Source organism: Microplitis mediator, chromosome 4 (assembly GCF_029852145.1).
Source record: "Microplitis mediator isolate UGA2020A chromosome 4, iyMicMedi2.1, whole genome shotgun sequence".
Taxonomy (NCBI): Eukaryota; Metazoa; Arthropoda; class Insecta; order Hymenoptera; family Braconidae; genus Microplitis; species Microplitis mediator.
In genome coordinates, this window is record NC_079972.1 from 7,370,327 (window position 1) to 7,442,415 (window position 72,089).

General features: G+C 31.2%; 1 protein-coding gene across 2 annotated transcripts; it reads left to right on the forward strand.

Moving 5' to 3' along the window:
* The first annotated feature begins 14,311 nt into the window (after positions 1-14,311).
* LOC130666773 (homeobox protein SIX2-like) lies at positions 14,312-43,271 on the forward strand. 2 transcript variants are annotated; one of them, XM_057468031.1, is made up of 5 exons: positions 14,312-14,690; positions 14,781-14,883; positions 15,028-15,489; positions 24,204-24,535; positions 41,700-43,271. In XM_057468031.1, exons 1-5 carry the CDS (start codon positions 14,552-14,554, stop codon positions 41,888-41,890), a joined length of 1,227 nt encoding a protein of 408 aa, XP_057324014.1. In that variant the 5' UTR covers positions 14,312-14,551; the 3' UTR covers positions 41,891-43,271. The 2 variants fall into 2 exon arrangements, with proteins under 2 accessions (XP_057324014.1, XP_057324013.1); XM_057468030.1 differs by having other exon boundaries at positions 14,314-14,883; positions 41,700-43,268.
* Positions 43,272-72,089: the final 28,818 nt, after the last annotated feature.

Genomic DNA, 72,089 nt, shown 5'->3' on the forward strand with positions numbered 1-72,089 from the left:
TGATTTGTTATCGATTTTGTGATCCCTCTGCTGTTAAGTACTGATAACATGTGTCGAAATTGTGCTCATGTATTAGCCCCTTATAGGAAAAAACAATAGGCCCAAGTTTGGCCGAGGCTTGGCGCAAGACTTATTAACTCCGAGGAAAGCTTGAAATCCAAGCTTGGCCCAATTCTGTCTAAGCATCGAAATGATAACACCGAGCCAAGCTTAAGTGACAGTGTTGTGCCAAAACTGCACCTAAGTATTGGCCCAACATCGATAACCGGTATTGTGCCAAGACTGTTGCTAAATTACCACCTATACTTATTAAAAATAAATTAAAAAAAAAACATGTTAGTAGACATGTACGTGATAGTAACATATGGAAATATATTTGCACACAGAGAAATCAGGTGGATCGATGAAACTAATTTTATTTGCATTTGCTGGGTCTCGAACCTGGTCCTTCATGGCTGGTAGGCACGTGTCTTATCCACTAGGCTGTTACGCTATTCACAGAACCCAGAGGTTTTTAGGTACCATTTGTTATTTAGACTGGTAAACCAAGGCTTGTTACTTAAGTATTGGCTGAATCTTGGCCCAAGACAGGCAAGCCAAGGCTTGTCACTTGAGTAATGGCTGAACCTTGTTTCAAAACTGGCAAACCATGGCTGTCAATTAAATGTCTGTTGAATCTTGGCCCAAGACTGGCAAACCAAGGCTTGTCACTTGAGTATTGGCTGAATCTTGGCCCAAGGCTGGCAAACCAAGGCTTGTCACTTGAACGTTGGTCGGATCTTGGACCGACCTTTGGAAGCCGAGCCTGGGTAGCCAAGTATTGTGCCAAGACCGGCCCCGTTGTCAATATTTTTTTTCCTACAAGGGAGTGAATGTAACAGTTAAGCAATCAAGAGACGGAAAAAAAAATCTGGTAATATTCGTCAATTTTCAAATAAAAATTACTATTTCGCCGAGGCAAACTTGAAACGGTCCAATAATGTGGAAATTTTCCTTTTAAATGAGTAAAAATTATAATCGCTTAATCCTAGGAATTACTAAATTATAAGTAAAATTACTTTGAATTTAGAGTACAAAACTAAAGCATTCAATAAAATTTAGCATTTGATTTAGTAAAAAATCTATCTTAGAATAAAACTTTCACTGAAACTGCTATTTTCGTTTTTACTAATCCAGATAGTAAAAATTGTCTTCTTGTGTGTAATAATAAATTTTTTTTCCAACATATATATATATATACATTAGGGTGGCCCAAAAAAACCGACTATTTTTTTGTTTCGAGTCTCTAATGAAAATTTGTTAGTTTTTTATATGTTTTAAGAAGCCTCTCCAAAAATCAGCTCGATACAAAATTTTCAAGAGGTCGCTCACGAATTTTGAAAATATCAAAAATGATTGGAATTCGGATTTTTTGTATCTGAATTTTTTCTTCCTCGTGGGAGCAATATTTTGTATCTGTAAAATTATTACTATGCTGAAAATTTCAGTCCAATATTTAAATATTTAAACGGCGCTCAAGAATTTTGAATATTAACTGATAATATGTAACTAATACTTTGAATTAGTTTTTGTATTTTTTTATAACTCAATTATTGTCATTTCACTTAAATATAACTTTTGCATAACCGAAAATATACAGGACAGTCTTAAACAATAAAATTGGGTAAGTTTTGAATAAGCAAAAAAACCTAAAAATTGAATTAAAAAATAAAAACGTATGTAAATAACTTATTATTTCTATTTCTCGGGTTGTATTTTTATTCATTATGATACAAATTGATGGTAAAAAAATTGAGAAGGTTTATTATTAACATTCAAGGGTCGCTCGAAAACGTCCAAGAGACAGTACTCGGAAACATTCAAAATTCTTGAGCGACGTTTAAATATTTTAATTTTGAGCTGAAATTTTCAGGGTAGTCATGATTTCATAAATATAAACTATAGCTGCCACGAGAAAGAAGAAATTTAGAACAAAAAAATCCAAATTTCGATTATTTTTGATATTTTCAAAATTCGTGAGCGACCTCTTGAAAATTTTTTATCGAGCTGATTTTTGGAGAGGCTTCTTAAAACATCTTAAACCAACAAATTTTCATTATTGACTCGAAAAAAAAAATAGTCGGTTTTTTGGGCCACCCTAATATACATATCGTCGGAATTTATCTGTATATATATTTATGTATATATCTCGATACCAATTTAAAATCCACCATCTTTTTTAGTAGATTTCATAAAAATCTAACTATTGTATTTGTCCTCATGATGGAATTTTTGAAAAATTTTGCTACCTCTAAACTCAGCTCGACGAGCTGAGTCAGGAAATACATTCAGTTCAAAAGTTTATATATGTATTTATATATATATATATATATATATATATATATAACGCGCCGTTCTCCAACGATAGCGTCCGCAATTCTACACCGATCTTAATGAAACTTAGTATACTTATTCTATGGACGATTACCTTGGATGAGTTCGAAGATGAGCCAATTCGGCCAATAAGTTTAGAAGATCTGGTTAATTTAAATTTTGCAAAATTTTCAAAAAAAATTTGTTTGCTGCTTTAACTGGATGTAACTTCTAAACGGAAAGAGATAGCTTATGTTCGTTTGTTCTATGTGAAAGCTCGTCCGATTGCCTATAATTTTGACTATACAGCTCATTAATTTGACCATTTTTTCTGGTAGATAAATGGTTTTGAACATTTACAAAATATTAAAAACTAATTTTATGCGGGTTTTCACTTTGATTATAGCCACAATTTCACACTGACAACCTTGAAACTTAGTAAACGTATTTTGTGGGTGACTACCTTGTTCGAGTTTGAAAATGAGCTCAATCGGTCGATTAGTTTAGAAGTTATAGCATTTCTAAATTTTCAAAATGTCCAAAATTCATATATTTTTACTTATTCTTCCTTCAATATCTTTTGAATGTGATAACTTATCGACTTCATATCAAATTCATCGGAAAGGTCTTCGAATAAGCTTTAATTTTCATGCCTATATATATGCCTAGACCACTGAAATTACTTATTTTACCATTCATTCAATGAAATTTTGCTATTGCATTAGTTCTCCTACTTCTTAGTACATTCATCGAGCTACTTAAAATTCATATTATCGCAGTGTGACACTTATAAAATCCATACATCTCAATTCAGTGGGTATATACAATTTTGTTTTATCGACAGTGTATAAATGATATGATATATCAATAACAAGATTAACATTAGTTATGATGATAATATTCTCTATATCTACTCGTCGTTTGATATTCTAATAGGCTATTTATTTCAAATATTAGTGCTAATTTCAAGTATGACACTTTGATGTATCGCAATCAATTTTTAATTTTAGAATATTTTATTAGTAGATTTTATTGAAAGCCAATTATCGCCTTTGTCCTTATGGTAGAATTCTCGAACATTAAAACCATAATCTATCATAATTTTTCGAATAGGGTCCGGAATACCATTTGTCCGATAGTTTGAATATATGCATACGTATCTTTAAATAACGTCAAATCAAAACATATAGTGTATTATCATCAAAAATTCTTCTGAAAATCATTTAGTTAGCTTCAATTTTTGGCATTATACTTATAATTTTTGGATTTTTTTTGTTTTATTATTTCGAGAATTTTTAAGAAAATGTAAAAAAAAATTTTATTTCATTATTAACTTTTATTTGAACAGTGAAAAAAATTAAACAATGAGAAATCTACTTCCATTTCGGCTGCCGAATGGCCTTTTTTTTTTTTACCACTGTGGGATTCGAACCTACGCCTTGCGAATATTCCAGTTACCCGATGAAAAAAGATTTTGTCTAATCATATATGATCATGCATAATTGTCTATATATGATCAGATCCAAAAATTGGCCAGGTCTGATCATACATAACTTGATCTGTTTATACATGATCATATATGATTATATATAATCATGCATGAACGAATATAGTCATTTTTAGAATCTCATTTAGAATATCTGTAAATTATTAATTAAGTAGTTTAATTAGGATTTATTGTCTTCATCAATATCAATGTCGGTTAAAATTAAATAAAAAAAAAAAAAAAATTATTAACCATCGACAATTATTTTACTACGAGGTCACCCATCCAATTAATGTCCCACACCGATGCTGCTTAACTTTGGTTATCGATGGTTTGTAGTCTGATCCTCTAGTCTGTTATACACTTACAATTAAGAAACGTTTATGGCATTACTTAACTCAAATAATCAAATTGATACTTTATACTTTTAAATTGCCGCCGAAACCTTTGAACATTTTTTAAGTATTGGGGATTTAAGTTTGATTGATAGTTGACAGAATAAAAATTTAATAACATTGATATTAAAAAATTGTCATATTATTCAATATATATATACCCTTATTGAAAGAAACAATTGAAACGATTAGAAAAAAAAAATTTTAAATACTTTTTTATGCTTTTGAATACTTTTGAATTGCCCTTCTTATAAGCATTTTACATTGCAAATCGTTTCAAATCGTTTCTTTTAATCAGGTTATATATATATATATATATGCGTTTCAAAAAAAACATGAAATTTTTTTTTTTCTCGGAACCAGGCTCAAAAGTTTCGTTTAGATGCCAAAATAGGCCTCTGAAAATATAAGCCCTTAATATTAATATTAAGGTAGTCCGCATTGCACTTTTTGATTTTCCATAAGAATAACACAGGAAAAAAAATTTTTTTTTCTTTTGATTTTTGAAACTAATGAACCGTAAATTACATTGTACTGTCCATCACATATTTTTGTAGAGAATTGATCGCTCTACAAAAAAAGTCTCTTATCATTTTTTGATAAATCCATCTGTTCAAAAGTTATTGGAGCTCGAAGTCAAGTTAGAGTAAATTTCGAGATCTTTTTACTTTTCCGGCGAAACTATCGGACTTATCATAAAATGTTGTGAGATCTTTTTTGTAGACAATTTTATTTCCTACACATTATCATTGATAAGTTTTTTTCAAATTCTGCATTGTTTTCTAGTTATTTCCATTTTAATGCTAAGCTCCTAAAAAAGTAGTGGTCTGATCGATTTTAAGAGCTTGGCATTAAAATGGCAACAACTAGAAAACAATGCAGAATTTGAAAAAAACTTATCAATGATAATTTGTAGGAAATAAAATTGTCTACAAAAAAGATCTCATGACATTTTATGATAAGTCCGATAGTTTCGCCGGAAAAGTAAAAAGATCTCGAAATTTACTCTAACTTGACTTCGAGCTCCAATAACTTTTGAACAGATGGATTTATCAAAAAATGATAAGAGACTTTTTTTGTAGAGCGATCATTTCTCAACAAAAATATGTGATGGACAGTACAATGTAATTTACGGTTCATTAGTTTCAAAAATCAGAAGAAAAAAAAATTTTTTTTCCTGTGTTATTCTTATGGAAAATCAAAAAGTGCAATGCGGACTACCTTAATATTAATATTAAGGGCTTATATTTTCAGAGGCCTATTTTGGCATCTAAACGAAACTTTTGAGCCTGGTTCCGAGAAAAAAAAAAATTTCTTGTTTTTTTTGAAACGCCCTAATATATATATATATATTAGGGTGGGTTGAAAAAAAACTTTTTTTTTGTTTTTTTTTAGCATGGGGGTAGAATTTGTACCTTATAGAAAAAAAAAAAATTTTTAAGGAAAAAAAAATTTTTTTACTCAACATGTTGAGGTGGCCCAATCGTTTTTAAAATAAATAATTGATCAAACGGGGTAGTCCCAACGAAAAAAATTACATGGTGTTCTAGAATCAGTAGGGTGTCCCCTTGAAAGCTAATTGAAAGTCAGGAGTTGAAAAAATTTTTTTCCTATTATTTTTGTGATTTTAGTAAAGAATTCAAAAATGAAAAGCATTTTCTTATGAATTAAAATGAAAGTGAAGTAAAAAAAAATCACATTCGACAATTATTAGATGTTTTCCACGATTTTGTACAAAAAAAAATTTTTTTCGTTGGAACTACCCCGTTTAATCAATTATTTATTCAAAAAACGAGTGGGCCACCTCAAAATGTTGAATAAAAAAATTTTTTTTTTCTTGAAAAATTTTTTTTTTTTATAAGGTACAAATTCTACCCCCATGCTAAGAAAAACAAAAAAAAAGTTTTTTTTCAACCCACCCTATATATATATATAAATATATATATATATATATATATATTTAAATATTTATAGGTTTCATGTCGATGAAATCTGATCAGATTTAATCATACATAGACATATATAACTACATATAGGTTTATATCAGTCACGTCTGATCAGATCTAATTATATATAGGCCTATATCTAATTATATATGGGTTTGTATCAATCATGTCTGATCAGATCTAATCATGTATAGACTTATATATGATCATATATGGGGTCATAACAGCTAGGTATGATTATATCTAATTATATATAGACTTATAGATGATCAGATCTGATCATATATAGACTCATATATGGTTATATATGGAGTTACAACAGCCAGGTATGATTATATCTCATTATATATAGACTCATATATGATCAGACCTGATCATATATAGACTTGTACATGATTATATATGGGGTCATAACAGCCAGGTATAATCAGATCTAACTATACATAGACTTATATATAAATAGATCGGATCAAATATAGACTTATGTATGATTATATATGGGGTCATAACAGCCAGGTATGATCATATCTAATTATACATAGACTCATATATGATCAGATCTGATCAAATCTAATTATATATAGACTCATATATGGGCTTATAACAGCCAGGTATGATCAGATCTAATTATGTATGGGGTCATATATAATTATATATGACCCCATATATAATCATGCATGATTATATACAACTTCATATATGATTACATATAATCATATATGATCATATATATGAACATACATAATCATATATGATTAGACAAAATCTTTTTTCATCGGGTAAAGTGCAAGCATGCTAACCACTCAGCTACAGGTACCCTTCCAATATCGCGAAGTATATGCCAAATATAAATAAAATACAATGCAGTCGATATTATATTTCTCGTATTAGAAGTTACAATGGCAAATGGTAATTTTTACCCGCTAAGTAGCAAATTCACGTTATCGATGTTTTAAAAACTGCAATACCTCAACAAAATTTATTTGATATTATAATTTTTAGAATACCCGAGTTCTTTTTACAATGTTTTCAGTAATAGTTTTGAAACGTTATAAAACAAAATTAATAATCTTACAAATTGTAATAATCGGGATATAAATGAATAATTTTTGCGAAATTCATGTAAACATAACTTGAGTTATGAGTGACTTTTCTGTTGTTTCCAAATAAAAATCACTATCTACTCTATACTAATATTTTTTATTTTATCTACTGAATTTTATAGAATAGATAAAAAGAAATATAAGTTTTATACACAGTTAACTTGGTTCATGAAAAATATTGTCTTCCGAATTTTTTTTCTTGATTCAATAAAAGTAAAACACTTGATACAAAAACGTTTTCTTAGTTCAAGACAGTAAATTCTCTTGCTCCAAAAAAATTTATTTTTGAAGCGAAATTGAAAATTTCTTGGTTCAAGAAAAAAAATTCTTGGCTAGAAAAAATAAATCATCTCTTGCCAAAAAATCAACGTTTTGAACGAAAAAAAGTTTAACTTCGGCCAAAAAACTTTTTCTTGCCCCAAGAAAAAAAATTTCTTACTTCAAAAAATCAAAGTTTTGAATGAAAAAAAGTTAACTTGCCCATACAGGAAGCCCCAGAGTTGAACGACGGGGCCATGTCTGGGACATTGTTGGGAAGCCCATCTTGGCAAACCTATACTGTCCCATGCCCGGGCCATAACTGGGTAATTAGTCTTGGCCATTCCAATGATCACCCAGGCTTGGGCCAAGGCTGGATAACCTAGCCTTGGCCAAGCCTAGAGTCACCCTAACTTGGGCCAAGTTTGCGTAACCGAACCTCGGCCGTTGGATGGTAACCCTAACATGGGCCAAGACTGGGTAACCTAGCCTTGGCCAAGCCTAGAGTCACCCTAACTTGGGCCAAGTTTGCGTAACCGAACCTCGGCCGTCGGATGGTAACCCTAACATGGGCCAAGACTGGGTAACCTAGCCTTGGCCAAGCCTAGAGTCACCCTAACTTGGGCCAAGTTTGCGTAACCGAACCTCGGCCGTTGGATGGTATCCCTAACATGGGCCAAGACTGGGTAACCTAGCCTTGGCCGAACCAATGATTACCCGAATTTAAGCCAAGACTAGGTTCCCCTGCCTCGATCATTCAATGGCAAGCCAGATTTGGGCCAAGGTAGGATTATCCAAGTTCGGCTATACCTATAGTTTCCCATCCTTGGGCCAGAATTGGTTGACCCACATTTTTTATTAATTATTCAATTAACTCATTATTATGGTTTTTTAAATTAATAATTATTTATTTTTAAATTAAAATAAGTTTTAATTAATAAATATTACAATATTGCGATTAAAATTATTTACAACTAATAATTGAAATATTTTTTAGTTCGTTGTTATTTGCAATCAACAACCGTAATTTTATAATTTTAGTTATAAAAATTAATTTAAGTAAGAAATAACTCATGAATTTCTACAATAAATGTTATTTTTAATATTGCGGGCGGTAGAGCAAGACAATTCAACTGGGTTCTTGATAAATAATCAATTAAATTTAATAAATTTTATTTTTAAAAATTATGTAATTATAATAAAAATAATACGAAATTATTATTTTTTTTCTTAATCGAAAACATTTATTTAATTGCTTTTTATATTTCATAAAACCAAGTGGTTGTAGTAAAATAAATAAGTACAACATATAAAAGTTTCGGTTCAACATTAGTAGGATCGTCCAGTAGCTACCGTTCAAACCTAGAGATCAGAAGGACGGCAGTTCGCGCCCAGAGCCCAGCAGAATTTTCATTGAGTTTTTTCACATCATTTACCTCACTTAAATAGTTTAAATGTTAATGATCACAAACTCTATTAGGATAATAATAATAAAATTTTTTTTAAATTAAATTTATTTGTTTTGTCGATGCATGGGCCAAGTCTGGCAACCAAGCATGGGCCAAGTCTGGCAAGCAAGCATGGGCCAGGTCTGGCAAACTAGCATGGCTCAGATCTGGCCACCACGCATGGGCCAGCCTTGGCAATGATGCCTGGGCCATTGGTAACAACCAAGCCTGGCACCCTGTTATCATCCCAGACTTTTGCCAAAGCTGGGCCAAAGCGGGTTTACAAGCATGGGCCAGAGATCGACAGCATTGCGCCAAGCGTGGCCCATATCTGGCCCCGTCGTATTTTCCTGTATGGGTGGGTTAAGAAAAAATTTCTTTTGCAAGAAAAAAATTCTCTTGCTACGAAAAATAAATTGCTTAAGTGAAAATATAAGTTTCTTGGGCCAAGAAAAAAAAATTTCTTGCTCCAAAAGTTTGCTTCTTCAATAAAGACTTAAATTTTTCTTAGTCAAAAATGTATTCTCTCTTCGACGGGTTGACGTGCTAATTATTTTTTTTTATTTTTTAAATCTGAAACGTAATTTTATGTGTTTTTTTTTTCCGAGCAAAATTATTCAAGACTTGAATTTCAAGTAAACTTTAATATTAAATATTAAAGTCATGATGTATTATAGGATATACTATAGTACAATTCAAAAGGGTATACTTGTAGTTCTGTCAAATGACAGAAGAGTACTCGAACAAAATCGTAATGAAATTTAGAATATACTGGTCAGAGACATTAAGAGATAGAAAAAAAATCCGAAATTTTTAGGTGATTTTCAACATGCTGTAACTCGGTGAAAAATCGTCGTATAAGAAAATTAAAAAAAGCATATTGTAGCCTCAAGTTTCTAGTTTTCAGATCTGGACCTCAAAATTTTTTATCATGTACGGTTCCGGAGTAATCATAAGAAAACCAACGAAAAAACAATTTTCAAAATTTTTGCTGGTCTTTCAATACCTCTATGGGCAACAATAAATTTTTTTGAATAATCCGACTGTCTGACTTTTCTAGGAAATTTTATGCCCTTCATTAGGTGGCCTGAAAAAGTCTCTACGACAATTTGGCGACGAGTTATCATTGATCAAAGCAAAAAAGTCCATTTTGGCTTTGATAATCAATAACTCCGGATGTATTGGTCGTACAGAGAATGGAAGCAGGGTTTTGAAAACTGGAAAACATTTTCTATAAGGCAAAATTAGTGGCATTTGATAGAAAAATTTTTTTTAAAGCGATATTGTTTAGTAAAAAACAGGTCAAAATTCACAAGTTTAAGGATATTCGGAAATCTTGCTATAACTTTGAAAATAAAGGATGAACAAAGGAAATCTTCGTCTTTTTATCAACCTCAAAGTGTCCTGAAAAAACTCTGAAAATTTCAAATCGCGGCGATTTTTCTTTCTTAGTGCCCCGAAGCTTCAAATTTATCGATTTTGTCAAAAATCACCATAATTGGTAGTTTCTCGGTTTTTGTTCATTTTTTCGATTTGAAAATGGTTTTTTTTACCGACAATCTTCATTTCGTCGATCAAAAGATCGATTATCGAAAAAAAATTGAAAAAAAAAATTTTGAAAAAAAAAAAATTTTTTTTCAAAATTTTTTTTTTCAATTTTTTTTTTTTGGTGTATCTGCAATGATTTATCATTGTCAAAAAAAATTCCTAAAATTTTTTTTACCGCCAGCATTAGAGTTACCCAAAGCGTATGTTTGTTAAGTTGACATTTAAAGTAGATGCAGTTACAGCGGTAAAAAAAATTTTTCTATCAAATGCCACTAATTTTGCCTTATAGAAAATGTTTTCCAGTTTTCAAAACCCTGCTTCCATTCTCTGTACGACCAATACATCCGGAGTTATTGATTATCAAAGCCAAAATGGACTTTTTTGCTTTGATCAATGATAACTCGTCGCCAAATCGTCGTAGAGACTTTTTCAGGCCACCAAGTAAAGGGCATAAAATTTCCTAGAAAAGTCAGACAGTCGGATTATTCAAAAAAATTTATTGTTGCCCATAGAGGTATTGAAAGACCAGCAAAAATTTTGAAAATTTTTTTTTCGTTGGTTTTCTTATGATTACTCCGGAACCGTACATGATAAAAAATTTTGAGGTCCAGATCTGAAAACTAGAAACTTGAGGCTACAATTTGCTTCTTTTAATTCTCTTATACGACCATTTTTCACCGAGTTACAGCATGTTGAAAATCACCTAAAAATTTCGGATTTTTTTTCTATCCCTTAATTTCTCTGAACAGTGTATAACACTTCTGAAATAAATGTCTTACCAGGGACACTACATGTCGTAGGTGCGATCTCGTGGCGAGCACCGAACTACTCCCGCTGCTGCTGTCTAGCACCGGTGACTTTCTCCTTCTTCATATCGATCTTTTCTCCCAAGAAATTTTTTCTCTTGGCTTAAGCAACTTTTGTTTTCTTGGTCGGAGAATACAAAAATACTTGCGTAAAAAGAATAATACTTGTTTCGAGAAATTTTATTTTCTTTAACCAAAAAAATGCAATATTGCTACAAAAACATAATGTATCTTGCTTCAAAAAAAATATCTCTTACTTTAAGAAATATAAACTCTTGAAACAAGTGAAAATTTTTTGATTTAAGCGTAAACATATGTTGACGTAAAAAAAAATTTTTGATTCAAGATAAAAATTTGAAGATAATTGTTTACTTGGGGCAAGTAAATTTTTATTTTTCAAATCGATCAAAAAAAATTTCTTGAATCAAGAATATTTTCCTTGATCCAAGTTAACTATTTTTTCTACGTAGTAATTTATTCTTAATGAATTGTAATATTCAATTTATACTCTTACAAATGTTTTTAACGCAGAATTGTAATATTATCAAAGAGATTTTTGAATATTGTTATTTCCAGAACGATCGTTGTAAAATAATTATGGATTATTACCATTCTTTATTCAATTTTTGTTGATCTGTATTATAACTTTTACAAATCGTAAAATTAACAATACTGATTATAAGAATTAACAAAAAAATGTAATTTTCCATTGATAATAGTAATTTTTGGTTTGGGATTGTAAATTTCTCTAAGGAAAGTAATTTTTATTTGACGACTATAATTATTAGCTAATTTTGAGCTGCGCTTTTTTCCGTGTAGCTTTAAATTTTCACAGCATTTTAGAATATAATATATAATTTGTTATTAAAATATTTGTTTTTGTTTTTCTTTTACAACACTTCCTATGTCTTATGTATAAATATGTGGTTTTTTTTACTACATAATGATGAAAGTTTAAAAAACCCCAAAATTCGATGACAATCAAATTTTGACTTCAAATAACTTGGGAAGAAATCAATTTATGATAAAATGATAAGAGACTTTTTTTGTAAAGCGTTCAATTTTATATAAGAATCCGAGATGATCATTGCCATAGAATGATTCAATCCAAAGATACAACATTCTAAAGTTAAAAACCTTTTTTTCCTATGTTATTTAAATGGGAAATAGAAAATTACGATCCGTGGCCTGTAAATCGTCAAATTAAGAACTCATACTTTGACGAGGTCCTTATTTTGGCATTCTCTGAGAGAATTTGCTGGCTATTTGAAGAAATGACAAAAGTCGATTTTTTTGAAACACCCTAGTAACCATAGTTATAGCCGAACTTGGATAGTCCTACCTTGGCCCAAGTCTGGGTTGCCATTGAATGATCAAGGCAGGGAAACCTAGTCTTGGTTTAAACTCGGGTAATCATCATAACGGCCAAGGCTAGGTTACCCAGTCCTGGCCCGGGCTCGGGTAATGATTGGAATGGCCAGGATTGAGTAACCATTCTTGACCTAAGCATGGGTTGTAGCTCCTGCATGGGTTGGAGGTTAGTGCGAGTATCGGTACGTATTGCGCTGACAGTAATACGGATCGTGAATGGGACTAGAATGTATCGCGACGGTAGCTCTACAGATCGCTCCCTTCACGATACGCAAATCACTATCCAGTAGATCGTTCCAATCACACTATTTTTTTCTCCGTTTAATGAAAGCTCGAACTTAAAAATCGGACTGTATAGCAGGATGTTAAAAATAATTTTATTTTCAAAAATATGAAATAACATAAAGATTATTTCTTATAACATTATTATCAAAAATAATGTATTCTTCTTTGTTTCAGGGTTGGTATACAGATTTAATCGTTTTTCTGATATTTCAAAATTAGTTTTTACCTTACTGTAAATATATTTAAATTAACAAAATACTTACAAATAAATACCATAAAATTCACCAGTATAATCGTATTAGAATTCATTGGCATAACAGAATAACGGTGATATAGTATAAATTTTACTTCCTGCTTTTATTATGTAGACACTCATCATTAATTAAACAAAATTGTATAAAACATACTATCTTGTATTTCAATAAAATACCATTTTTCATGACAATTTTTAAAATCAGATTTTTTAATTGAATAATTTTCATAACCTATATTATATTTTTTGGCTAATTCTGTTTAAAGGAAAAAATAAATAAATATTTAAATGAATCTCATATTGATATAAATTACTAATATAAATTCCAGGGAAACCACCTGGTGGGTCTGAAAATCAGTAAATAGCTCTTTCCCTAAAGAATAGCTATAGGTTTATACCTATAAGTATAAACGCCAGAGGGTTGCACCTACCCCACCGTGTTTATCCAATCACAGCAATGTTCGTATTTTGACTCCACCAATCGCATCGCTATCTACTCTGTCTCGTTTGGTTCTCCACAATAATACTACATACTGGTTTGTGAGTTCTTGCTGTCGTGTGCCGAAAAAAAAGAGACAAAAAGGAAAGAAAAAAATTCTCACCCATACCTCCGTGTGTAGTGTAGTATAGTGTAGTGTAGTGTAATAGTTTGCTAAGCATTGGTTTATCCAGTCGAGTCGGGTAGTATTCACTAACTAACTTGGTGACTTGGTCACTCAGTGACCGTGCTTCGCGCCAATAACGAGCGTTTACAAGTAAAGACGCAGCTAAATCTCTACACATATATCGTAATCGGATATCATCTTACTACCTTGAGGTATCAAGAATCACTTGAGGATTTGCGGGAACAATTACACCAAGTTATTCTTGCATACTCGTCATTAAACTGCCAGTACACTTACAGTTGATAATAATTAATCTCGTGATTTATAATATGTACTATTATATGTTCGGATATTTATCATTAAGTAGACTACTTAATTAAACAGTCTATGAAGGTGGTTATTTAAAAACAATAATAATAATAATAATAATAATAATAATAATAATAATAACAATAATAACAATAATTAAATAATTTAATATTTAAATAAATAATGAATGAATTAATGAATTATGAGTTGATTTAAAACAAAAATATGTGTATTATATAAATTAGTTCAAACAAACTGTCAATAAATAGAATAGAATAAATAGTTTGTCTTATGTATTTAATGGGATAAAAGACTAATTAAGTACTGAGTGATATATTATTGTGAATTAAAGGTATAGTTTATGATAAAACGTGTTTTTAGTGATAATGTCCGAAAGTTCGGATCAATTGTCATCACCAAGTAGTGATTGTAATAGTCAAATGGGTCACAGAAGTACCGGATCAAGTCATACTGGATATAATAACATTATGTCTGGATTATCATTGAGCCTTCATCAGCAACAAGGTAATGGTATTAGTCCAAGTTCACGTTATACTCAAGAACAATCTAATTGTACAAATTCGGTTGATGTTTCAACGAGTAATATTAATGTAGGAAACTCATCAGTCAGTAATAATTCGACTAATTTTACATCCGAACAAATATCATGTATGTGTGAAGCTTTATCGCAGAGTCAAGATATTGAAAAATTAACCAGGTAAGATATTAATTTTTTTTTTTTTGTTATTTAAATTTAAACCGTAAAGTAATAAATTTAAAATGTCTTCAAATCTGTTTAAAGACTAAGTTAATATTAAGAAAAAAATTATTTAATGTAATAAAGTATTATAATAATGTACAGATTTCTTTGGTCTTTACCGCCGGGTGAATTATTACGTGGTGATGAAAGTGTACTTATGGCTCGTGCAGCAGTGGCTTTTCATCGTTGTGCTTTTCATGAGCTTTATTCAATCCTTGAAAGTCATCCATTCTCACCCCGACGGCATCCGGAGCTTCAACAAATGTGGTTTAAATCGCATTACAGTGAGGCTGAAAAAATTCGTGGTCGGGCTTTGGGTGCTGTTGATAAATATCGTCTTAGGAAAAAATACCCTCTGCCTAAAACAATTTGGGATGGTGAAGAGACAGTCTATTGTTTCAAAGAACGATCGAGAAATGCACTTAAAGAGTGTTATACCAGAAATAGGTATCCGACGCCAGATGAAAAAAAAAGTCTTGCTAAGAAGACTGGACTTACTCTCACTCAAGTGTCTAATTGGTTTAAAAATCGCCGACAACGTGATCGCACGCCGCAAGCAAGGCCGTAAGTTTTTTTTTTTTCTAATTTTTTAATTTCTATTTTTGTTCTGCAAATACAAAATATCTTTAATTTAATGTTATAGAATGTTTCATATTATATTTAATATCAATTTTGAATATTGCTTAAGAAAATTTAAAGAAAAAAATTAAACGGATAATTTAAGTTATGAAATATTATTCAAAAAATTTATTTCGTTGAACGAAGCACACGTGTTGAATCCTCAGGGGTCCTCGGAAATTTTCTTTGATGCAACAAGTGTCTTAACATGTGTCCATATTCCTAAATTTAATTATTTTTTGTGACAGAGCAAGTGTATAAAATAAATCATTTACATCGAACCTTTTTTTAACTTCCCGCTATGAAAATCGGGGATTTTCGAAAAATTCGGGAAGTTATTGTTTTCATCCCGATTTTCAAAAATCGAATTTTCACCAGATGTCGACGTTTTGAGGTCCTAGGAAGCTATTCTGACTGTTTTCAGAATTATGTTCGTGTGTGTGTGTGTGTGTGTGTGTGTGTGTGTGTGTGTGTGTGACTCAAAAGACCGACCGACAAAAAAGTTTTCGAATTTCAAATGAAAATTTGTTGGTTTCACATGTTTTAAGAACCCTCTCCAATAATCAGTTCGATAAACAACTCTCACGGAGAAAAAAATGTAGTATATTTTACTAAAAAATATGAGAATAATTACTAAATTTAGATAGTAATCTTGAAACGCTTATAATTTATATGAAAAATTCATAAACAGATAAGTATATTTTACAAGTCGTATAGTAACTTCTTAAACACTGATGTTGGAGAATTTACTATACTGTTTAGTACATTCTATATGTCATTTATGAATTTTTAAAAGCATAATTAGTAGTAACTGTAAGTCATTCAGTAATTTCTCATATACTGATTTTAGAGTACTTATTATATAGTATAGTAAAATTTATATGTCAAATATGAAGTATTGAAAATCTGATTATTAATAGTTACAACTCGTTTAGTATTTTCTTATATACTGGTTATGAACAATCTACTATATTGCATATTAATTTTTAGTTGTATTTAGTAATTTTCACTATTCAAGTATGAAATTAAATATAAATGCATGATGGAATTAAATATAAACTGCATTAGTAAACTTGATTATATATTTAGTAAATTTTACTATCTTAGAATGAAAATAAATAAAATTAAATTTTTAATAGCTTTTCAACTTTTGATTATTATTGCTATCATTTTATAATTATTGCGATTTATGTCATCTGTATTGGTGTCGGTGTCGATTTTTATTTTTAAGAAATCACTTTTTTTTTACCGAGATTCGAACCATGATCTCCCAGAGAGGAAAGTACGACGGGCCCAGGCTTGGCCCAAGTATGTAGAACCCTGGGCCAAGCTTGTAAGCCAGCCTTGGTAGAAGTCTGGAATGATAACACTAGGCCAGCCCTTGTTGCTAGACCTGGTCTATGCTTGGTTGCCAGACTTGGCCCATGTATCGTTGCCAGAGCTGGGCCCATACATCGACGAAACAAATAAATTTAATTTTAAAAAAATTATATTATTATTAACCTCGTAGAGTTCATGATCATTAACGTTTAAACTATCTAAGCGAGGTAAATGTTGTGAAAAAAACCCGGTGAAAATTCTGCTGGGCTCTGGGCGCGAACTGCTGTCCTTCTGATTTCTGGGTCTGAACGGTAGCTACTGAACAAACCTACTAGTGTTGAACTGACACATTTATACACAGTAAAAAAGGATTCGTCAAAATTAACACTTACCGTGTGTAAAACGATCGATTGACACTTATTTATATGTTACTTTAACATACGCCGTTTGTGTAGAAAAAGTTACACTCGTGTATGTTAAAAGTAACGTGTTATGAGTGTCAAAATCCTCGAAAACGTAACCTCAAAATTTGACACACTCATATGTTATTTGTAACACTTAAAGAGTGTTGAATTTGACATACGCTTTTGTGTTACTTGGACACTTCTCAAAAACATTTTTTACATTATTTAAAGTTTAAATCAATGAAACAATTGTTGATAATTGTTTCTTCAGCAGTGAAATAATAATAATCACGATAATATTAGTAATAAATAATAAAAATAATGATAATAAAAATAATGAAAATAAAAATTATAATAATAATAATAATAATAATAATAATAAAAAGAATATTATTATGTATTGTTCAATATATGTATATGTATATATATATATATATATATATATATATATATATATATATATATATATACGATCATTTATTATTATTTTCTTAAAATATTCTTAAAATTAATCCAATAAAATTTATGATACTAAAGTTAGCCGACGTCTCATAATTTTTTGACTTCTTTTTAAACAATAAATCATAAAAAAAAAAATACTTAAAAAAATTGCACCTGTAGATTTTTTAATTTTCTACATGTACATATTTTTAGTTTGTTTTTTTTTTTTTTGTAATTTATTTGTTGAAAAAAAAATCCAAAAATTACTAATTGTCTGCTATCTTCAGGATCATTAAAATTTTAGATTTGTTATTAATAAAAACATCCTTTTATTAGCTTTATATATAAATTTTTATTGAAAAAGCTTTTCTATTTTACATGAAGTAGTCTGTGACAATAACAAACTCTGTGTCACAAGTTTTATAAATTTCCCAGCTCTTGGTATAAGGTAACTCTACAATTTTAACAATAAAAATATCAGAGGTTTTGACAATCGAGTATCCCAAACATGATGTTGATCCCTAATGTGTTCCATGACTCATAAACTACTAATAAAAATAATTATTAAAATAATCATATTTTATCAACATTAATTTAAAAGTTTAGGTTATGTATTTTAAAAATGATTATAAACAAAAGTTTAATTTTACTTACTTTGTCATGTACAAACTCTTAATGTTTTTAGTTGAACTTGATTTCCACAATTTATTAATTTAATTGACACTAAACTATCTGCATAATAATTCAAATTAAAATTATAAAATAAAATGAATAATTAAAAATGCCGGCCGACCATTACAACAGTGTGGGTACACAATGGGTAGCACGTCGTACTTCCCGCGTAAAAACAACAGAGGCAATGTCTTTAACACATGACTGGATGTAAATTCAACACCCTCTGTGCGTTATTTAAACGAATCTACACTTCTTGTATGTTGAATTTACACACAAGAAGTGTCATTTTTACTTGAAATTTTCCGAGAATTCTTTTGTGATGGTCGAGATTATTTTTAACATATTTTGTGTGTTGATTTGACAGTAACATATAAAAAGTGTTACTTTCGTCTAAAATAACATTTTTGTGTGTTAAAAAATCAATCGATTACGACTGTTGAAACAAGATAAATATTCTATGTTAAATTGACACACCAAAGTCTCAAAAATTCAACACTCAGAATTTTAACATACGCTTTTTTTTACACTTTGACGATTCGTTTTTTACTGTGTATGATCTACTTCTTACACTATAGGTATAGCCAAAATTGGGTAATCCTACCTTGGCCCAAGCCTGGGTTGCCATTAAATGGCCTAGGCTAGGTTACCCAGTCTTGGCCCAAGCCTGAGTCGCCATTGAATGGCCAAGGCTAGGTTATCTAGTTTTGACCCAAGCTCGGGTAATCATTGTAATGGCCAGAGGTAGGTTACCCAGTCCTGGCCCAGACTCGGGTAATGATTGGGATAGCCAGGACTGAGTACCCAACCTTGAGCCAAGCATGGACCAATATAGGTGTGTCAAAGCTAGGTTCTCCAGTGCTGGACCAAGTAGAGCCCCGTCGTTCAACTTTGGCAGCTTCTGCATGGGCTCCTGCGCGCGAGTCTTTTCCTATGTCTGACAGCTCGATGTCTCTTTTGAACAAAAGTATCTGAACTTGTAATACATATTCGTATATGCTATCCCCACCAAATTTTAAATTTATTTATACATAGTAGAATTTACTATACAGTTGATAAAAAAATATAATCGTGTTAGCAAAAAATACATTACGCATAATAATTTTTAATATTTTTGTATGGTAACAAATACTATATTGTATTAGAAAATATACTTTCTTAAATTTGTATTTATTGAAAATACTTATAGTGAAATTTACTGTACAGATAGTAAAAAATATAATCGTGTTAGCAAAAAATAGATTACCCATAATTATTTTTGATATCTTCTTATGTAATAATTGCCGACCAGTAAATTTTACTAAATGTTTTGTAATAATTCAAGTACAGAATGTATTTACTCATATCTGTTAGTCAATTTTACTAAAACATCGTAATTGTCACTATATTTTTTTCTCCGTGTAGCTGATACTTTGAATTAATTTTTGTATTTTTTTTATAATAGTGTGCGCACATCACTCAGTCAGGTTCCGCACAGTAATCAGTGTGGTGCTGTACCACTATCGAGCATTTTCATCCAGCACCGTACTGAGTCAGGTGCAGAACACTAACTCTAGTCGGGTTCCAATCTTTCCGTGTTTGTTAAATCAACAAATTTATATATGAGATTCGAAAACAAAAAAAAAGTCGCTTTGTTAGGGTCACCCCCTTTTAAGAAAAAAATTTTTTACGACGGGACCTGTCTTGACACAAAATTGGGCTATCGAGTCATGGTTTGCTAGTATTGGCCCAAGAGTTAGCCAATCCTTGACTACCGAGCCTTGGTTTGCTAGTCTCGGCCGACAAGTCAATTTTCTATCAAATTTGTTCGATATCGCTAATAATTTTTTTTATTTGAATTCAAATAACTTTAAGCAGTAAATATCATGATTTTGTTATTTTAAAATTTCACACACCATACAATTATAAGACAGCTAAATAACAAATGGTACTTAAAAACCTCCGGCTTCTATGTGAATAGCCTCATAGCCTAGTGGATACGAGACTTGCCTAGCAGCCATGAAGGACCAGGTTCGAGACCCAGCAAATGCAAAAAAATTATTTCCATTTCGATTATTTCTGATTTCTCTATGTCTGAAATTTACCTCCATATCTTATCATTACGCACATTATTACCGATATAATTTTTTTTCTTTTTTTTTCAATTCATTTTTCATAAGTACAGGTGCTTTATTATTTAGCAATAGCCTTGGTACAATACTGGCACTCGATATTGGGCCGAAACTTAGATGTAGTCTAGGCACATTACTGACAGTCGATATTGGGCCAGGATAGCGTGTCAGGCCTGGCATGAAGTTATCATCTCGATATTCAAACGAGCTTGGGCCAGGCTTGAATGTCTAGCTTGGCCCAGAATTAGCAAGTATTGGGCCAAGCCTTAACTAGACCTGGGCCTGTCATCACTTCCTACAAGAGCTATAGTGTGTGTGGACATGAACGCTCTATAACTTTTTAACTAATCAATCGATTTGGATGGTTTTTGCAGCAATCGAAAGAGCTTGTTATAGCAATTAACGTTCCTATAAATTCCAGATCATTCGATCGAATAGACTCTGAAATAATTAAGAAATAAGAAAAAAATTAGTTTTTTATAGTTTTTTTGAAACTTTTTAAAAATACCTCAATCGATTTCAAAATCTAATTAGTTCTAGAATTTAATAAAATGCGTCGACTGCCGCAAGAACCATCTCAATCGGTTATTTTGTTCGAAGGATATCGTCGTTAAAAAAATTTAGAAAAATTGTTTTTTTCTAATAAATTCAAAATCACTGAATTGATTTAACCCAAATATTTTTTAGCGTCAAAGACTGAAAAACTTCGTCAGTTGCCACCTCCAATTTCAAAATCGGTTGATTAGTTCGTAAGATATCGGCGATGAAAAATTTCAAAAATAACTTTTCTTTATTTTTTCCGGATAACGCGATATGTAATTCATCATATGTTCCAAAACATATCGGCTCTTTGCCTTCATAGTGTTTGCTAGATAAATTATTGCAATCGGTTCGTTAGCTTAAATAATATTACCAACACAAATTTTAAAAAATCACTGATTCTGAGACTTTACTCCGTATGTTTAGTATATTAACTTGCTGGTTTAACATTAAGTTCATGATCTCTCCATCTTGATCATTTCTATTAATTTCTATTTAAAAAAATTACACTTATCAAGCAAAATCGTAAAAAAATTTATAAAAAATGATTTTGGTTGATTATTTTTAATTTTTCGAATTTTTTGAGATAAATACGAAACGTAACTTTTTTTGAGCTCGAACATATATTGACAATAATTTTTTTGAGCTCCTCGAGCTCGAAAACAGCGGGATGTTTTATGGCTGGCCCGCAGGATCAACCGTTTTTCAGTTTTTTTTTTTTAAATTATTTTTATCAAATTAGTTGTATCTAATTTATTCTAAGTATTAGTTTTTTTAGATAGCTTACTTGGAACTTTATCACATAAATCATTTATATAAAATTTATAGAGGACTTGTGTGTATGAATTTAAAATGAAAAAGAAAAATGTAAATTATAAAATATTTATGAATGAAATTTGTTGATAATTTTTTAATCAGAATTTTTTAATCGTAGTCGAGTTTACATCCGATGACGATTATATCACTGCGCTTTATTTTTTTTTATCGATTGCTTTGAAATATGAGAAGAAAAGCTGTCGCGCTTAGATAATATTAAACGCGTGTAAATGTCAGTTGTTTGGAAGACAAAGTTAAGTTACGCATCATGTTAAATATTTACACAGTCACCGGAACTATTAAAAATGCTTATAGAATTACGACGTTCTTTTGTCTTGATAATTTTTCATTAATTATTTTGTCACATGAACGTAGTTTCATCCACATATACGTACTTACTTTAATATACCATACCAAATTTCCATGGACTACACATTTACCAGACTAGGAGTATGTAAAAAGAAGCACACAGAGGATGAAAATATTAATGGTGTGTTGTTATGTCTACAACACGGTTCGTGGTCATGGCCCTATACTTTGCCGAACGAAATTCATTTCACCTCGCTGCCGTCGGGCTTAAGATTAAGAAGAAAGACGAATAAGCAGTTTATAAATTAAAACAGAGTATTTCTTAAAACTTGTAGCAAAAAAAAAAAATGAATATTTTCTATCTGTAAAAACGTTCTGACCAGGTTAAAACCACCTCCTCGACGTCATGAAGGACCTAGGAAAAGGAAATGCGACGCCCCATTACCGTTTTATGACGTGGATTCAGTTACATATCTCGTTTCACCACTGAGCTGTTCGCACTACCAATAGTTTACTATACAAAGACCAACTCTGAGCCACAGACTAGTTTTTAAACGTATTCGTTTCCTATATATGTGAAGGGATGAAGGCGAGAGTGATTTAATAGAAAAGGATAAACAATTGTCATGAATTCAGGGTAGGATTAATTTTAAACAAGGACAAAATACACAGTTGAAGATTTCTTGAGAGGGAAGGGGGTTCGAATCAACTAATCATAAAACATAATCTTGTATGATTTTACTTACTGTAAAAATTATTATTTGTTTATATCATATCAATGAATTAGCTTGTTTTTAATTACACACCTCAAGCGCGAAAGCGCTAAGGGTGTTTTATGATCGCTCTAAATTTTTTGACTCATTCACTCACATTAAATTATCTCTAGACTTTGTCGATTACACTGACATGGGTCAAATTTTATACCAGCACAAAGACAATTTATTAAAGAATAATTTCGACCCAATATTAAGTCGATTAATTATTCTATTAATTAAATATAAATTATTTTAATCCCAGTGACACGAGTTGTCAATTATCGTGTATGGAACTTAGTAAACCAAATAACTTTCGATGGACACAATTAATCGGCATAACTTTTTTTTTTATTATCTTTGTATTTTTGATTACAAGAACCCTATTGAATATTACTCTTTAAATCCTTTTAGTTTAATTGTAATTATTGAAATTGTAGAACTGATTTTTCACGAAACATTTGGCTGCCATTTGTATTTTTACTATTTTTATTATTACAAAAGTAAATTTATATTTTTCTTTTTTTCTCCCCATCAACTTACTGGCTGCAGCACTAGCGTAAAACAGTAAGATTAAAAAAAAAAGAGCGACATCTACAACAAAAATGCGGAATATTTAGAAAAAATTGAATAAAAATTCATAATAAAAAAAAAATAAATAAATAAATAAAAGTAATGATTAAAAATAAAATGAGCGATTGAGGTCTGCAATTTTGGATTTTCCAACATTTTTTTTTTGTCATTGTATTTTTTTATAAATTAATAAAATAATAAAAATTCGACGTTTTAGACGTCATTTTATGAGTGGTTAGAAATCAAATGCAAATTAACTAACGTAAAAAAAAAAAAATAAAATAAAATAATAAGGTATATTCATGCTATACCTTTTTCTAATTTTTTTTTTTACTTCTCTTTGTTTTATTTATCGTACTGCGGAGTTAAGACTTCTTAGAATGCTGGCGGTTGGTACGAAGACTCAAAAATACATGTGTATGTGCATGTGAGTAAGTGTATAAATGAAATAGGGACTAGAAGCTAATTGTCTTCCTACGGGATACTAGTATAGTAAGAACCCACATTTTTCTTTTACAGTATTAAATACAATAGAAACCATAAGATTTCCGAGGACACGTGTGATACATTTTCGTAAGTTTTCCATTTAGTTATGGTACGACGAATATTTATTGCGCTTTTGTCGGACTTTTAACACACACATGTTGATTTTAAAACTTTTTTTTTTATTTTTTTGGCAAATACAGTTGACTTGAAATGTTTTCTTTTTTTTTATTTTATAGAGATATGCTTTCACTCAATTGTCAGAATAACAATGGTAATATCAGTGGTGGCAATAATACTGGTAACACAGGTAGTGGTCATCAGCCTCTTCAGTCACTGGAGTCTGGTAGTCCTAATTTAGCCAATTCACCTATTTCAACAATGGGTATGTCACCAGTTGGAATGAACCCCTGCAGCCCGATGGGTTTAAGTCCAATGGGTCCGCATCATCATAGCTATACTTCACCCGTAACACCATCATCGATACACTCTGCGCACCCTTCTAATGGAGGACTCAGTCCGATGAATGATGTGAAATCATTATCTTATGGACGAAACATCTATGATAGTGGTAAAAATAATTTATTCTTAATAACTTCTGTTATGGGATTAATCTTTTTTATGGGAATCTCTCTTATCGATTTCAATAAAAGTTCTTTTTTTTGTCTAATTCTCATACCACACATGAGTTGTTGTGGCTAATTTTAGATCGACATAACATTATTGTTGAATAATTTCAATTTTGGTATGAGGAATTCGAAAATTTAAGTCATTTTTCCGTGAGATGTTCAATTTTTTCGTTTTAAACAATTTAATTATTTAAGTTGCTCTAGTAGACGAACCATTCACTTTATTTCAAAGCTTAAGCCTAGATATGTTTATTATTCTATAATGAATAAATTTTGGAATAACAATTATTCTCAAATTTCAATTATTTATTGAGCTATTTAAAAAATCGAGTTGAATAATGACTACTAGTGTGGTCTCCTTCACTCACTTACTCACCTTCTCTGTCGGTCCTTTGACCTCCAACACGGAAAAAAATTCTAATTAAATTTACGATAATAATATCGTAATTTGTCCTATTGATTATTGTAGTGGTGGACTAGACTTTTACAATCGTAATTTTTACGATGTAGCGTTGGAAATTTCATTTAAGAAATAATACTTCAGACAAGCAATACGAAGTCTTAAGCTCTTCAATATAAATTACGATGTGAATATCGTAAAATTTGAAGAGAAATTTTAAATAAAAGAATAAAATGATAATCGTTCGGACGTTGGATTCGAACCCAAGTCCTTCTAAGTGCGAAGTGTCCGACGCCTTGGACCACTCGGCCACCGAAGAGCCTACATTTTATATGGTTTTTGAGGTTCATATAAACGATTTGAATAAACATTCATAAGTCATGAGAGCGCCTCTTGCGGAGGACGCAGTTAATATTTAAAAATTATGATACAATATCGTAATATTTATTGCTTACTTTGTATTATAACAGAGGCAGCACTGTAATATTTATTTTACTCAAAAGTACATAGAAAGATAAATATAGGAATAACTATAGTTTTTGAATTGTAATTTTTATTTCTATTATTTTTACGATGTTAAACTGTAATTTTTTGAGTAATATTTAATCCTAAAAGTCTTTGTTAAAATTACGATGTTAAATAGTAAAAAATATAACCTACATAGTAAATTTTGAAATAAAATATTTTTAAATTGACGCTAATAAAAGTCTAGTCCACGATTACGATATTAACATCGTAAATTTTGTTAGAATTTTCTTTCCGTGAACTATGCCCGGTTTATACTCATTATTAAAAGTTAAAAAAATAACGTCAGTCTCAACGTAAAGTTTAACAAATATCTTGAGATTGTCGAAAAGTTTTCCAGACATACAGTAAGAAATTTTTAAAAAATCTAATAACTAAAAAATAACGTTCGTTTAAAATTTCGAGGATCATTAGTTATCAACAAATTTATTATTTAAAATAATCATGTTGTACATTAGGGTGCACCGTTTGAAACGAACATTTTTTTTTTTTTTCGATCTCCAATGAAAATCTTGTTCTACATGCTAAAATAAAAATTCAGTCCAATTTTGAGTTCTTAATATCATTTTTGAGAACTGGAACAGCGTCGTTGACGTTTTTCCATGCTAAAAGCGTGTGAATCTTGATTTTTTTTTTTTTTTGTTATTGAATAAAACACGGAAAAAACATTCTAATTAAATTTACGATAATAATATCGTAATTTGTTCTATTGATTATTGTAGTGGTGGAATAGACTTTCAAAATCATACACGGAGAAAAATGAAGGTGAAAATTCCATCAAATTTTATGTGAAAATCCATAAATTTTTATTATGCTAGCCGACTAAACTTGAAACCGTATGATATTCCAATATTTTATGTTATACGTGTTGCTACTAATTGTATTGAAGCATAATAAAATTTCGATTCGGCCGACAAAAATTTCTTTCTTGAACATAATACATTTCGCATTGAGCATAATAAAAATTGTAAAGTATTTTACAGTTATAATAACTGACACGACAAAAATTGTGTCGCTAGGATGCAATATTCACCGTCTTATGATAACAAAATGTACCACGAGCATAATAAAAATTGTTTCAATTATTTTACTTATACGATCACAATTATTTAAAAATTTATTAAAAAAAATAATAATTTTCATTTTTGTTCTTTTACTCTTTAAATTAACTTTTATAAAAATTATATTACTAATCTAAAAAATTTATATAGACTCTTTGGAAAATTTATGATACTAACATAATAAATTTAACGAGACTTATCTTTACTTTGTAAATTCAATATTGCACGAATCGTTAAATTAATTTTTGATATATATTGTCAACTAATTACCAATACCAATGCTGCTAAAAAAAAATAAAAAAAAAAAATAAAAAATACAGTGTTTTGTGTTGATATTCTCATATGTTTCTATCAATTATCTTTAATACTCTTATATGTATATACCAAAACCGTATAGTATAAATATTAAATGAAATTGATAGAAACATATGAGAATATCAACACAAAACACTGTATTTTTTATTTTATATTAATTTTATATTTTTTTAGCAGCATTGGTATTGGTAATTAGTTGACAATATATTTGAAAAATTAATTTCACGATTCGTACAATATTGAATTTACAGAGCAAAGAAAAGTCTCGTTAAAATTATTATATTAATATTATAAATTTTACAAAAAGTCTTATAACTACTCATCCAACTTGATAAACATTTATAAGGATATAATATAAAATATATAAAAATACATCTACTTTTCCATAAAATTAAAATCCATACGGTTTACATTTATTACATACAATGATACATCAAATAGTTTTTTATTTTATTAAAACAAAAAAAAATATAATGTATTCTTATTCGTAAGAGTGTAATTCATGATCAAACGTAAAAATAGTTATGCAAACAAATCTCATAAGCATAATAATATTAAAATCAATAAAAATAAAGATTATCACAATCACACAACCCCATAAAACTCAACTGAATAATTGACACTTGCTAAATAAAATAGATGCTTCTTGAATAAATTCCCGCGGAGTACTTATCAGAAAAATAACCCAATAAATCCGAACATTCAGAACGAAAGATTATTTTGTTTAAACACCGTTGTAAAAATTACTCAAAGACAAACAAAAATTATTGTCATGGAATTATAAATAGCTGTATTTCAATGAAATTTTATTAAATGGGTGTAAAGACTGTTATTAATTTTTTAAACTTTAATGATTTTCTAGAAGTGTTGTTCCTCAACTGAGTAAATATCAGTTCAAATTTCACAAATTTTATTACGCTGGCACGAGAAATTTTGCATTACTGATAAAGTAGAATTTCTACTGATCATATAATGAAACTTATCAACTGACAAAACTAAAACTTTTAAAATTTTAAGAATTTTTATTATGCTAGCTTTAGAATTTTCAATTGAATCAATGTTCGAGAATTTATACCCAGTAAATAATAACAAAAATTGAAGTAAATATAAATATCATGATAAAACCTGTAAATTTTGTTTATCTATTGTGGCAATTATTATTTTTAGTTCTTAGTAATTTTTGTGTGATCAAAAATCATAAAATTTATATAAAATTTTACACAGGAGTTTAAAATGTGACGAATTTATTTCGAATTTAATACTGTTTAAAATAAATATTTTTATGCTGAATATAATTTTTGATACAAAATTGTAAAAAATTTACAAATCCATAATTAAAAAACTATAATACACTGGTCACAGAAATTAAGGGATAGAAAAAAAATCCGAAATTTTTAGGTGATTTTCAACATGCTGTAACTCGGTGAAAAATGGTCGTATAAAAAAACTAAAAAAAGCATATTGTAGCCTCAAGTTTCTAGTTTTCAGATCTGGACCTCAAAATTTTTTATCATGTACGGTTCCGGAGTAATCGTAAGAAAACCAACGAAAAAAAAATTTTCTAAAGTTTTGCTGGTCTTTCAATACCTCTATGGGCGACAATAAATTTTTTTGAATAATCCGACTGTCTGACTTTTCTCGGAAATTTTATGCCCTTTAATTTGGTGGCCTTAAAAAGTCTCTACGACGATTTGACGCCGAGTTATCATTGATCAAAGCAAAAAAGTCCATTTTGGCTTTGATAATCAATAACTCCGGATGTATTGGTCGTACAGAGAATGGAAGCACGGTTTTGACAACTGGAAAACATTCTCTATAAGGCAAAATTAGTGGCATTTGATAGAAAAATTTTTTTTAAAGCGATATTGTTTGGTAAAAAACAGGTCAAAATTCACAAATTTAAGGATATTCGGAAATCTTGCTATAACTTTGAATATAACGGATGAACAAAGGATATCTTCGACTTTTTTTCAACCTCAAAGTGTCCTGAAAAAACCCTGAAAATTTCAAATCGCTGCGATTTTTCTTTCTTAGTGCCCCGAAGCTTTAAATTTATCGATTTTGTCAAAAATCACCATAATTGGTAGTTTCTCGGTTTTTGTTCATTCTTTCGATTTGAAAATGGTTTTTTTACCGATAATCTTCATTTCTTTGATCAAAAAGATCGATTATCGAAAAAAATTAAAAAAAAAAAAATTTTGAAATAGTATATTACACACCGAGGGAAGTAAAGTAAGAAATGTCTCAGATCACATGTAATTGTTGGCCGAGGCGAAGCCGAGGTCAACAAACATGTGATCTGAGGCTTTCTTATTTACTTCCCGAGGAGTGTATACTATTTTTCTCCTCGACGGAGGCGGGAAGCGGCAACTTCGTTTTGCACAGCGGGACGAAAGTTGACGCTTTCCGCCCGGAGGTGAGAAAAAAATTTTTTTTTTTTTCAAAATTTTTTTTTTGTTGTATCTGCAATGATTTATCATTGTCAAAAAAAATTCCTAAAATTTTTTTTACCGCTGTAACTGCATCTGCTTCAAATGTCAACTTAACAAACATACCCTTTGGGTAAAATAAATTTTCGGAATTTTTTTTGACATTGATAAATCATTGCAGATACAACAAAAAAAAAAGTTTTGAAAAAAAAAAATTTTTGAAAAAAAAAATTTTGAAAATAAAAAAAATTTTTTGTTTTTCAATTTTTTTCGATAATCGATCTTTTTGATCAGAGAAATGAAGATTATCGGTAAAAAAACCATTTTCAAATCGAAAAAATGAACAAAAACCGAGAAACTACCAATTATGGTGATTTTTGACAAAATCGATAAATTTAAAGCTTCGGGGCACTAAGAAAGAAAAATCGCAGCGATTTGAAATTTTCAGGGTTTTTTCAGGACACTTTGAGGTTGAAAAAAAGTCGAAGATATCCTTTGTTCATCCGTTATATTCAAAGTTATAGCAAGATTTCCGAATATCCTTAAATTTGTGAATTTTGACCTGTTTTTTACCAAACAATATCGCTTTAAAAAAAATTTTTCTATCAAATGCCACTAATTTTGCCTTATAGAGAATGTTTTCCAGTTTTCAAAACCGTGCTTCCATTCTCTGTACGACCAATACATCCGGAGTTATTGATTATCAAAGCCAAAATGGACTTTTTTGCTTTGATCAATGATAACTCGGCGTCAAATCGTCGTAGAGACTTTTTAAGGCCACCAAATTAAAGGGCATAAAATTTCCGAGAAAAGTCAGACAGTCGGATTATTCAAAAAAATTTATTGTCGCCCATAGAGGTATTGAAAGACCAGCAAAACTTTAGAAAATTTTTTTTTCGTTGGTTTTCTTACGATTACTCCGGAACCGTACATGATAAAAAATTTTGAGGTCCAGATCTGAAAACTAGAAACTTGAGGCTACAATATGCTTTTTTTAGTTTTTTTATACGACCATTTTTCACCGAGTTACAGCATGTTGAAAATCACCTAAAAATTTCGGATTTTTTTTCTATCCCTTAATTTCTGTGACCAGTGTATATAACACATAATAATTTTTATTTACATTTCGATTAATAGCAAACGTTTATCAAAACTTTACTCTCAATTTATAAAATTTCAAGATTTATTTTGATATTACTTTCATAGCATAACATATTTTATATTTGTTGGTTATTAAAAATCAAAGACTTCAAAAATCATTATGCTACTCTATAATTTTTTTTGCGTAACTATGACTTTCTACTAATTTTTCATAGAAATTATCATAATTTATGATTTTCTAAACAGATCTAGTAAAAATCGAAAATCAGACAGTATTTTTCCGTTTATGTTGAGCTTCATTTCTCTCCGTGTAATTTTTACCACGTAGCGTTGGAAATTTCATTTAAGAAACGATACTTCCCGTATGAAAATAACATATATGGTCAAATTATATGTAAAAATATATGATAAATATCAGAAAATATATGTGGCGAATTTAACTACATTTTCTAATATATTTTTTTTTATATATAAAAATATAATACTCATCATATACGAGTCCGTATATGTTGAGCATGTATAAAATATATATGTCAATCATATACAAAAAATATATTTTTATCATATATGAAAATATATTTTCTTTTCATATACGGAAACTATATTTTTATCATACATAAAAATATATATTTCTATCATCCCATACAGATGCTGCCAGAGTTGAACAACGGGCCCCTACTTGGCCCAGCACTGGGGAACCTAGCTTTGGCACACCTATATTGACCCAGGCTTGGGCCAGGACTGGGTAACCTAGCTTTGGTCGTCCAATGGCAAGCCAGGCTTGGGCCAGGACTGGGTAACCTAGCCTTGGCCGTTACAATGATTACCCGGGCTTGGGCCAAGACTGGGTAACCTAGTCTTGGCCGTCCAATGGCAACCCAGACTTAGGCCAAGACTGGGTAACCTAGCCTTGGCCATTCAATGGCAAGCCAGGCTTGGGCCAGGACTGGGTAACCTAGCCTTGGCCGTTACAATGATTACCCGGGCTTGGGCCAAGGTAGGATTACCCAAGTTTGGATATACCCATGGTTTATACAAGTAGATCATATAAATGTACCAGTTCAACGTTAGTAGGTTCGTCAAGTAGCTACCGTTCGGACCCAGTAATCAGAAGGACGGCAGTTCGCGCCCAGAGTCCAGCAGAATTTCCACCGAGTTTTTTTCACATCATTTACCTCCCTTAAATAATTAAAACGTTAATGATCATGAATTCTACGAGGTTAATAATAATAAATTTTTTTTAATTAAATTTATTCGTTTCCTGGAAGCCTGGGCCAGGTCTGGCAACCAAGCATGGGCCAGGTCTGGTAACCAAGCATGGGCCAGGTCTGGCAACCAGGCTTGGCCCGAGATTATCATTCCAGGCTTCTACCAAAGCTGGGCCAAGACTGGCTTACAAGCCTGGCCCAAGGTTCTACAAAGTTGGGCCAAGTCTGGGCCAAGCTTGGGCCCGTGGTACTTTCCTCTCTGGGATAGACGAAAAATATATTCTGATCATATATAAAAACATATATTTATTAGGGTGGCCAAAAAAAACCGACTATTTATTTTTTTCGAGTCTCTAATGAAAATTTGTTGGTTTAAGATGTTTTAAGACGCCTCTCCAAAAATCAGCTCGATAAAAAATTTTCAATAGGTCGCTCACGAATTTTGAAAATATCAAAAATCATCAATTCGGATTTTTTTTTTCTAAATTTCTTCTTTCTCGTGGAAGCTGTAGTTTATATTTATGAAATCATGACTACGCTGAAAATTTCAGCTCAAAATTAAAATGTTTAAACGTCGCTCAAGAATTTTGAATGTTTCCGAGTACTGTCTCTTGGACGTTTTCGAGCGACCCTTGAATGTTAATAATAAACCTTCTCAATTTTTTTACCATCAATTTGTATCATAATGAATAAAAATACAACCCGAGAAATAGAAATAATAAGTTATTTACATACTTTTTTATTTTTTAATTCATTTTTTAGGTTTTTTTGCTTATTCAAAACTTACCCAATTTTATTGTTTAAGACTGTCCTGTATATTTTTGGTTATGTAAAAGTTATATTTAAGTGAAATGACAGTAATTGAGTTATAAAAAAATGCAAAAACTAATTCAAAGTATAAGTTACATATTATCAGTTAATATTCAAAATTCTTGATCGCCGTTTAAATATTTAAATATTGGACTGAAATTTTCAGCATAGTCATAATTTTACAGATATAACATATTGCTGCCACGAGCAAGAAAAAATTCAGAAACAAAAAATCCGAATTTCGATCATTTTTGATATTTTCAAAATTCGTGAGCGACCTCTTGAAAATTTTTTATCGAGCTGATTTTTGGAGAGGCTTCTTAAAACATCTTAAACCAAAAAATTTTCATTAGAGACTCGAAAAAAAGAATAGTCGGTTTTTTTGGGCCACCCTAATATTTATATTGTGTATGGAAAAGAAAACTTTTTTTATTCGTAAGACCAACTCCAATTAAATCAGATCTAAATTTTAATATACTCTTTAAATTGCTGTTAAAATTTTCAAAATTAGTTATTTGATGCGAATATGCATACCCATATACATATACATTCATCGAATAAAATATATGCTTAAATATAGTAAAGAAAATATATGGTGCCATATATAATATAAATTATATGCTACCATATATTTCGTTTCATGTAAGAATTTTATATTTTGTAAATATAAAAGGAAAAAATTTGGAAAATCCAAAAGTGCACGACTCGTAATGCTCATTTATTATGAAATAATAAGAACAATAAAAAAATGGCGGGAAGTGCAAATAAATTTAAAATATATACAAATTCTCTTTCATTAAAACTTGTCATGTTTTTTTATTTTTTTATTATATTAGTATTTTTTTTTTTTTTTGTAATTATAAAAGAACTTATTCAAAATATCTCGGTTAATAACAAAAAAAAAAAATATATGTAAATAAAAAAAAAAATAAAAAAAAATTGAATTGAAAAAATTCAGGCTTACCAATTAGCAAAAAAAACAGCTGTACTAGGACGGTAATGCGCAAGCGCCCCTGGTGGAATAAATGTACGTATAATATATAGATATATCCCCATCCATGTTAATTTTACATAGATATATATAGATATAGTTATGCAGCCTTTTTTATTCTTTCATTAATTGTAATTAAACGACACTGAGTTATCTAGTCATTCGCAATAGGGGACCTACAAATCGTTCAAAGAATTAAAAAAAAAAAAATTTGATTCAATTATTGGATTTTTTCGCAAGTTATCATGTATACGGGATCCGTACTTGACGGACAGGAAATTTTTGAAACTATTTTGATGTTTTTTCCGTTTTTATTGAACTAAATAAATTTTTGAAAAGTATGGAACTAATCTTAATTCCGTGAACTAACAAGGGTATAATAACTGAACCCGACTAGAAATTTTTAGGTGCACCCACTTGGGAACCAATTGGGTTGCCCAATGGGGACCCTATATTGGGATGTTATCCCAATTGGGTAAGACCTACGTAATCTCAAACGTGCGATCCCTATTAAAAAAAATCTGTCTATCGGTTGACCCTGCGGGCCAGCCCTAAAACTTCCCGCTGTTTTCGAGCTCCTTGATCTCTAAAACATTGTTGTGAATTCATTTTCGAGCTCTTCGAGCTCGAAGATACCTTTGTTTCCCTTTTTTATGAGCTTTTCAAGCCCAACAGGGTTACGTTTTATGTTAAAGTTTTAAAATTTAGAATCTAAAATAAGAAATGAATGAGCATTTTTTATATTTGTTCACAATTATGTTCAATAATTAGCTCAAAAATAAGTATTTACGTGATACGTTGTATTTATATCGTGTAAGTATATCCTGGTACGAGCGAACATATGACGATTTTTAGGCAATCACTTCCAATCACTCATGTAGAGAAGAACATATTAGTTTTGAGTAATTATGTTTAGTAATTATGATGTTATTCAATGAAAAAAGCAGATATTGATTTAACATTTATTATTCCGTCGACGATATCTCTCGAACGGATTATCCGATTAAGACGGTTGAGGTGGCCATCGGCGCGTTTTATTGGGGTCTAGAGCTGATAATATTTTGGGAATAATTGGCTTAGTCGTTTCGACGATATTTGCAAAAAACCGTTTTCTACTGTTTCTTTCGTCGACGATATTTTTTGAATGGATTATCTGGTTGAGACGTTCTTGGTGGCAATCGAAAGCTTGTATCGAGTTCTAGAGCTGATTAGATTTCGGAATTTTTCGATCCAACAGTTTTCACAATATCAAAAAAAAAAAAACGAAAAAAAAAATTTTTTTTTCGCATTTCTTGAATATTTCAGAGTTTTTTTGGCCAAATGGTCTAAAATTTTTTTGAAAATCAAAGTTCAGAAAATATCTTTCGAATGCCGCAAGAACCATTAAAATCGGTTCATTCATCAAAAAGATATGATAAGTTTTTACATCCACACACACAAAAACACACACACACACACACACACACATACACACACACACACACACACACACACACACACACACACACACACACACACAAACACATACATACATACATACATACATACATACATACATACATACATACATACATATGATGAAAACCCGGTTTTTGAAAATCGGGGTAAAACCAATAACTTCCCGAATTTTTTGAAAATCGTCGATTTTCTCAGCGGGAAGTTAAAAATATTGAATTGCAAAAAAAAATCAATTAATTTTAATTAGATCCGAAATGTAATCTATTGTATTAGAAGCGTTACTTAAAGGAATAATATATGATTTTGACTGATGAAAAAATCCCGATGACTGCTGGGCTCGAACCTGCATCCTGCCGAACCAAAGTCTTTGATGCTATTAGGTGATTTTTGCGTTGGGATATCCCAATAAGTTCCCAACTGGGTCCCGATGTGGCAAAACCAATGAAAGTTATTTATTTTTGCATTGGGCCATCCCAACGAGTTCCCAATCCCGACTAGAATTTCTTCCTGATTTGCCTGAAGTACCATAAGGACCTTATCGGGTTAATATAAGGTTTGCCTTATTAGGGCAAACCTGACGAGTTCCTGATCAGGACCTTATCTGGATATCCTTATTCAAAAAAAGTTATCCCATCTCTTTAAATATTTCATTTACAGGCTAAAAATTAAAAAAAGTACAAAAGACTATTATATAAAAATCACGTCAATCATTGTAGCACAGATTTTTTACTTTTTCATCAGTTATTCTTTGACATCATATTGAATATTATATTTACACTTTCAAGATCACTTGTGTATGTTAGCCCAGTGGATAGCATCGAGGACTTTGAATCGAAAGGACGCAGGTTCGAGCCCAGCAGTTATCGGGATTTTTTCATCAATAAAAAATATGTTTACTTCCTTTAATTAATGCTCTCAATACAATAGATAACATTCTCGATAGAATTAAAATTCTCTTATTTTTTTTTTTGCAATTTAATATTTTTTTAAAAATAATTACTGATAAGGTAATCCTGATAAGGATTTGATGAGGATATCCTGGTAAGGACCTGATAAGGCAATCCTGATAAGGACGTGATGAGGATATCCTGGTTAGGTCCTGACAAGGCAATCCCGATAAAGACCTCATGGGTCTTAAGCGTTACATCCATATCAGGATCCTCGTCAGGATACCCTGATCGGGTACCTTATTTGAAATAAGGTTAACCCGATAAGGACCTCGTCAGGCCCTTATGAAAAATTCTAGTCGGGAATTGGGTCCCGATGTGGCAAAACCAGTCAGAGTTATTTATTTTGCATTGGGCTATCCCAACGAGTTCCCAATTGGGTCCCACTTAGGAAAAACTGATGCTGGGTAGGTGATTGTTGCGTTAGGATATCCCAACAAGTTCCCGATCAGGTTCTGACTGGGATAGCCCGACTGGGCATGCCACAGCAATTTCCAATTGGGGCCCAATACAGGTATTGGGACAATTTCTAGTCGGGAAATAGTCGCCGAAGTGAGGCGAAAAAAATTTTTCGATCGTAAAGCACGAGTCGTGCAATATATCAACACAATATATTATAAGGTAAATGTAAATGTACATATAGCTTAATATAAAAAACATATAAGTAATATATATGAATTCATATATTTACTACTGTATATAATTTCATATTAAATCGGCGAAAATCCCTACATGACCTTTTATAAAATACAATGTAAGATATCATATATGTTTTTGTTGCAAACATATATGATTTTATATATTTTAACCATATATTGTTTTTTCATACGGGTTCAGACAAATAATACGAAGTCTTAAGCTCTTTAATATAAATTACGATGTGAATATCGTAAAATTTGAAGAGATATTTTAAATAAAAGAATACAATAATAATCGTTCGAACGTTGGATTCGAACCCAAGTACTTTCGAGTGCGAAGTGTCCGACGCCTTGGATCACTCGGCCACCGAAGTGCCTACACTTTACATAGTTTTTAAGGTCCATATAAACGATTTGAATAAACATTCATAAGTCATTTGAGCGCGTCTTGCGGGAGACGACGTTAATATTTAAAAATTACGATACAACATCGTAATTTTTAAAGCTTACATCGTATTATAGCAGAGGCAGCACTGTAATATTTATTTTACTCAGAAGTACATAGAAAGATAAATATAGGAATAACTATAGATTTTGAATTGTAATTTTTATTTCTTTTTTTTTACGATGTTAAATTGTAATTTTGAAGTAATTTTAAATCCTAAAAGTCTTTGTTAAAATAACGATGTTAAATAGTAAAAAATATAACCCACATCGTAAATTTTGAAATAAGATATTTTAAAATTGACGCTAATAAAAGTCTAGTCCACGATTACGATATTAACATCGTAAATTTTGCTAGAATTTTCTTTCCGTGTATTAACGTATCTTATTGGTTCAAAGTTTTATTTAAAGAGAACTGTATGCTCTTTGAAAAAGCCTGTATGTGCTTAGCAGTACTTTTAACTACAGTCAGCGTGGAAGCTAGGGTTTTTGGAAAAAAACAAATTTTTTTTTGGTATTCAAAAATTGAAAGTATGCCTGAAAATAAAAATTTTGGTGCCAATCCGAGCTCTTAATAATAATATTAAGGTTTGCCTCAATCCATTTTTCTATTTTCCATTCGAATAACACGGGAAAAAAATTTTTTTTTTTTAGAATTTTCTAGCTTACCAACCACTCAACGGATTTTTATGCGCAATGAAACTTTGTGTAGGAAATTGAACGCTCTACAAAAAAAGTCTCTTATCATTTTTTGATAAATCCCACTGTTTAAAAGTTATTTAAGTTTCAAATCAAATTTATAGTAAATTTTGAGATCTTTTCACTTTCTGGCGAAAATATCAGTCTTATTACAAAATGTCATAGAAACTTTTTTGTAGGTAATTTTATTCCTTACAAATTATTGCGAATAAAATTTTTCGAAATTCCGCATTGTTTTCAATTTATTTTCATTTCAATGTCAAGCTCTTAAAATTAATCAGAAATCTATTTTTTTAAGATCTTGACATTGAAATGGTAATAACTTGAAACCAACGCAAAATTTCGAGAAAATTAATCCGTAATAATTTGTAACGAATAATATTATCTACAAAAAATGACCTGTGATATTTTTTGATAAGATTGATAGTTTCGCCGGAAAAGTAAAAAAATCTCAAAATTTACTATAAATTTGACTTGAAGCTTAAATAACTTTTGAACAGTGGGATTTATTAAAAAATGATAAGAGACTTTTTTTGTAGAAAGTTCAATTTCCTACAAAAAAATTTGTTGTGCATAAAAATCCGTTGATTGGTTTATGAGCTGGAAAATTCTAAAAAAAAAAAATTTTTTTTCCCGTGTTATTTAAATGGAAAATAGAAAAATGGATTGAGGCAAACCTTAATATTATTATTAAGAGCTCGGAATGGTACCAAAATTTTGATTTTTAGTTATACTTTCAAATTTTGGATACCATGAAAAAAAAAAATTGTTTTTTATTTTGAAACACCCTAGTGGAAGCGTTGAAAGTCTAATTTCAAATGGAATTGGTGGTTTTTTGTTGTTAACGATTCATTTAAAAAAAAAAAGCTTACGACACTTTTAGCGGGAAATTTAGTCACCTACAAAAAAATCAGTTTAAGATGAGTCTCTAAAATCAATATTTGAAGAGATATATGAACTTTAAGAAATTAGAATTCAAAAGTTTAGCTAAATTCCAAGATTCAATGCTACAAAATATTTTCAGTTATTAACTTATGGTAATTATTGATTCATATATGTTTGTGTAAAATATAACGCCGTGACTATTCGCCCGATCTACGGGTTTACGGGAAGCTTTCCCGTAAACGACCCGTGGATTGATTAAATTTAGTTCAAGCTTTCAGATCTCCGGGAAAATTTCCCGTACTTCTCGAAAATTTTACGTTTACATATAAATAAATTCTCTGAAAAAAAATATGTGATGGTTGTTATACACATTGAAAATTTAAATACAAAATTGATTTAAACTTTCTTTTTTTTTGTTTCGAGTGTCAATGTTGTCAGTAATTTACTGTTTTGAATTAATTCTCTATTATCTTGCATTCATATTTTTGATTTTCACTAAGAAAATTGAAAATTTTTGAAAATCGTTCAGTTATTAACAATTAATTCGTTTCAGTCCGATTTTCGGATATTGATATTTTAACAAATACCTGAATCAATTTTAACCTTTTTTAGTGTAACTCCATATATTTATATACACAAATATTTTACACGTAAAAAAATAATCACTAGCTGTCACCGATTTTTCTCTGTAGCTGCAAGTGAAAAATCTCAACTAACTAGCGATTAATGATCTTTAGGTGTTATCGATTATCGCCTGTAATGATAGCTAGTGATTATCGTTTCCCGCGTGGGCGCGCATGTGCGTGTGTGCGTGTGTGTACACTGAGAGAAAAAAAAATTTTTTTCAAGTATTTTTTTTACTTATTTCTGTGAATACTTAGAACAAGAAATTTTTCCTAAATTGAAGTATAATATTTCTTATTTTTAGCAACTATTGCTTCGATCTAGTAATATATTACTAGAATCATAAGTTACTTGTAACAAGCAATTATTTCTTGAATTAAGTTCCCGATGAAAAAAGATTTTGTCTAATCACATATGATCATGCATAATTGTCTATATATGATTAGATCCAAAAATTGGCCAGGTCTGATCATACATAACTTGATCTGTTTATATATGAACAGATATGATTATATATAATCATGCATGAACGAATATAGTCATTTTTAGAATCTCATTTAGAATATCTGTAAATTATTAGTTAAGTAAATTAAGTAGGATTTATTGTCTTCATCAATATAAATGTCGGTTAAAATTAAATAATAAAAAAAAAAAAAATTCTTATCCGTTGACTGCTATTTTACTACGAGGTCACCCGTCCAATTAATGACCCACGCCGATGCTGCTCAACTTTGGTTATTGATGGATTGTAGTCTGATCCTCTAGTCTATTCTACACTTATAGTTAATAAAAGTTTATGGCATTACTTAACTCAAATAATCAAATTGATACTTTATACTTTTAAATTGCTGCCGAAACCTTTGAACATTTTTTTAGTATTGGGGATTTAAGTTTGATTGATAGTTGACAAAATAAAAATTTGATAACTTTGATATTAAAAAATTGTCATATTATTTAATATATATATATATATATATATATATATATATATATATATATATATATATATATATATACATATATATATGTATTTAAATATTTATAGATGTCATATCAATGAAATCTGATCAGATTTAATCATACATAGACATATATAACTACATATAGGATTATATCAGTCACGTCTGATCAGATCTAATTATATATAGGCCTATATCTAATTATATATGAGTTTGTATCAATCATGTCTGATCAGATCTAATCATGTATAAACTTATATATGATCATATACGGGGTTATAACAGCTAGGTATGATTATATCTAATTATATAGACTCATATATAATCATATATGATTAGACAAAATCTTTTTTCATCGGGTCTACCGTGATTCCAGGGTGATTCAAAACCATCAGGGATAGTATATATTAATATTAATAATTGAGTAACTTACTGAAAGAAATTTCAGGTTCACTGTTATTATTGTGATTATTAGTATTATTATTATTTTTGTTGTTAGACTTATTATAATTTCCAATTATTTTTTTACTCAATTCACTGCTACTTCTTGTATTCTCCCACTAAGAGTCAGATGTTAAATTTTCCAAATATCTTTGTTTTTTAACTTTATAATAAGAATTTGAGTCAGAGGAACGTTCACGAGACATGGTGATAAATTAAAATATTTTTGCAGGTTATATTTACCCTTTATCCAAGTAGACAGTACACGCTCCGACGGATCATTTCCAAAGCTTGGTGTAAAGTAATGAAACGAGTAGACCAAGGCACGGACCAGATTTGGCCCGATGGTCTCTACAAGGCTTGGGGGTAATAAATTCGAACCATAGGGCCTAAACTCGGACCATGTCTGGCCGTATGGTTATCCCCAAGGCTTGAGAGTAACAAAATAAACCATAGGACCTAGTCTGTTCCCATAGCCACTTCCTAAGGCTTGGCAAATTACAACTGGCCCAAGGCTCGGCCAATTGATACCATTGGTGATTCCTTCCTGGGTAGTTACAAAGATAATAGCGATTCTTGGTGAAAGCCGCCAAATAACGAGAAATGTGACTATCTAAACATAAAACTTTCAGTTTCTGATTAACTATAAATTTCAAGTTTTTACCAAAAGGCCAATTTTGTAAGAAATTTGATTTTCCATGAAATTTATATGATAAAAAAAGAAGTGATAATATCTTGAAAAATTATCTTTTTTAGAACAAAATTGCAATTATTTCAGTAACTATTAACTTTACGTTATTTTATTATAGAACCTTTTTTGTAGAGAATTAAATGTGCGTTCAAAATAAGTTGGAAAATAAATTTTAAACAACTTCTAACGTTAGCAGGATTTGGCGAGCCTAAGATATCGACCTAAAATTTTTTTTGTTTTCCGAAAAATTTTTTTTTTGTACAAAGAAAAATATTTTTGGTATTAATAATGAAAATTTAAAAAAAGCGGATTTTCGGTCCACCCTGATGCACACAGACAAATAAAAATTAGTATATATTATGAAAATGAAATCATAATTTATATTTTAAATTGATGAATATAATTTTAAAATCACTTAAAATAAAAAGTAAATTAATTTTTATTTAATAACGACTTTAAATATTTTTTATTTTTGTTTAGGCAAAGATGTAGAACAAAGTTCAATTTATTATTCAACTCACTCCAGTATGCATCATCAGTATTATCAGCAAAATCACCATCAGGCAGTGGCTAATGGTCATCACCATCATCACCATCATCATCACCACCATCAACAAGACATGCCATCGGCTTATGAAATTATGCTTCCACCTACTCAGCATTCTATGTGACCCATGGAATATGGCAGTAACCGCGAGGATCAATTTCATCATTGCCAAAGTTTATGCGATGATATTGTAGCTCGCGCTCATTCTTTCGCTTAGTGAATGAAAAGTTTTTGAGATCTCTCTATTGATTTTTAAAATCGAAAAGAAATCTTTAGTTTATGAATAATAAATCAAAGATTACATTTAGTCTTAAACCTAAAACATGCTAATGTTATTTTAATGAAATCTATTTTATTAAATAAACGTACTTGGGTGATTCGTTTGGAGCGACTATTTCTTTTTCACTTCCACTCGAAATTATTGTTATAGACATTGAAAAAAAAAATTCCTTGTAAGTTTCAGCCCTTAACTTTAATTTTAAGTACTTATAATTGATTTTGAAGTTTTCCCATTTAAAATACATCGGAAAGTTAAGATTTTTTTTCAATTCTCTATAACTCAGCATTTTAACTTATCAAGTCGCCGTTTGCGGCATTTTGTAGATGATTTACTACTCTTCAAAGTCTCCTTAGTAATTTTACTGGGACTCGGAAAAAACAATTAGAGTCCGAGTAAAACTACTAAGGAGACTTTTGAAGAGTATTATATTATTTACAAAATGCCGCAAACGGCGACCCGATAACTTAAAATGCGGCTGAGTTATAGAGAATTGAAAAAAAATCATAACTATCTTATGTATTTTAAATGGGAAAATTTCAAAATCAAATATAAGTACTTAAAATTAATATTAAGGGCTGAAACTTGCAGGGATTTTTTTTTTCAATGTCTATAACAATAATTTCGAGTGGGAGTGAAAAAAAAATAGTCGCTCCAAACGAATCACCCTAATACGTACTTAAAAATCAATAATGTGAAGCAAATTTGACAATTTTCAATATTTTGATTCAGCCATGGAAATCTATAAATTCCTAAAACAGATGAGAATCCCTACATACTAAAATTATACGTGAATTAATGTAGTATTTCAATTATTATAAACTAAATTATTAATATTATAACAAAAAACAAAAAAATACACAAGTATAAATATGTATGCTTTTGCATACATATACGTAAATATGAAGGAAAAAAAATATTTATTAAGCATGTATAGAAATTCTGATTGATAAACATACAATATAAGAGATGTAAAAATGATTGATCTGAGTTATTATAATATTGTAAATATAGTTTGATGTTATGTATAAATGTTACTAGATTGTGTAAGTAATGTAGATAAAAAATTTACTATGTATTATCACAATTCAGTTTCTAATAAATAGTGCTTAGTCATTTAAATTGATAAATTTGTTAATAAACATGCAATTTAACAAAAGCTTGTGCTATAGCTAAAAATATTTTGTGGGCAAGGGGCTCTGGTTAAATATTGCGATTCAAAGTTTATCAAAATCAATTGAAAATTTCCGATTTAAACAATTCAAATATTATCCTGGGAAAAAAAAAGTTATATATAATCAGATATAATCATATATAATTGTATAAAATTCTATATAATTTTATATAATTATATATGATTATATCTACTATATTAAAAATTTTCATGTTTAATTATACATAAAAATATGTATGACCACATATTTATATACATAATTTTATGTAAATATATATAATTATATTATTTTATATATTATCATACATATTTATACATTCGGTCGAAAATTTTTTATTAAATTTTATATAATTGTATAAAATTTCATACAATTGAGTTCTAAGAAATTCTATCTAATGGTAATTTCTGAGTGAATATTAAGCTGTGCGAGTGGAATCATAATATTTTTCGAAATAATTTAGATACGATCGAATAATGTAAGATTACTCGGAATAACTGATTTTATAATGATTTATAAAATTTTATGAAGTCTAAAAAATTTTTTAATTTACCGCATTCATAAAAGTCATAAAGTATACAAAATTTTTTTTAAATTTCTTACAAGTAGACCAATAAGACCGAAAGCAGGATGACAGCTAAAAAATTTTGAAGTTTCAACAATGAATTAAGTTATAAAAAACTGAGATATAAAATTAAAAAATTTTAGCGAAGTTTAAAAAATTTTAACTTCTCATTTTTTTACATTTACCAAAAGGAAATCGGCCCCTTAAGAAAAAAATTTTCAAATCCTCAGTTTCTTTTACTTGTTTTACTTTTTTTTTACTCCCTTGCCAAGGATTTGACCTTAATTAGTTCTGTCCATTGAAAATAAAAAATTTAAAAATGTGGAGCAAAAAGGGCCCCCCCCTCAAAAAAATTTTATAATGTGAGTTTTCCAGCTTGTTTCACTTTTTTTTCCTTCTGCTGAGTTTTCGGTGTTGATTTGCTGTCTATTGAAATTAAAAAATCTGTCTGTCGGTTGACCCTGCGGACCAGCCCCAAAACTTCTCGCTGTTTTCGAGCTTCTTGAGCTCGAAACATTGTTGTGAATGCATTTACGAGTTCTTCGAGCTCGAAAATACTTTTGTGTGTCATTGTTTTCGAAAAAACCGTTTTTTAGCATTTCTTTCTTCAACGATATTTCACGAACGAATTAACCGATTTTTATGATTGAGGCAATTTTAAAGATATTCATAAGATACCGTTTTTTAGCATTTTTCCTCTGACAATATCTCTTGAATTAATATATCGATTATGATGTTTAAGGTGGCAATCGTCGCATTTTATCGGATTGTAGAGCTAATTGAATTTTGAAAACGTTTGATTCAGTCGTTTCAAAGATATTCGTAAAAAACTGATTTTTAACATTTCTGTCTCCGACGATATCTCTCGAACGCATAAGTCGATTTTGATGTTCGCGGTGGCGATCGGCGCGTCTTATTGGGTTCTAGATCTCATTAGATTTTGAAGTTGATCGATCGAGTTGTTTCTAAGAAATTAAAAAAAAAACTAAAAAAAAAAAATTTTTTTTCCTTAATTCTCAATTATTTCCGGGTCTACTCAATGAAATGATCTAAAATTTTCAGGAAAGTTGACGGCCAACAACCTCTTTCGATTGCCGCAAGAACGATTTGAATCGGTTGATTAGTTTAAAAGTTATGAAAGGTTTACTACATACACACGCACACACATACATACAGCCATTCAGACATCATTCTTAAAATAGTCAGAATAGCTTCCTAGGACCTCAAAACGTCGACATCTGATGAAAACTCGATTTTCGAAAATCGGGGTGAAAACAATAATTTCCTGAATTTTTGGAAAATCATCGATTTTCTTAGTAGGAAGTTAAAAATCCTGAAAAGTTGGGTAAAACGGGTCCCCAACAAAACTCAATAACCATTTTGCCCCTCCCCTCGCCTCAAACAATTTTCATGTTTAAAATTTTGAGGAGCCCATTTGGCCCCCTAATAATTCGAGGCATCCAACATTTTAGGGTGTCTATTTTGCTCCTCTCCCTTCCCCTATATATATAGCTAATAACACCGAATGGTGTGTAAGATAACACTCACTCCGAGTTAAAAGTACACCGTGCGAGCGACTAGCGAAAAAATCGTTAGCAACTAGCGAAAAAATTGCTTCTAGCAAGCGATTTTTAATCGCTGCCTGCTAGCAAAAAAAAAACGCTAACTGCTAGCGAAATAATCACTTGCAGCTAACGATTAAAAATTGCTAGCTGCTAAAGAAAATAATCGCTAGCAGCTAGCAGTAAATAAGCAGGGATGCTTCACGGACCACAACAGGGATCTGCAATACCCCCATGAATGAGTTGGGGTAATCTTGCATACTGACAGTTGAGATAGGGTGCGCTAGTGGCGCTTTCTGTTGATCTTCCATAGTGGTATCCGAGAGAGGGCGCTTATGGCATTTTTCTAGTAGATTTGGGGGGCCTGAGGGAAGGGGAATGTGGGATCGGGGGAGGGGATTTGAGGTTGATACTGTAGGATCGGGGCCTGGACTATGGGGTGGGGATATAGGATTGATATGGTTCATGAATAAGGATATAGAGGGCGTTGGAGAGGGGGTATTTTTTAAATTTAGGTAGGAAAAATGACGTATGTTCTTATCGTATTGTTTCCATGTTTTCAAAATTAAACTTTAAGATATGTGAAAGAGAGGGGAGATATTTTTTGTAACAAATGACGCATTTTCCAACTTGCGAATATGTATACCTTATCTTATCTTTAGCAACTTTCACTTTGTTAATAACAAATGAGTCATTTGTTCATAAAATTTCATAGTTTTTATCTAATTTTTTACAATTTTCCCCCGTTTTTACCAAAAATTATGTTGAGGATTTACAATATAAATTTGGTTTTATGTTTCAATTCTCTACAGTTCTTTGCCATCTCTATTTTGAATAATAGTGTCAAGTTAAGTTTACATTAACTCAGTGTACTTGTAACAGAACATTGTGTTGGATTGATTATGTGTTATTCGAAGCAGTTTGGAGAAAATTCATATTGTAAGTTTCATCTGCTGATTCTTTTCCTATTTTATATAAATTAAATAACTTTAATATATAGGTTTTTAAAATTTTTACAGTCAGTAAAATGGATTTTGCACAAATTGATGGAGCCACCACCTTAGAAGAGGTTCTACCAAAGAAAAAAGTGTTTGAATTAAATGTCAATGGTGAATATCAAGTCACTAAGTTAAAGCTGGTCAGCACCAAATCTAAAGACAGATTTGTTGCATCGCTTGACAATGAATTTTGTGTTTCTCTCCCGTGGCATACTACTGCAGCTATTCATGAGGATCTATCATTTTTGCTGACATTGAATGAGCTAATTGAAGAAGAAAACTCATGTCTTCGATACCTTGGTGGACAACATGATATGTTTGAATTCTTTATGAAAGTGCATAACTAATTTCATGAACAATAGATATGTACATACTTGAGAATATTTAATAAAAAATTATATTAAAATGAACTCAAATCGTCTTCCTTTATTTATATCATAGTTTTTAGTTATGAAGAATAAAAGAGAAATTGGGAGACATTGAACCCGATTATAAAAAAGTTAGAAAATATTCTAAAGTTAAGAGAAATAATAACAATATTAATAATGATAATGATAAAAAAAATAATAATAATAATAATAATAATAATAATAATAATAATTTTTCCTCTCAAGATTCCTTATTGTATGTAGATATAGAGGGCGTTGCTTGGAGTAGGGGATATTCGTTCAAACTTTTGGTAGGAAGATGATGTATGGTCTTATATTGTTTAATTAATATCTTAGATTAAACTATACGATATGTGGAATGGAGGTAGTTTTTATAACAAATGAAGCATTTTCACTTGTTAATATGTATATTTTATCTTATCTTTAGCAACTTTCACTTTTTAACAACAAATGAGTCATTTGTTCTTAAAATTTATATTTTTTATCTAATCTTTTACAATTTTTGCCCCGTTTTACTAAATTTGAACTATAAAAGTGTAACATAGCTCGTTTAGCAAATTTATTCAGCTTCAATTTGGTTTTTTGTTTAATCTCGTAGGACGTTTTGTCGCAGAGATATCAGCCTTCAAACAGAAAATGATCCTTTTGGCTTTGATCATCGATATTTCAGATACCAATGATCGCACAGAAAGTTAAAGGGCGGCGTTGAAAACTTAAATAAATTTCCTACAAGACCCTGTCATCATTTTTTGGAAAAAAAATTTTTTTTTATTTTTAACATTCATTAGAAGTGAGTCCAAAAAAATGACTTTTTTTGGTTTTTTAGTAAATCAACCGCTACTCTGCAAATATTGATAAAAAAAATAATGTTGCCTGGGAATTTTTTGCCAACAAATGGCAAAAACAAATGAAAAAAAAAAAAAAAAAAAAAAAAACAAAACAATCTAAAAAAAAAAAAAATTGAAACTTTTTTTTTGTGTTCTAAATTTTTTTTTTTACATTTTCTGGAAATTTTTTATTTTTTTTGTGATTTCTTTGCATTTGCTGAGTCATTAATGCAAAAATTTGAGAAAAGTAAAAAAAAAATCATTTTTTCATTTTGATTATGATTACACAATTAAAGGAACAAAACTTGCTCCTTTAATTGTTTAGCAAAACTTTGATCGATGATTCCTAAAAAACGGTTCGATGGATCAATTTAAAAATTTTCAGGGGTCTTAGGGGTACATTAAGCTAAAAAATTCCCTGGCAACATTATTTTTTTTATCGATATTTGCAGAGAAGCGGTTGATTTACTAAAAAACCAAAAAAAGTCATTTTTTTGTACTTACTTCTAATGGATGTTAGAAATAAAAAAAAATTTTTTTTCCAAAAAATGATGACAGGGTCTTGTAGGGAATTTATTTAAGTTTTTAACGCTGCCCTTTAACTTTCTGTGCGATCATTGGTACCTGAAATATCGATGATCAAAGCTAAAAGGATCATTTTCTGTTTGAAGGCTGATATCTCTGCGACAAATTGTCCTACGTGGTGTTACATTCTGGCTTATCTATTAATCCGACAGAATATTTTTAATTTAACCAGGTTGACGTCGTTAGGGTGTCAATAGACCCCAGGTGCGTCAGCCGTTGACCTTCTTTTATTTTATGCAAAAAGTTAGTGACTTACCATGAAGACGATTGTGGGCCCTATAGCTCGCCCCTAGTAATTCCTTTGATGTCTCCTTTGAACGCAAACAAGACGAGCCCCGAAGACTCGGTTCCTTCGTAGAGGAAAGCAATTTTAATTCGTCGATCAAACCACCAGAGCTCGAAGGCTCAACAACACAAGAGCTTGAAAGCTCAACAACACACGAGCTCGACGGCTCAACAACACACGAGCTCAAAAGCTCAACAACACGAGAGCTGGAAAGCTCAACAAGAACTTCCTCCGACCCAACTCTCGGATGACCTTCGGTGAGGTCCGCGATAACACCTCGAATCCCGCGACCGAGCTGTACCGCACATCCTGACCTCCTGCGTCATCGGCCTCGAAGCATGAATTTCGGGTTTGGAAAGGAAACGTTCAGGCTGCCGGGATCGGCGCCCGGAACAGGTGAGAGTATTGGGCTGCCCGTAGCGGCGCCCAAAGTTGAAATAAGGAGTGCGTATTTAAATAAAATACGGATATATATTTTGCTTCAAGTCCGAGTGACAGGATCAAGCCAGCAGGTTTGTGTAGAGTTCTTGGCTCTACTAGATCTTGTGATCGACTGCCTGTAAACGACTGACTTTAATCGACTGACTTGATTCTGTCACTCCTTGGTATTATACATTTTCAAAATGTTAACGTTGCATCTCAGGTTTTCTATGAGAGAATCGTCGTGGCCCGAGTCTCATGCATCGTCATCTGTTTAGACTATCCGCGAGCCACGGCGACTCTCTTATCGCAAGAGATTTCCGTTACATTGTTGGCGGTGAATAAAAATAATATCGCCAACAAAGTAACGATTTATTAATTTATTAATTAATTATGATTATAAGAAGTGTCGAACCGTTTATTCGCCCACTGCGGCGAATAAATAATTCGAGACTTCAAAAAAAAAATTTCTAAAAATTTTTATTTAAATTTAATTGAAGCCAGAACGTAACAGTGGTTAAAAAAAAAACCAAATTGAAGCTGAATAAATTTGCTGAACGAGCTATGCATTTGTTTAGTTGAAAGAATTTTTCCGCGGTCCGTGGGCTCTTCCGAAAACAAAAAAAAATTTAGAAATTTTTTGTCTCGCGGTATTTCTCATGTTTGCGCAATAACCGGAGCTTTCAAAAAATTTTGAAAAAAAATGCACCACAACAAGAGATTTCAAGCTACAAAATGCTTTTTCTAACATCTCGATACGATCATTTTTCACCAAGTTACAGACTTCCAAAAATCACTAAAAAATTTATAAAATTTTTCTGCTCCTTCAATTTTTTGCATTAGTGAATATAGTCATATTTTAAACAGTGACAAAATTTTAGAGAATTTAATACAAATAAATTATATACTTGAGTAATCTATACTATTCAATTAAATATCATTTAATATTGAAGGGATATTTTGGTTACTTTCAATTAGAACTGCAATTCTATTTAGACCAATGTTTTTTAATAATACAACTACCTAAATTTCCCGCAAATATAAAATGCTAAGGGCGCTCACACGCGCTAGCGAAAAATATTGAAATTAAAACAAAAAGAAACTGCTCACCTGTCTAAAAGATCGGGTAAATCAGCATCCATTTTTATTAATCAGTGTCAGTGCGATAATCATTTATAATTGTATACTGTAGTGTTTTCAGTCAAATAAAAAATATCAACAGTACATCTTAATAATCTATTAAGACCAATAGAAGCCCACCTTTCGCGAGAAGGATACGTAATGATTTCAAAAGAGTGACTACTAATGTGAAATCAAATAATAATTAAAAAACTATGATTGTTGGTTTTAATTTTACTATATAATTATATTATTTATATTATATTCATTCTTATAGTTATTTTGCATCAATTAATGTTTTTTATACTATTTTATTAAAATTATAATAAATGTGACAGTTATATTATTGATTAAAATACGTTTACTTTACCCAAATAGTTTTACAATTAATTGAAGATTTTTTATTTTTAATTAAATCCAATATGTTTTCAATGGAACTATTCGAATTATTAATTTAAATATAGACTTATTTAATATAAGAACCATATTATTCAATTTCGTGAATTCTACTTCTATATTCAAATATCAATATCTTAACTATTAATATATCTAGAGTTGCGCTAACACTGAAGGATCCCGACTAGAAATTACTGTGGGAATGCCCACTGTACGTATCTGGCCCCAATTGGGTCCCAATGGGGAATTCCCAAGAGGGAAATCCCCATGAGGGCCCAATCAGAACCCAATCGGGAAATCCCAAACAAAAATAAAATAATTTATGGTCGATATTTCCCAATTGGGGCCTGAGCGGGACCTAAGTGGGACAACTCATTGTGAAAATATACAAATTATTGTAATTTTTCCCAATTGGGTTCTGTATGGGACCCAAGTGGGAAATTCCAACGTGGAAATAAAAAAAATTAATGCAATTTTTCCCTCTTGAGTTCTGTATGGGGCCCAAGTGGGAAATCCCAACATAAACTTTGAAAAAGTATTGTAATTTTTCCCAATTGGGTTCTGTGTGGGACCCAAGTGGGAAATCCCAACGCGGAAATGAAAAAAATTCATGCAATTTTTCCCTATTGGGTTCTGTGTGGGACCCAAGTGGGAAATCCCAACATAAAATTTAAAAAAATATTGTCATTTTTCCCAATTGGGTTCTGTGTGGGACCCAAGTGGGAAATCCCAACGTGGAAATAAAAAAAATTAATGCAATTTTTCCCCATGGGATTTTTTTATTAATTTAAATCATGTACACTCCTTCTAAATAATGCTCCTAGTACATTAAATTAAAATTCGGATTTAATTACAATTATTTTTCTTTTTTTGCATTTTAATATTTTTTCTAACAGGGATGCCTTAGTGGGATCTCTTGGGGATTTCCCCATTGGGGCACAAGTAGGATTTCCCCATTGGGGTTTAAGTGGGATTTCCCTATTGGGGCACAAGTGGGATTTCCCCATTGGGGCCCAATAGGTCTTTGCGTGACATCCCTATGTACGGCCCCAATTGGGAATCCCAACGGGGGCCCAAGTGGTCGCACCTAAAAATTTCTAGTCGGGATATTAATAATTAATAAGTTAATTCTAGGCTCAAATACTGGTATTTTAACTATTAATATATGTAGAGTTGTGCCAAGAATATTTGATTATTTACAATAAATATATTGTTTATTCATAATGAACGGAAATCTAACTCTCCATAATTAACTCTACCATTTGTTCATATTAAAGAAAATATCTTAACTATAAATATATCGTTTTTCAGCGTTTTCATCAAAATAGTGTTAAAGTGAGTTTACATTGACTCTAGTACAGGGCACTTAATACAAGTCATTTAATATTTTTTTCTCAAGGTATAATATAACTGCATATAGGAACAACATCAAAATTATTCATAGTTCTTTTGAAAATCATTGTGTGTCGAAGCTGTGTCTAATAAAAAAAAAATAAAAAAAATGAATCATCGAACGTTAAGGTCCGCTCAAATTATTTACCAAACAATCTAGTTGATATCTTAACCATATCAATTTTTATTCGTCATAGACCCCATGTATCCAATGATGTTTGTAATCATTCAGCGCAAATAGAATTGGATGAAGTAAGTGTTAAAAGTGAAGACGATATTTTTGGTGACTGCAACGAATACAATCGTCAGTGTAAAGAAGAGAAACATATTAAATTAGTTAATCAAGAAAAAGAAATCGATTTACAAACTTTCTATTGGAAGACTTTATTATTAACCTTTAAACATCATAAGGATTATGACCAGGCTTGTCATAAAATTACGTTCATGTTAACTAATTTAATGTTTAAAGCTTACAAGAACTGACATGATAAAATCAATACCTTAATTTAACGTATAGCTCTAAATTATTTATTTGTAATCGAAAAAATAATATATATCATAAGGTATGATAAATAAAGAATGATTATCATACAATATATAGTTTTGTTATTCTTACCAACTTTCTCTCTCTCTCTCTTGATACATTAATTCAAGCTTATTTACTTGATGTACTACTCTCTTAAACGAAATAAGTCAAAATTTCACTAATTGAAATAGTGATCTTAAAATTCACTACAAAATTAGTGATTTTGAATTAGATTCACTAATTTATTAGTGATTCCTCGGATTCTACAATGATTACTAGTGGCGCCTCGCTTAAGGACTTTTTATTCTATCATTGAATTATCAAATTCAGGGCAAAATTAATTACGATAATTTTTAAATACAACTGAACAGTATTAATTAAAGTAAGTTAATTAAATAAAACCTAATTTAATTGCTAAATAATACATCTTGTTATTTTTTAATAGCTTTATATTTTTACTCCAACTTTTTTTACCGAACCTTAATCAAAACCATCATTGACAATAGATTCAGGTTATAAGTTATAATTATGATATAAATATTTACCATATGAAATTAATTTTAATTGTTAATTTAGTCGATCAAGTTGCTAAAAAAATTTTATAATCAATTACAAATAATAATCATAATAATAATAATATTTTGATACAATATTATTAGCAACGATACAATATTTTTTCAAATAAATCCTCGTCAACAAGTGAATTAGTACATCTTTGACTAATTCAATCAGTGAAATTTTCACTAATTCTATATGTTGTTTTTTTTACTAATTCAAAAAGTGAACAGTCACTAATTCATAGTCGTATATATTGGACAATTTAGATTAGTGAATATTCACAAGTAATTAGTGGTTTTTCACTAATTTAGTTTTAGAGAGTACTTAATAGATCATATATATAACTGTATGATCATATTAAATGAAGAGATTGAGGTGGCTGTGTAACAGGGTAAAATAGATTCCAATGACTATTTATTAAGATCTAAATTTGGATTTGTCCACGATCGATAATGGGTCCTGATTATAACCCGGTTTATTAAATTGAGTGATTCGACATGTCACCGGGTGTCGCTAATCAGTGAGACTCGAACATCCGCCCCTCTCTTTGGCAAATTAATTTACTAGGGATGAGTTTTCCGGGGGTGAATCGAAGAGTTATAAGTGAGTGTCAGTGTCAAAAATCGGGGGAGAGTCAATCGGACGACCGAAGGCAATGGACGCCTAAGTGAAAGTTAGTGAACGACTAGAGTGATTGGATGCATCATCTACACCATTCTATACGAGGCAAGACGAGGACCTTAATAATCTGGAGCAAGAACAAACCGGATAATCGAGAACCAGAAGGGCAGATTTACCTGTAAGAAAAACTGGACGACAGTTGGAGGAATAGCCGGACATCAGCTACGAGTCTCATCTGGGTGCTGCTGTAAAATTCATCAAGGTAAAATTATAATTAATTACCCTTATAGGAAGAAACAATAGGCCCAAGCTTGGCCGAGGCTTGGCGCAAGACTTATTAACTCTGGGGAAAGCTTGAAATCCAAGCTTGGCCCAAGTCTGTCTAAGCATCGAAATGATAACACCCAGCCAAGCTTGAGTGGCAGTGTTGTGCCAAGACTGCATCTTAGTATTGGCCCAATATCGAGAGCCAGTATTGTGCCAAGACTGTTGCTAAATAAGCACCTATGCTTATTAAAAATAAATTTAAAAAAAAAAAATATTAGTAGACATGTGCGGGATGGTAACATATGGAAATAAATTTGTACACAGAGAAATCAGGTGGATCGATAAAACTAATTTTTTTTTGCATTTGCTGGGTCTCGGGCCTGGTCCTTTATGACTGCTAGGCAAGCGTCTTATCCACTAGGCTGTTACGCTATTCACAGAAGCCAGGGGTTTTTAGGTACCATTTGTTATTTAGACTGGTAAACCAAGGCTTGCCACTTGTATAATGGCCGAACCTTGTCCCAAGACTGGCAAACTAAGGCTTGTCACTCGAGCATTGGCTGAATCTTGGCCCAAGACTGGCAAACCAAGGCTTGTCACTCGAGCATTGGCTGAATCTTGGCCCAAGACTGGCAAACCAAGGCTTGTCACTTAAGTATTGGCTGAACCTTGTCCCAAGACTGGCGAACCAAGGCTTGTCACTCGAGCATTGGCTGAATCTTGGCCCAAGACTGGCAAACCAAGACTCGTCACTTGAACGTTGGTCGGATCTCGGACCAACCTTGGGAGGCCGAGCCTCGGTAGCCCAGTATTGTGCCAAGACTGGCCCCGTTGTCAATATTTTTTTTCCCACAAGGGTAAGGCCGGAATTTATATTCCAATGGCAGAATTAATTATAATTAATTTAATTAATATCTTTCCGTGGTTCTCGCGTATATAAATTGGAAGTTGTAGGCCGTTGGCCATTACAACCACGCGCCTCGTCTTTTCAAAAGTTGTCGCGTCGCTCTTATTCGCCATCTTGTCTATAACTCTGAATTATTTTATTCGAGGTCTTTGGCTGGAATAAAACAATTTTCCCGCGTAAATAACTAATTAAATAAATTATTCAATAACGTCAGTAAATTAATTGAGGCCGGAATTTATTCCAGTGGCTGAATTAATTCATAAATAAACTTTAATTTACTCGAATCCGTCAGTAAAATTCAGGACCCGAGTGACGCCAACTCAATGGCCGAATTTCTAGTCAATTCATAACGTAATTCTAGTCGTGATTTAATTATAAATTAATTTTAAGTTAATTAATTAAAATATCTAAATAAAATGAAGTTATAAAAAGGAAGCTAGAATTGTGGTAAATTGTTATTGAGTAAAATAGAAAGAAACGGATTATTTTAGTGTGAAGTAAATTAATGTATAGAAATAGTGGAAAAATCATCAGTGGAAAACTATAAGGAAAAATTAATTAATTATTATTTAATTTAAACAACAAATTAATTTATTACATGTGTAAAATCAGTGAGTTAATTGGATATTAAGGAAGTGATAAATTGTAGTCGGAATGAGTTAATATGGGGAATTTTATATTGGAATTTTAGTTGAATTAGAGTCATAAAATTTTGGGTGAAAAAGATTGTGATGATATTAAAAGTTCAAAATGAAAATAGAGTCAAATTAATGATAATTAAAAAAAACTGTGTCTGTGATGTAGGTCCGGTGGACAAAAATATAAGTTAGGTTTAAGATATGTCCGGTGGACACTACACTGAGAGAAAAGTCGATAGTCATTTTAACTAAAAAGACTTCAACTATTTAAAATTATTTACTGGTACTAATGCGTTAGTAAGGCTAACTATTCAGTAGTTGCTCAAACTAAAAAAAAATTAATTAAAGCAACTAAAATTTTTCAGTCTCCGAAAATTGTTGTTTTAACTAAAAAAATTTAGTTGATAGTATATGAATTTTAAAATTAACTATAACTTAATTTTTTTAGTGTATGTAAATAAAAATTGTTTTTATTATAACTGCTGATTTAAAGTTAAAATAAAATAGTTGTTATAAATATAAATCTAGTTAATGGAACTAAAATTTTCAAGTTACTGTAATCGAGTTAAATGTAGGCAGGAAATGGATTTTTAATTTTTTTTCAAAACGTAATGATTGAGTAAATAAATGTTTTTAAATCGCCAAAAAGTTTTTATCAAAAACTTTTTCTCAAACATATTTTTTTTGCAAGATTATTTTTTTTCTAAAAAAATTATTTTTCAAAGAATTTTTTTTTCCAAAAAATTTGTTATCTTAATTTTTTTAGAAAACTTTAGTTGTTAAAAATATTTTGAAAATAGAAATACATATTTATATCAATTATTTAAGATAAATTGGAATACTTAAACTGAACTGTCGTACAAAAATTTTCGATTTAAGCATAAAAATATGTTGACTTGAGAAAAAAAATTTTGATTCAAGATAAAAATTGTAAGATAATTATTTACTTGGTGCAAGAAGATTTTTCTTGAATCAAGAACATTTTTACTTGGTTCGAGTTAACTTTTTTCGATGTAGTTATAATTCGCAAAAATATCGGATAATTTTAAAAACCATTTAGGATCAATATTAATAGCTGACAAAAGTTTTTCCTTTAGCTAATAAGGTTCTTCATTTGTACGTTATCAAAACCTAAATGCGTCTTTCAAATTTTAGTTTGTCTACACAGTAAAATATTATTGGACTTGGTGTAGTGTAAATGTCTGTGTAAAAATTGTGGTGTGAAAATTACACTAAGTATTGTATTAAATTTAAGCGGTGTGAATTAGAAATTTTTCCTCTGTCAAGCGTGTATATGTGTAATTTATGTTTAAATTTTGCGTTTAAGGCAAATAATCATAAAAAAATTAAAATGTTCAAAACACGAGTTAATATCTAAATAAAATTGCTTAAACCAAAAGAACAATTTCTTGAGAGAAAACATATGTATGGAGGAGAGCAAAGTCACCGGTACCAGACAGCAGTAGCGGGAGTAGTTCGATGCTCGCCACAAGATCGCGCCCAGCCGCTGTGTAGTGTCCCTGGCAAGATATATATCTCAGAACTGTTAAATTCCAAAGTTAAAAACAATTTCGGCATCAGTACAACTCTGTCATTTGACAAAGTGATACTTACATTTTTGGATTGTATTATAGTTTATCCTATATTACATCAAGACATTAATATTTATTATTAATGGTTCAATAAATAATTTATCTTTAAAATTTAACTTGAACTTTCAAAAAAAAATTAATTCTAATCAAAACTCTATAGAGTCTCTACTTAATAATTAAAACCATGTGAATGGTATATTTGTGCGAAAAAAAAATTATTTATTTAATGGATTTAACTAAAAAATATTCATTGAATTAACTAAAAAAACATTGTAATGATACTTAATATTTTTGTTTGCTTTAATGAAAGAGTTATAGATGAATTAACTACCTAAGTTCAGTTTAAAAAATTAAAAATTATTAAATGAATACAAGTATAAAAATCAGTTACATTAACTATTTATATAGTTAATTGAACTAAAAAATATTTAACATAACTACTTAGAGATATTTATAATAACTATCTATTGGTGTTGTAGTAACTCCGAAAAAATAGTTAAAGCGCTATTTAACTGTCATTTTATAGTTAGATTTACTGGATTTTTCTCTCAGGGTAGAAATAAGAAAATGCAGGTTAACGTTCTGTGGACAGTTTTTTAAAAGTAAAATTTAAGGAAAATAAGGTTTAACGTCCGGTGGACGGTTTTTTAATCAAAGTGTATTAAGGTTCAAGGTTAAACGTCCGGTGGACGGTTTTTTAAAGAGAGTGTGTGTGTGTTACGTCCGGGAGACGCTTAAAATACGTGTGTGTGTGGGAGTGTGGAAACGTCCAGGGGACGCATTTAGTTTGTCATAAGTTTAGTTTGTCATAAGCATAGTTTGTCATAAGGTTATTAATTGCTATTAAGGGAAAATAAATAATAAGCAAGGTGCTTGATTAATAAGAAATTGGAATTAAAGTTTTAAATAAATTTATTTCAGCCTGTTCACTATTCCTCTCCTCTCTCACAAAATTATAAAATTTACGAACGACCCTGAGCATATAATAAAATTACATTAACATCCGGTTCTAGAAGGCCAAGTCCATCTTCCAGTGGCGCCCTAATATTCGACTATAATACTTAGGTGCGACCAGACTTGGCAAGCTAATCACTCTGTCATAGCTGATTCAGAGTAGGGTTATAAGGTTGATAACATAGACTGCTGGTCTGGGTTTAGCTTGGTGAAGAGAGCTTATGCCCCCGAATAAAATTAGAGGATGTAGGGGGTTCATAATGTTTTTTTTTTTTTTTTTAATAAGATTATGAAAAAAGGAAATTTTTCTTAATTTTAAACTGTGATTTATTCTCGTATATTTTGTTTTGTTTATTGCTCAAGTTTTGTTTTTGTATAAACTTTAAGAAATGTCTGCTGTACACATGATTCATATTATCAACAAATTTCACCTTTTTTTTTTTCTTAAAATTCTATGTTTTATCTAATCTTTTCTTAACTTCTCAACGAAATTCCCACTGTTTCATTAAATTTTTAGTTGCGATTTATATATTATAAAGGCAGTTATTTCAAATATTGACAGTTCGTCACTAGCTTTGCTTAAAAAATAATGCTGAAGAGAGTTAATCAATAAATTCAGTGACAGTGAGTTAAAAATCTCAATTCCAAGACTCAAACATTTCATGCTCATTGAAGTAAACGTAAGAAAATCGATGAGCTTGAATATAGTAAAGAAAAATATTGCAATCAAGGATACTTATGAAAAGGTAATGCACACAAAATTGTTAGATCTGAATTCTAGCACTTTGAATGAATATTAACCGTATTTCTTTAAAAAATCGAAAGAGTCTCAAAATCGTATAGTTGATAAGAAATAATAGATACGATGGAAATAATCATCGATTTCACAGGTTTTGAAATGCCAAATCGTAATCTTATCATTAAAGAACTCTGCGCGATTGATGTTTCCAATGATCTCTCTAATGAATGAGTTTATGATTGTGATTATTATTTCTTTAAACCACCATCAGATGTCAACCATGTAGTTATAACTAATGATATTGTTGATCAATGTGGTAACGCGCATGGTATTAAGTGGGACGCTGGTGATTTATCATATAAATCGATAGAAGAAGTGATCATAAAACTGACTGATAAAGCTCGTTACTTTTACGTCCAAGGAAAACAGAAACAGGCATGGCTTGAAAATATCATTGATTGTGTGGTCCCAGTAATTAATCTAGAGTGCATGAAATATTACTGTAGACACTATTAACGATTATGGTAAAGTTCCATGTAAGAATGGATTTCATCATGGAACAGGACAACAGTATGCCTGCGCTTTCCAAAATGTCCAACGATTCCAGCGATGATTTATAGAGTATTGGACTGCAGAACCTACACACAATAAATCTGTGGAATTATTTCATCAATTTTAATATTTACCTTCAATGCACCGTTTGGACATTGCATGCTTAGATGATTCATTTCTTCTCCGTTTTGCCAAGTTACATATAAGCAACGTTTGGGATAAACTGCCTGCACATTTGCAAAACAACAAAAAAATTATGGAGTATCAAATCTGCATGAAACATTATGAGTCAGGATGTAATCATCGAGAAAATAGTGCTAGTGTTTGGAATTACCCAACGCTAAAAGATTGCTACGAGTGTCAACGAAAAGAAAAAAATAATATTTAAGTAATAGTAATTATTATAAATAATTGTAATTATAAATCTCAACTGATACTTGAGGTTATAAAGTATCAAATAAAAAGATGAAACTATATAATAGGGCTTTATATTTTAACCAGCTAAGCCGGCTAAAAAAGTTAACCAGGCTAAAAATTAGCTAACCACTCAGCTAAGCCGGTTAATTCAAATTAGCTAAGCTAATCAGCTAATAGTTAAACCGGCTATAAAGTTAATTTAATATTTAATGAATCAATTGTTTATTAACCAAACAAAATGTGATAGTGATATTTCATTTTGAATCATTTAAATCTCGCGTAGGTAGTTTATATAAATAAAACACTTTCAAAAAACATATAGTACCTTTTTTGGCCGACAGGTGCTGCTAACTTGTTCTGTTTGGTTATCTGTTTAAACATAAACGACCGTTTAAAAATTACAAATCTACGATATTTATTGAGTCAATTATTGTTAACGATGTCGTCTTTATGGACTCATTTTATTCACCTTACAAGTGGAATTGCTAAATGTAAATACTGTTCAGTTCAATATAATATAAAAAAAACAACTGCATCATTGAGGTATCATATTAAAAGTAAACACCCAGAGAAAAATCAAATCGTTACTTCAAGTGAAGAATCTGATTCAGCGTCACGGTATGTAAATTCAAAATTTGTGTGTCTAATACTTTCTATAATGAAGTATTTTTAATTTTATAAAAATAAAATAAATATTTTTTTTTGGTTTATAACTGATATGAATAATTAACTTAAAATTTATGTATGTGATAGATCCGAGGATGATACAGTTCGAAGTACTCAAGAAAATTCAAACAAACGGAGAAGAACTATTAATAGAGTAGACAACGAAGCAGGCCCAAGTACTCAAGAAAATTCAGATAAACGACGTAAAATACCTACTAGAAAGTATTACACTCGTAACGTAAGTAATTTTGTTGAGAAATTGAGTTAGCTGTCAGAATTTCACGTATTTTATCAAACTTATCAAACCTATAATATTTATTAAGATATTTATAAATTATATTAGTTCCATTGATGTTTTTTTTTTTTTTTTTTTTTTTTTAAAATGATTTTTTTAAAATGATTTCAATGGACATGCTTCCAATATCGTTTGGAGAAGAACCTGGACTTCAACAGTTTCTTCGAACTGTTTGTCCTGACTATACTATACCGAGTGTAATAGTCATAAAAGATCGACTGCAAGGTATTTATGAAGCTGTTCGTAATAAATTAGTTTCGACTTTAAATCATTTTCCATATGTATCTATAACAACCGATGGTTGGTCATCGAGAACGAGTTCATCATTTGTGACAATCACAGTGCACGCCATTGATGATCAATGGAATCTCCGTTCATTTACGTTGGATACATTGGAAATGCCTGAAAGTCACACTGCAAAAAATACATATAATCATTTGAAAAAAGCATTATCTGATTGGAATCTGTATGACAGAGTAACTTCTGTTGTCCATGATAATGCACCTTACATGGTTGCTGCCATACGAGACTATTGGAAAGTTGACCATGAAATGGAAGTAAGTGTTCGCTGTTTTTGTCACTCATTACCATGTGTAGTCGAAAGGGCCTTAAAAGAGGAAGTTTTGAGTGAATGTCTTCGCAAAATTTCTTCTATAGTTGGCCATTTTAAGCACTCAAATAAAGCAAGTGCAGCTCTAACTTCTGCTCAGAAAAAAAAAATTTGCCAAATCATCGACTAATAAGTCATTGTGTTACTCGTTGGAATTCAACCTTCGCTATGATTGCACGGGTAATCGAACAACGCGAAGCAATTTGTCATGTTTTGTTGGATGAGGAAGTGACGACTCCAGAATCAGCGAAAAAATTTCTTTTGAGAAATGCTGAATGGGAATATTTATATGATGTTAAGAAGATATTAGAACCATTTGATGTGGCGACACGATTAATGTCTTCAGAATCATTATCAACAATTGCAATGGTGCGACCAACCGCCCATTCAATTTCAAAACAATTTTTACAACCGAATGATAACGACAGTGAACAAATTCAATTGCTAAAGGACGTATTAGATGAAGAGTTGACAAGTCGATTTCTGGGAACTACGGAAATTACTGTGTGTGGGCTCGCATGTTACTTAGATCCTCGGTATTCATTTCATTAATATTCATACTGAAATCAATGAGACATCTACACCCACACGGGTGTAAAAGTACTCTTTTTTTCACACAGAAAGAAAAAAAATTTTCAGTCAAGAGTAAATTTTCTTAAATCAAGAAAATCTTAAGGAAGACTGAAAATTTCTTGAATGAAGTTAAAAATTCTTCAACAAAGTTAAATTTTCTTAAACCAAAAAAATTTCTTGCTCCAAAATAACTTCGGTCTTCCTTTTAATTTTCTTGGTTCAAGAAATTTTTTTTTCTGTGTAGCAGAATTTGATTAGAGATATTTTTCTCATTCATTATAACAAATTATACTTTCTATTTCAGATATAAAAACTTACCTGATGAAACTAGTTTATATAGAAAGAAAATTAAAGACAAATTATTAGAAATGATTACAGAAAAAAATACTCATCATGAACTTCCAACTTCAGCCAAGAATCAAAGAGAGTAAGATTTGGAGTACCTTTTTGATCCAGAACGTGGTTTAACGGGGGAACTTGAACGAATGGTCAGTTTTAAAGATAAAACTGTCGTCGAAAAAGAAATGGATAAATATGAAAAAGAGCTCACCATTTCAAAAGGAGAAAATCCTTTGCTATGGTGGAACTCAAAGCGTCACAAGTATCCAATTTTAGCTAGTTATGCTAGAAGATATTTGGGCATTCCGTCGTCAAGTACACCTTCCGAGAAAGTATTTTCGACCGCAGGAAATGTTATTTCTGCTAAAAGGAGTTGTCTATTACCGGAAAATGCCAATTTATTGATATTTTTATATAAAAATCGTGACCTTTTAGAGGAAATTAATTAAAAATTGTAAATATATTAATAGAAAACTTAATTTAATATTAGTTTTAATTTTTTGTGTTAAATATTATATAATAAATCGAAGTAAAAATTCATAGCGTTAAATTCTATCTAATTTAAAATCCGCAATTAAACTATCACGTCATGATTATTTAAGTTTAATATCGTGTTCACTTTTTAACTGGTTTTACTTTTAGCTGATTAGCTTAGCTAATTTGAATTAACCGGCTTAGCTGAGTGGTTAGCTAATTTTTAGCCTGGTTAACTTTTTTAACCGGCTTAGCTGGTTAAAATATAAAGCCCTACTATATAATAACATAGATAAATGTATTTAATGCTAAGTTCGTAAAATAAATTTGAATAAGTATGGTTACCCTAGCGGTTTCACCGCGACGGTGAAAGCACGGTCGAATTACGGTGTTTTTACCGTGAAAACACGTCTTCCGTGTTTTGACAGTGAAGCGGCGGAGATTCGACGGTGAATTTACGGTGGTTTCTGTGCAGTCACGCTACTATGTACCGACCGAGTCCACACTGTGTTTTTACGGTGGTTTAAGGGTGTTTCGAAAGCGAGTTCACAGTGTTCTGACGGTGAATTTCCAGTGTTTTCATAGTGGTTTCACAGTGGTTGGCAGTAATTTCCACGGTGAGCTCACGGTGGTCCCACGATGGCCTCACAGTATTTTCGCGTGGATTTTTCAGCGTTTTCTCTGTGGTAGTTCAGTATTTCCTCGTTGTTTTCACGATGATTTCATGGTGTCTTCACCATTGATATATTTTTTTCTTATAGTTTCCAAATCTCTGTCAATCATATTTTCTTATTTTCTCAGTACTTTTGATAATTATCTTTTCTAAAGTGTATTGTTAAATTATTAAAATGAACAAAGCTTATCATTTTAAGTTATCTTATCAATATGAGTACACAGAAAAAAGGAATTTCTTGGCGCCAAAAAGTTGCACTCACCCCAAGAAAATTTTGACTTGCCCTAAAGAAATTTAAGCATAATGAATTGAAAACAAAAATTTTTTTGTGGCGAGAAAGAATTTTCTGAATTCAAGAAAAAATTTTTTTAGGCGAAAATAAAATGTTATTGCGTCAAAAAATTTTTCTAGTCCCGAAGTGAATTTTGTTTTTATTCAATAATGCAAAATTTTATATAATTGAGTTCTAGCAAATTCTATTTAATAGCGATTTCTGAGTAAATATGCCGCGCAGGTTTGTGAATCATTATATTTTGTAATATACTTTCGATACGACTAAATAATGTAACATTATTCGAAAAAAATGATTTTACAATGATTCATAAATCTTATAAAGTCTATGAAATTTTTCAATTTACCGCATTCATAAATGTTGTAAAGTACGCAAACTTTTTTAAAATTTTTGAAAATAAGCTAATAAGATCATTAGTGAGATAGTTAAGGACATTTCGATGTTTGAATAATGAATTTAGTTATAAAAAACTTAGATTTCAAATTTAAAATATTGTATGGTTAAGTTTGAAAAATTTTAACTTCTCATTTACATAATTTACCAAAAAAAGTATTTATTGCCCCGCTACTAGTGGGTATACCGGTATTGGTCTCGTTACCCTATAAACAATTATATAATTGAATGTAATACAAATCAGAAAATCAATCATTTATTAAATATCTTTAATTTTCTAAAGTTCATTTGTGCTTATATAAATACAATCAATCCCCACAATCAAGGGTGTGATTTGGCACAGTGGATAGCAGATCAGACTTTGAATGCGAAGGCGCTGGGATCGATCCTCCGAGTAGGCGTTAATTTTTTTTTTTTTTTTTTCGCTATAAAATTTATGGACGCATCATGAAACGATGAGCTGACTGTGGAAATACGGTGAATTCACGGTTAAAAAACTGTCAAGCCATCGGAAAGCCGTTGTAAACTCACCGTGGATATCGCTGAAAACCACTGTGGAGCGCACCGTAGTTTTACGGTGGTTTCACCGTAAAACCACCGTGAGATAACTGTGACCTTACGATCGAAACACCGTGGAAACACTCTTTAAGTGCAATGGAAACGCGGTCGGAATACAGTGGCGTGACTGCACAAAAAATACCGTGATTTCACTGCATTACAACCACGTTTTCACAGTCGTTCCACGGTGTTTTAACGGTGTTTTTACTGTAAGGTCACCGTGGCGCTAAAATCGCCAGGGTAATAAAAAAATAAAACTCAGAATCTTTTATTATTATTATTATTATTATTATTATTATTATTATTATTATTTATTGAATACTATAGAAAATACATGATAAATTTATAAATCAGACTCATTATTCCAGCTATTATGTAAGTTATCAAAGCCAAGTCATTTTTTAATACACATTCTTATTTCCACGTTTTTCTTATTATTTTCCCAACTAGATACACATCTGAATAGTTGACTTTACAGTGTTCTCCAGCATAAATTCCTCATTCTATCGGATGATTCTGACAATTAATTGGCTTGTATGTTGTTGGAATTGTTTTTATATTGTCTTAATTATGAAAAATTTCAGTCGTTCAGTTTGGTGTATGCCTTTTTAAAACATATTTATACTTGTTTAATCTTTGATTAAAAAAAATTGAATTACTTTGAAACATATTTTATTTAATAGCTATGAATAAAATAAATGATTTAACACTGAAAATAAATATTTATCAAGGTATAATGAAGTCTTAAAAAAAATTAATCTTTCAGTAGCATTTTAATTTTGATAAATTTCTATAGAGACATCAGATAAGAGGAAGAGAATTTCTCAGAGTATGAATTATAACTCGTTTCTCCCTGGCTTTCAAACTGCAGACTATGGAAAATTTTGACGACTCTTATTTATCCTGCATCGAAGACATCATCAGAGTGTACTGATTAATGAATTTTGCAATAATGCCGGTGTCTGAAGTAGCACTTCTTGGTGCATCTACTAACTCAGGTTCTCTTGAAATTTGTTTATAAACAATATCATGACGCTGACGAAAGCGATCCAGCCATCCGTGTGATCCGAAAAATTCTAAACCCAGCACAGTAGCAATTTCTTGGGCCTTAATTTGCAACACTGGACCATTCACAGGGATTTTTCATGCGCAAGCTGGATTGTACCATTGCAACAATGTTTTCTCTATCCCACTAAAAGCATTCTTTTTAATTTGTTCACGACTTTTAATACTAGATCTGAAAGTTGATTCTGGAATCCCAAGCTGTTTAACCAATGTTTTCCGCTTTATCAGCTTATTGTTATTATCATATTTTTCTAGAATTTCCATTTTTTCAGCTTTAGTCAGGGCTTTCAGTTTGAAAAAAAAAGCCATTTTATTTTTTATTAGAGAAATAAAACTTACTAGCCTGGGAGCCCGTCCACACTGCAACTGAATAAGCGCGTTATAAACGGGCGTGTTATAATCGGGATATATATATATATATTTATATGTATAAAAAATAAAATGGCTAGAGAACTCGGCGCGATACCGAATTGGTCTGGGTTCGATTCCCAGTTCGGGCTATCGATATTCTTCTCAATTTATCTATAAATTGTCTTATTGAGAAGGTTATTTGCATGTTTGCATGTTTAGGTTTCCACTATATTTAAATGAGGTAATATGATCCGGAACACCCTCTGCGATCATCCCTTAAGTCTAAAAATTGAAAAAAATAGTCGCGATCAAAGTATCCTGCTAGATATTTTTAAGGGGCTTTATTTTAGGATCCCAAAGACCCTTAAAACGTTACATGGAGTAATCTGGTCCGGAACACCCTTTGCTATCATCCCTTAAGTCTAAAAAATTGAAAAAAATAGTCGCGATCAAAGTATCCCGCTAGATATTTTTAAGGGGCTTTATTTTAGGATCCCAAAGACCCTTAAAACGTTACATGGGGTAATCTGGTCCGGAACACCCTTTGCTATCATCCCTTAAGTCTAAAAAATTGAAAAAAATAGTCGCGATCAAAGTATCCCGCTAGATATTTTTAAGGGGCTTTATTTTAGGATCCCAAAGACCCTTAAAACGTTACATGGGGTAATCTGGCCCCGAACACCCTTTGCTATCATCCCTTAAGGTTGAAAAATTAACAAAAAATGGTCGCAATCTAAATACCCCGCTGGATATTTCCGAGGGGATCCATTTTGGGTCCCCAAAGACCCTCAAGAAGTTACATGGGAAAATCTGCTCTGAAACACCCACTGCGATCATCCCATAAGTTTAAAAAATTGAGAAAAAAATAGTCGCAATCAAAATACCCCGCTATATATTTTTGAGGGGCTTCATTATAGGTCCTCGAAGTCCCTCGGAAAGTAACATGGGGTAATCATGTCCAGAACGTTTAAAAAATGGTCGCAATGGAAATACCCCGCTGGAAATTTTCGAGGGGCTCCATTTTGGGTCCCCAAGGACCTTCAAGAAGTTACATGGGATAATCTGGTCCAGAATGCCCTCTGCGATCATCCCGTTAGTTTAAAAATAAAAAAAAATAATAGTCGCAATCAAAATACTCCACTAGATATTTTTGATAGGCTTCATGATCGGTCCTCAAAGTCCCTCGAAAAGGTACATGAGGTAATATGGTCCGGAACACCCTCTGCGATTATCCCTTAAGTTTAAAAAATTAAAAACAATAGTCGCAATCAAAATACTTCGCTGGATATTACCAAGGGGCTCCATTTTGGGTCCCCATGGAACTTAAAAAAGTAACATAGGATAATCTGGTCCAGAACGCCTTCTGCGATCATCCCTTAAGTTTATAAAATTAGAAAAAATAGTCGCAATCAAAATACCTCGCTGAATATTTTTGAGGCGGTTCATTTTGGGTCCCCAAAGACCCTCAGAAAGTTACATGGGGTAATCTGGTCCGGAACACCTACTGCGATCATCCCATAAGTTTAAAGATTGAGAAAAAAATAGTCGCAATCAAAATACCCCGCTAGATATTTTTGAAGGGCTTTATAATGGGTCCTTGAAGTCACTCGGAACGGAACATAAGGTGATTTGGTCCGGAACACCCTCTGCTATCATCCCTTAAGTTAAAAAATTAAACAAAAATAGTCGCAATCGAAGTATTCCGCTGGATATTTTTGAGGGGCGTCGTTATAGGTCCTTAAAGTCCCTCAAAACGTCATGTGGGGTAATCTGGTCCGGAACACCCTTCGCTAGCATCCGATAAGTTTAAAAAATTAAAAAAAATACTGTCGCAATTAAAATAACCCAATTAATCATTTTTATGGAGTTTCGTTTTGAGTCATCAAGGACCCTCAAAGAGTTACGTCGGTAATCTGGTCCAGAACACCCTCTGCGATTTTCCCTTAAGTTCGTAAAATTAAAAAAAATAGTCGCAATTGAAATACCTCGCTGGATATTTTTGGGGGGATATATTTTGGGTCCTCATGGACCTTAAAAAAGTAACATGGCGTAATCTGGTCCGGAGAACCCTCTGCAATCATCCCATAAAATAAAAAAATAAAAAAAAATAATAGTCGCAATCAAAATACTCCACTAGATATTTTTGATAGGCTTCATGATCGGTCCTCAAAGTCCCTCGAAAAGGTACATGAGGTAATATGGTCCGGAACACCCTCTGCGATTATCCCTTAAGTTTAAAAAATTAAAAACAATAGTCGCAATCAAAATACTTCGCTGGATATTACCAAGGGGCTCCATTTTGGGTCCCCATGGAACTTAAAAAAGTAACATAGGATAATCTGGTCCAGAACGCCTTCTGCGATCATCCCTTAAGTTTATAAAATTAGAAAAAATAGTCGCAATCAAAATACCTCGCTGAATATTTTTGAGGCGGTTCATTTTGGGTCCCCAAAGACCCTCAGAAAGTTACATGGGGTAATCTGGTCCGGAACACCTACTGCGATCATCCCATAAGTTTAAAGATTGAGAAAAAAATAGTCGCAATCAAAATACCCCGCTAGATATTTTTGAAGGGCTTTATAATGGGTCCTTGAAGTCACTCGGAACGGAACATAAGGTGATTTGGTCCGGAACACCCTCTGCTATCATCCCTTAAGTTAAAAAATTAAACAAAAATAGTCGCAATCGAAGTATTCCGCTGGATATTTTTGAGGGGCGTCGTTATAGGTCCTTAAAGTCCCTCAAAACGTCATGTGGGGTAATCTGGTCCGGAACACCCTTCGCTAGCATCCGATAAGTTTAAAAAATTAAAAAAAATACTGTCGCAATTAAAATAACCCAATTAATCATTTTTATGGAGTTTCGTTTTGAGTCATCAAGGACCCTCAAAGAGTTACGTCGGTAATCTGGTCCAGAACACCCTCTGCGATTTTCCCTTAAGTTCGTAAAATTAAAAAAAATAGTCGCAATTGAAATACCTCGCTGGATATTTTTGGGGGGATATATTTTGGGTCCTCATGGACCTTAAAAAAGTAACATGGCGTAATCTGGTCCGGAGAACCCTCTGCAATCATCCCATAAAATAAAAAAATTTTAAAAAAATAATCGCAATCGGAATCTCTGGCTAGACGTTTTTGAAGGGCTTTAATTTAGGTCCCCAGCGACCCCCAAAAAGTAACATGGCGTAATCTGGTCCGTAAAACTCTGCGATCATCCCTTAAGTTTAAATATTAAAATAAAATAGTCGCAATCAAAAAACCTTGCTGGATTTTATCGAGGGGCTCCATTTCGGGTCCCCAAGGACCTTAAAAGAGTGACATGGGAAAATCTGGTGCAGAACGCCCGCTGCCATCATCCCTTAAGTTTAAAAATTAAATAAAAATAGTCACAATCAAAGTATCCTGCTGGTTATTTTAAAAGGGGTTTTTTTTAGGATCCCAAAGACCCACAAAACGTAACATGGGGTAATCTGGGCTGGTTCACCCCCTGCTATCATTCCTTAAGTTTAAAAAATTAAAAAAGAAACTGTCGCAATTAAAATACCTCAATGGATCTGTTTTATGGGGGTTCGTTTTAAGTTCTCAAGAACTTTCAAAGAGTCACGTGAGGTAAACTGGTCTAGAACATTCTCTGCGATCATCCCTTAAGTTTAAACAATTAAAAAAAATAGTCGCAATCAAAATACCCCGCTATATATTTTTGAGGGGCTTCATTATACGTCCTCAAAGTCCCTCGGAAAGTAACATGGGGTAATCATGTCCAGAACGTTTAAAAATCGCCGCAATCAAAATTCCCTGCTGGAAATTTTCGAGGGGCTCCATTGTGGGTCCCCAAAGACCTTAAAAAAGTTACATGGGATGATCTGGTCCAGAACGCCCTCCGCGATCATCCCTTAAGCTTAGAAAATTAAAAAAAAATAGTCGCAATCAAAGTATTCCGCTGGATTTTTTTGAGGGGCTTCATTTTAGGATCCCAAAGACCTTCAAAACGTTATATGGGGTAATCTAGTCCGGAACACCCTCTGCGATCATCGCTTAAGTTAAAAAATAGTCGCAATCAAAATACCCCGCTAGATATTTTTGAGGTGCTTTATAATGGGTCCTTGAAGTCACTCGGAAAGGAACATAAGGTAATTTGGTCCGGAACACTCTCCGCTATCATCCCTTAAGTTGAAAAATTAAACAAAAATAGTCGCAATCGAAGTATTCCGCTGGATATTTTTGAGGGGCATCATTATAGGTCCTTAAAGTCCCTCAAAAATTCATATGGGATAATCTGGACCGAAACACCCTCTGCGATTATCCCTTAAGTTTAAAAAATTAAAAAAAACAGTCGTAATCTAAATACGTCCCTGGATAATTTTGACGGAGTTCGTTTGGAGTCCCTTAGGACCTTGAAACAGTTACGTGATGTAATCTGGTCCGGATCACCCTCTGCGATCATCCCTTGAGTTTATAAAATTAAAAAAAAGTTTGGAAAATCCAAATGAGCATGTCTCAAGCGCGCGTGTCACACACGAATTATTTAGATTCAATGTTTACGTTACGATTTGTTAATTTTTTCATAAAGACTCCTATACTTTTTTTTTTTTTTATTTTTTCTTACAGCTGTATCCAACCTCTAAAAAACTAGAAATTTGAACTATGTGCTGCGCGTGCGCTTTTATTTTCACCATTCAGAAATCGGAGGCCGCAACATTTTGAGATATTCGATACTAAAAAATTTCACATTTAATCTCAACCTCTAACAAGATGAAAAAAGATTTTATACAATTGTATAAATGTATAAAATTGTACAAATGTGTAAAATTATATAAAAAAAATCTGTCTATCGGTTGACCCTGCGGGCCAGCCCCAAAACTTCCCGCTGTTTTTGAGCTCCTCGAGCTCGAAAACGTTGTTGTGGATACATTTTCGAGCTCTTCGAGCTCGAAAATACTTTAGTGTGCCATTGTTTTAAAAAAAAAACCGATTTTAGCATTTCTTTCTCCCACGATATCTCAGGAATGAATTCACCGATTTTGATGGTTGCGGCGGCAATCGGCGTATTTTATTGAGTTCTAGAGCTGATAAAATTTTGAAATTGTTTGGTTCAGTTGTTTCGAAGATATTCGCAAAAAACTGTTTTTTACCATTTCTTTCTCCCGCGATAACTCTCGAACGAATGAACCGATTTTGATGATTGAGGCGGCAATCGACGTGTTTTATTGAGTTCTAGAGCTGATTAGATTTTGAAGTTGATCGTATGAGTCGTTTCTGAGAAATCAATAAAAAACTAAAATAAAAAAAAAATTTTTAATTCTTATTCTTTGTATAACTTGTAAACTACATGACCGATTTACCCCAAAATCTAATCAAGACTAAGTTTTGGTGAGCTCTTTCGATCGCCACCAAGTACGTTCAAATCGGTTCATCCGTTCCAAAGATATCGTCGGACAAAAAAAAGTTCACACACACACACACACACACACACACACACACACACACACACACACACACACACACACACACACACACACACGGACGTCCACCCGGGAATAGTCAGAATAGTTTCCTAGGACCTCAAAACGTCGACATCTGATGAAAACTCGATTTTCGAAAATCGGACCGAAACCAATAACTTCCCTTTTTTGAAAATTTGCAATTTTCTTAGCGGGAAGTTAAAAAATGGCCCGATCCCATTGTATACAACTCTATAAAAATGGTATACAATTTTATACAAAATGTATACAAGTCTATATAATTATGTACAATTTTATGCAAATTATATACAATTCTATATAATTGAAATATAGGGGAAGGGGGGGGGGGGGGCAAACGGGGGTAGGGTAGGCAAAACGGGGTACCCCCAAAATTTTATGAAAAAAAAAAAATTGTTTTTTTTCGTCTAATTAGTATAAATCCGATATATTTGCGCACTTTTAGCCCTACCCATAACACCTAGGGCAAAATGGACCAGCCGAAAATTTTTAAAAAATGATTCTTTCATATTTTTATCGTCAAATTGAAAAAAATATAATACACTAATCCATTTTTCGGCTGATTTGTTATAGGTGGGGCAAATTTCGCCACTAAAAATATTCGAAAATAAAATTTTATTTTTTTATTGATAATATATTTAAAATAATGCAAAATAATCTGCAATCTAAAACATCAAAAAACACGTTTTTTGGGTTCAAAATAATGACAAATAAGAAATACAGAATTGTTTTTTTTTTATTAAATAGCAATTAGTAATTAAGCTAATCGAGGGGAAACGATTTATTACACTTAAAA

Coding starts and splice junctions, on each gene's coding strand:
- LOC130666773 (XM_057468030.1), top strand. CDS start 14,552: ATGTCCGAAAGTTCGGATCAATTGTCATCACCAAGTAGTGATTGTAAT. Junction 14,884..15,027: donor GATATTGAAAAATTAACCAG/GTAAGATATTAA, acceptor AATAATGTACAG/ATTTCTTTGGTCTTTACCGC. Junction 15,490..24,203: donor CGCACGCCGCAAGCAAGGCC/GTAAGTTTTTTT, acceptor TTTATTTTATAG/AGATATGCTTTCACTCAATT.